Source organism: Barbus barbus (genome assembly GCF_936440315.1).
Source record: "Barbus barbus genome assembly, chromosome: 3".
Taxonomy (NCBI): Eukaryota; Metazoa; Chordata; class Actinopteri; order Cypriniformes; family Cyprinidae; genus Barbus; species Barbus barbus.
Window position 1 is genome coordinate 42,037,907 of NC_136731.1, and position 72,089 is coordinate 42,109,995.

The 72,089-nt window shown below is 37.6% G+C and overlaps 2 protein-coding genes across 3 annotated transcripts; one reads left to right on the forward strand and one right to left on the reverse strand.

The window, feature by feature from the left end:
* Window positions 1–7,025: 7,025 nt before the first annotated feature.
* On the forward strand, window positions 7,026–12,952 carry LOC306848258 (galactose-3-O-sulfotransferase 2). The gene is made up of 3 exons (XM_079382704.1): window positions 7,026–7,189; window positions 7,826–8,098; window positions 9,550–12,952. Exons 1-3 carry the CDS (start codon window positions 7,083–7,085, stop codon window positions 10,454–10,456), a joined length of 1,287 nt encoding a protein of 428 aa, XP_079238830.1. The 5' UTR covers window positions 7,026–7,082; the 3' UTR covers window positions 10,457–12,952.
* On the reverse strand, window positions 11,665–20,554 carry atg4db (autophagy related 4D, cysteine peptidase b). Of its 2 annotated transcripts, none has more exons than XM_079382688.1 (12): window positions 20,439–20,554; window positions 19,681–19,949; window positions 18,741–18,824; window positions 18,486–18,659; window positions 17,336–17,636; window positions 15,996–16,057; window positions 15,669–15,817; window positions 15,511–15,589; window positions 15,345–15,421; window positions 12,687–12,806; window positions 12,325–12,577; window positions 11,665–12,247 (listed from the first exon to the last, which is right to left on the reverse strand). In XM_079382688.1, exons 2-11 carry the CDS (start codon window positions 19,826–19,828, stop codon window positions 12,413–12,415), a joined length of 1,359 nt encoding a protein of 452 aa, XP_079238814.1. In that variant the 5' UTR covers window positions 19,829–19,949; window positions 20,439–20,554; the 3' UTR covers window positions 11,665–12,247; window positions 12,325–12,412. The 2 variants fall into 2 exon arrangements, with proteins under 2 accessions (XP_079238814.1, XP_079238813.1); XM_079382687.1 differs by having other exon boundaries at window positions 11,669–12,247; window positions 12,505–12,577.
* Between the last annotated feature and the right edge of the window lie 51,535 nt (window positions 20,555–72,089).

Here is a 72,089-nt window from a genome sequence, read left to right on the forward strand (position 1 = left end):
AACACAAAAGAACAATTTTACTGTTATTCAAAACTAAACACAAAGCATTTGCATATGTAATGATGATCTAACACACACTCATACACACACAGCACAAATCTACAGGGAGAGACTCGTCCCAGATACATCAGTCCAGCTAATTACAGAAGATTATAAACACAGAAAATGATTTAATTACACAGAGAATGAGATATTCATATCATGTGAATAAAACAGGAGTGCGGTTTAATAACTGACAGATACTGTGGTCGAACTTACCAGTCCACGCTCTGATCTTCAGGTCTCTAGATGAGACTCGTGCCCCTCTTTCAATGAAAGTCTTTGAGACTTATTGGTGTTGTAGTGTCCCATTTGAAACCGCTTCTAAAATTGGAATTTGAAATTAAGGCAAGATGCATAATGCCGGCAAAACCACTGCTTTTCCATGCACTTTTGGGCTATTTGTTTCCTTCTTTCAGACTAATTGAAATAAAACACCCAAAGTATACATATAATTGTTTCTCTTATCTATTTGCATCTGTAGATTTGCATATTAAAACATACTGTATCTTTAAAGGCCGTTTTCATCAAATGAGTTTGCTCATCCACTTCAGAAGCACTTACAGATGCCAAATTATACAGTTTTATTCTTATCTATATTCTGAAGGCTGAAAAATATTAAAATAAAAGATAATAGCATTTATTGACAGCATTTTTGGATTTATATATTCACAATCCCTTCTGTAAAAATGTCAACAAACAAAAATTTTAAATATTTTTATTGGATGTTCAGATTTATGTTCTGAAAATATTTGCAAATTAGTGCATTTTCAATTAGTCATTTTTCAATATTAATTTGCATTTCAGTAAACTTAGTTTTGCCTAATAGTCTAGAAAATTTGACTATTCACCTTTGTGTCTAGAGACTGTTAAATACTAAAAAAAAGATTTATCAGATTGGTTCATAGTTTTCGCTGTGGTAGGAAAATGAAAAGAAAATAGAAATTTCACTGGAATTTTGGTATCTGTTAACAACATTCAAAAATATTTTCAGAGAACTGCATCTTTTGATCGTCTAAGTGGACGTTGATGATTATCCAGCTCTCAGTGTCTGACATCGGAGCAGTCGCCCGTAACAATGACATTTATCAGCAGCAATATCTATCAGCAGTTCTATCAGTGTCTGAAGAATGCAGCGCAGCCTGATGTGTGCCAGAGGTGAAAGTGTGTAATAGCATCAACTATAAAAACTTATCAGCACACAGTGAGGGCGATGTGTGTGTTGTGAAAGTGTGTGTTTCTCAGCAGCGGGTGGGTTGACTGATGGTTTATGGCGGAGGTCTCGTTGTTTAAAGCTCAGAAACCTATCAGCCGCCTATATCTTGTCAGCGCACTTCACTTTTAATTTCAGCAAAGTCTAAAACACACCTTCAGCTGCAATCAGACAGGACCGATCACTCTCGTGTTGTTCCACACATATTTCTGCCAGTATTTACTCCACGGCGCTGGAAATATGCTCGCCTCACCCTTCACCTCTGCAGAATGCAAGATATGAGGCACAATCTCATCAAAACCTGTCGAGAACATGATATGAAGACAATGAAGACCTTTAACATTTTCATGATACTCAAGGATCTTTTTTTAAACTCCAGATTTTCATTATTTTAAAACAAAAAACAAGTTTTTATAATTCCTGGTAGTATTTGCTGTCCCGCCCTTGATTTTTGCGGATTTTTGCGGACAAAAATATTGCATCAGTGAGAATAAAGGGAATATCCAACATTTTGCATGTATTATGATAAATGTTTTCTTACATAACAGTAAGGAGAATTTTGCAAGAAAATAGTGTCACAAATTTATTAAAAAAGTAAAAATAAACGCAAAAATATACTTACATTTTACTTGAAATCTATGTGTGCAAAAACTTGCAAAATAAAAATTAAGCAAATCTTACTTATTGATTTTTTTCAGTGTAGTTAATTCTTTGTGAACCAACATGAACATGAAATATTTAAAAAAATATTTTCTTAACTAATATTAATAGTAAAAATTTACTGCTTACTGCATTAACTAATGTAAACAAACCAGACCTTACTTTTATTTTTTATTTACTGTAATTCTGACATTTATTAGCCTAATAGTTTTTTTCACAATCAAATCAAAAATTGCATCTGTGAATGTTACTTAATGCACTGTGAAAATCTGTATTTTTATTACCTAAGATTAATAAATGCTGTAAAAATGTATTACTTAACTGACCTTATTATAAAGTGCTTTCTTTATATGTAATGTGACTTGAGTGATGCTGGGGTGAAATTCATCAGTAAGGTGTGGATCTGTGCTGATGAGCGACACATTCATGCATGAAAGCCTCTTTTAAAAGTGTGGGTTTAAAATCTTTTCAGTCGTGCATGTTGAGAATTTCTGACCTTTAAAGTTGGGTAAAGCAGCTCTCGTAGTAAATTACAAACATAGCACAGAATGCATGCAAGGCTGAGTCTCATGAAAGCAGTCAGGAACGTGTTCGGGTCATACTGCACTTCACCTCAAAATACAAAGAAAGAACAAGACAGTACATTTAGAGTAATGTGAAAAATAAATATAGTATAGCAGTCAAATTATCTGCCAGTGGGGTAAGTGAAATATTCTTAAAACAAGAGTATTTTACTTACCCCACTGGCAGATGATTTTACTTGTTTTAAGCAAAATGCACTTAATTTAGTGCCATCAACCCCAAATCTTGATTTAAGGATTTTTAGATATTTTGACTGGAAACATGACAAAAATAATAAGTAAGATAAGCCGTGTTTTGCAGTGTACTATTTTAGGGTAGAGTAAGACCTATTGTTAGCAGGCAATAAAATGAAGTAAAACCAAAACAACTAGATTTAGTCATCAAAGTTGACTGAATGAAGCTGTAATTTGGTTTCGAGTGAACTCCTAATTAGGTGTCTGAGTAATTGTAGTTCAAGAGAAGAGTCTTTATTTGCATACGGCACTTGACACATACTTGCCTGTCGTTTCACATACATATTTAATTTTTTTTAAATTCGCCTATAATAATAACAGAGAAACATTTACGGCATGAGACTCATCGTTCCTGCTGTACATTGACGAATAAACATACGAACATGTGAATTATTACTCATGATACTGAAATACAAGATGGCGCCGCTGATGGCAGCTATTGTGCGTTGCTCTCCAGTGTTTGTACTGTTTTTGTTTGTTTTTCAAATACGATCAGTTTTACCAGGGATGACCTGCTGAACATTCGGCAGAATACACCACAAAATCTTTTACCGGATTTAGATTTTTCAGACGTTTTGCTGGACATTGTAGTTGGTGGAGCCATAGCTCTGGTCAAACGCTTTAGGAGGCGCAGGCGGGGAAGTGAGCCAGAGAGCTTGTGAAGCTTCGTCAGCGCGGATTTCGAACGGCGTTGCCTAGCATCCATCTGGTGAATCTCCGCTCTCTACCCAACAAAACGGATGAACTCCTTCTGCTCTCCCGGACAAACAAGGATTTTTCTAACTCCACTGCTCTGTGTTTCACGGAAACCTGGCTGAATGGCGACATACCGGACAGCACAATTCATCTGCCTAATTTCACGCTGATCAGAGCAGATCGGGACACGGAATCAACGGGGAAATCACGCAGCGGCGGGACGTGCTTTAACATCAGTGAGAGGTGGTGCACAGATGTAACTGTGTTAAAGAAGATGTGCTGCTCAGATCTAGAAACGCTCTTCATTAACTGCAAGCCGTTCTATTCGCCGCGGAGAGTTCTACTCGTTCATTCTCGTGAGTGTCTACATTCCACCGCAAGCGCACATGAGCACAGCTTTACAGAAACTCACTGATTTGATCACAGAGAGTGAGCAACAACACCCGGACTCTGTTTTAATCATTCTCGGGGACTTTAATAAAGCAAATCTCTCCTGCAAACTGCCAAAATACAGACATCACTGTTACACAACAATAAAGGACGCATATCGCTCTGTTCCACGAGCAGCTTTAGGACTCTCTGATCACTGTTTGGTTCATCTTATTCCGACCTACAGGCAGAAACTTAAATCTGCAAAGCCTGTATTAAGATCTGTTAAAAGATGGACTAATGAAACAGAGCGGGACTTACAAGCCTGTTTCTCTCTCACTGATTGGTCTGTTTTTGAAGCCGCTGCCATCGATCTGGACGAGCTCACAGAGACTGTAACATCTTATATCAGTTTCTGTGAGGATATGTGCATCCCTAAAAGGACTCATCTAATCTACAACAATGACAAACCATGGTTCAAAAACTCAGACAGCTCCGTCAGGCCAAAGAAGATGCTTACAGAAAGGGGGATAAAGTCTTGTACAAACAGGCCAAATACACACTGGAAAAGGAGATCAGAGTGGCAAAGAGGAATTATTCTGACAAGCTAAGGAAAAAATTATCTTCCAGTGATCCTGCTTCAGTGTGGAAAGGTATGAAGGATATCACCAGTTACAAGACACCATCCACCAGCACTCTGGAGAATCACCAACAGGCAGACTTGAACGAATTTTATTGTCGTTTTGAAAAAACACCCCAGCAACCCTCCTCTCCCCCACACCTACGATTCAAATCAGCGAAGATGATGTGTGCCAGGTCTTCAGAAAGAACAAAAGAAGGAAAGCACCAGGCCCAGACGGTGTGTCACCAGCCTGTCTGAAATCCTGTGCTGATCAGCTGGCCCCCATCTTCACACAGATCTTCAATAGATCACTGGAGCTGTGTGAAGTCCCCTCATGCTTCAAACGCTCCACCATCATTATCCCAAAGAAACCCAAAATTACTGGACTTAATGACTACAGACCTGTGGCTCTAACGTCTGTAGCCATGAAATCATTTGAAAGACTGGATTTGGCTCATCCGAAGGACATCACTGGACCCTTACTGGACCCCCTGCAGTTTGCCTACAGAGCAAACAGGTCTGTGGATGATGCAGTCAACATGGGACTGCACTTCATCCTGCAGCATCTGGACAGACCAGGGACTTATGTGAGGATCCTGTTTGTGGACTTCAGCTCCGCTTTTAACACCATCATCACGGACACCCTTAAGAATAAACTAACCCAGCGCTCCGTCCCCATCTCCGTCTGCCAGTGGATCAACAACTTCCTGACAGACAGACAGCAGTTAGTAAAGCTTGGCAAATTCACATCCGGCACTTGTACCATCAGCACTGGAGCTCCTCAGGGCTGCATACTCTCCCCACTGCTCTTCTCCCTCTACGCCAATGACTGCACCTCTAAAGTCCCCTCTGTCAAGCTCCTGAAGTTTGCATACGACATGCAAACACAGTTTGCATGTCGTATGCAAACTGTTAACACAGTTACATCTGTACACCATCTCTCATTGATGTTAAAGCACGTCCCGCCGCCGCGCGATTTCCCTGTTGATTCTGCGTCCTGATCTGCTCTGATCAGCGTGAAATTAGGCAGATGAATTGCGCTGTCCGGTATGTCGCCATTTAGCCAGGTTTCCGTGAAACACAGAGCAGCAGAGTTAGAAAAATCCTTGTTTGCATACGACACCACACTGATCGGCCTCATCCAGGACGGTGACGAGTCTGCTTACAGACAGGAGGTTAAGGAGCTGGCTGTCTGGTGCACAGTTTCTTCCCTCAGGCAATCCATCTCATGAACACTCAACAATAAATGTGGAACACACAACTATAATACATTATCCATTCACCACACTCACTTATTTTATTTTTATTTTCTCATTTCTAATTTGCACATACTTGACCTGTACATACATAGTTGTCTATATTTTATATTGTGTTTATGCTGCTTCGTACATTGCCTATTTGTATATTCTTTTATTACCTGTGTCCTGTCCTGTTTTTGTCTTTCTGTTGCCCTGTGGAGCTTCTGTCACTACAACAAATTCCTTGTATGTGTAAACATACCCAGCAATAAAGCTCATTCTGATTCTGAACGAGAAGATAGTAACGCTGATTTCACTCACCACCACTAGAGGACGCCACTGATTAATAACATTATAATGTAATAAACGTGTCATTTGGATACAAGTACCACAGTAAACAAACTAATAAACCAGGTTAAACTGGGGGGTGTTACTGAAAACCATCGCAAACTGTCTGTAGTGTAGGATTGTGGGAAATATCAGCATGCACAGATGCACACCTTGTAAAACACCGAAAATATAATTCTGTTCACCTTTGAAGTAATATTTTATAATTCAGCTATCCTGAGCTTTGAAGGCACAGACAGCATATACGTGTAACCAGGCACTAAAGCATCAACTATAATATAAAGACACATATTTTGAATAAATGTGTTGGAATAATTGCAATAAACTGATTTCATCAGAATACATGCAGGGTTTCTGCAGGATTTAAGAAGGTAAATTTAATACCTATTTAAGACCAAGTAAAGAAAAGGTAAGGTACATTATATGTCAGTATGTTCTTATTTTCCAGTGCAAATGTCTAAAGATTCTTAACTCAAGAAACAAAACGACATGAATCTGACCAAATTAAGTGAGTTTATCATTAAAACAAGAAACATCTACTAATGTGGTCAGAAAAACAACTTAATTCAAAGGGGAAACTAGTTTTTATATCTCATATGACATTTTTTTCTTGTTTTGAGCATAAACACACCTAATTTGGTCGTTTCTCAGAAAACAAGATTCATCATCTTCATTTTGTATCTCAAGTCAGTATATCTTGAATTAAGGATGTTTACACATTTGTATTGGAAAACAGGACAAAAACACAGAGGAAGATATTCAGGTCTTAATTCCTGTAAGGGAAAACTACAACTTTTGAAGACCCACAGAAACCCAAATGAGGATTTCTGAGTGGAAATAGAAGCTTTTGCCCTCATCTAACAGTAGGGATAATAATTATATTGCAAAAAAACAAACAATGAATATAAAGTACTGTGTGGAGGACTGACAGAAGCCATGAGGAGCATCAGTGTGTGTGTGTGTGTGTTCTCTGATCCGGCCTACAGGATTAAAGGGGTGAGAGGAGGTCGTGAGACAATCCTCACATCACACAGACAGACCACTGACAGTTCAGCAGCTCAGCTGAGGCTGTGTTTGTGGAGATGGGCCTGCGCTGGCTGTGGAGGCACCGGGTGAGCGCTTTACTGCTGGTGTTAGTGCTCCTACTGCTCCTCTCGCTCCTGGCCACACACTCACTGCAGACCAACAGGTGAGAGAACTAAACATATTAAATAAGTTTACATTTGCATTTGGCAGATGCTTTTATCCAAACAACTTACGATGCATTCAAGCATTCAAACCCACGATCATCACTAGTGTGTTATGCTGGGTTCTCGGCAAGTTTATATTGTTAATTAAAACTAAAAATTAACAATAAAAAGGGAAAATATAAAAATGCATTCAAAAAACAATAATTTATTATATAGTATTGAAAACTATTATAATACTTTCAAACTAGATCTGGAACAAATTCTGTTTAATTAACTAGAATTAGGTTTGGTTTGAGTTCTCAACACAAGGTGCACATCATGTGGTTTGGTTTCTTTGGTTGGAAAGCTGCTTTACGAATTGTAAAGTTCACTAGAAAACAGGTCATTAGGACTCACAAACATGGTTTGAAAGCAATCCGGCCTGGTTTTGTGTGAAGTGCTTATGAGGACATTTAATTTGCCTGTTTTATTATGTGCTACACTGGAGTCAATTTCTGCTGAAACAACTTACATCCCTTACATCTGTTGCACACGTAACACATTTATGTGGTTCAAATCCAATGAAAAAACTAGACAGAAAGAAAACTGGTCAGCTGATAAAGGAGAAAGCATCTAATCAGATGTTTCTCTTACAGAACCTATGATCTGAGACCTACAGCAGACAGAAGAAACCAGAGAAGAACTACTGAGAAACACAAATCACCTCTCACTCCAAACACACACCAACCGCCCAAACACACACCGACAGCCAGAGCTGAGCAGCGGAGAGCACATCCACCCGTGGTCTTCCTGAAGACACACCGGACCGGCAGCAGCACCGTGCAGAACATCCTGTTTCGACTTGGGGAACGAGAGAGCACCACCTTCGCTTTTCCCTCCCACACGTACCAGTTTAACTACCCAGACAGGTAAAATGAGCACAGTGCATGATGCACATCATATTCCCAACAATGTGTCAGTATCTGCATAAGTTTAATTACATGTTAGAGTATTCTGCTGTTACCTGTTCCCATTCATCTCAGAGGTGTTTTGGTGCAGGAACTTCTGGTGCATTACCTGTTGCTGCTAATGTTTTCAGTCCCAAGTAGCTGAAAACTCTTCATTAGTGAATATTCTGAGTCAAAGACAACAGGCGGAGAACAATATGAGTCTATTTCACCACTGGACCAAGCTAATCAATCTAAGGCACCAAATGATGAAGATTAATCCGTAAAAGCCTCTAAAACACATTAACCACAATACAATGAAATGCTTACAGTACAATTGATATGCTGCTTGCAAATTGGATTGTTAGCATACACAGCTACTTTTGAATGGAGAAACATGAATTTTGATGGCAAATTAGTTACAGCATGGGGCTAACTTGGCCATGCTAAAGATGCTAATGAATCACAAGAAGACAATTTAAATCCATTTCGCAATCTGAAGAACCTTAATTTCCTGTAATATCATGAAACACTTACATAATATGTTGTTTGCGATGCACTTTGGTAGCACACATGGCTAGGTTGTCAGTTAAAAAGGTTGCATCTTAACTGAAAAAAATGATTGCAGCATGGGGCTAAAGGAGCCGTGCTAATCAATGGTGCCAAATGGCAAATTGGTTTGTTAGCATACATGCCTACTTTTGAATGGCTGTCAATGGAGAAAGATGCTTTTTGGCAGCAAAATAGCTATAGCATGGGGCTAACTGGACCACACTAAACAATCAAAGGCATCAAAAGAAAATTTATTTTAAAAAAAAGAAAATTTATTAAAAAAAAAGAAAAAAAAAGAAAATAAAGTCCATTTCCCATTTTTATAAGCCTCCAAAAAACTACTATAATATAATGAAAAACTCATGATTTATGCAAATTGTTTTGCCAGCATACACATCTATTTGAATGAAAAATGAAAAATTTGACAGCAAATTACAGTAGTTACTGCACTGAGCCATGCTAAACAGTCTTTATGATATTCATCATTTAGCTACCCATGCTAGGTCGCCAAAAGGCAATAGTAAACAAAAGCCAGTGGATGACACCCTAAAACTGACCTTAAAAAACACTGCATGTATCACTACACTGAAAACAGCTACAAAAGTTGTCACTGGGTTTTACCCTTTGAAAAGTTACTAATATGTACCTTTAAGGCACCAATATGCACCCTTTAGGGGCAAATAAAAGTTGTAACTTTTTTTGAAAGGGTACTGCTATAGTAACATCTTTTGCACCTTTTCCGAGAGTGTCGGTTGGATGGATTAAGTCACTAAGTCATTAATGTATTCTTGACCTCCCTCTTCAGACCATTAACGAACGTTCAAAGGTTAATGAGCTTTAAACCAAACAAGTTCTTCACTCTCGTTCTCTCTCTGTCTCAGATTCAGAGCGGCATTTGTGGACGAGCTGCCCGAGGGTTCATCTCAGTTCGACTTGCTTTGCAGTCACATGCGCTTGGACCTGAGGGAGATGAGGAAGGTGATGCCCCAGAACGCTGTCTTCATCACGCTCTTGCGAGACCCAATCAAGACCTTTGAGTCAGTCTTTGGGTACTACACCTCCACTGTCCCAGCGTTCTTCATTGCGCGCCGAGCTGCCACCAACGAAGGCAAATCTGCGCTCTCTGTGTTCCTGGACTCTCCAGAGATCTTCTGGGATCCGAAGGAACCTGGGAACGGTCTTGCCAAGAACCCAATGAGCTTTGACATGGGGCTCAACAACCAGAAGTGGAACGGCTCCTGGCCGGAGGACTTGGCGCAACTGGAGGAAGCGTTTCACCTGGTGATGATCGCAGAGCACTTTGACGAGTCCCTGGTTCTCCTGGGGGCTCTTCTCGGACTGGAGCATGAGGATTTGGCTTACCTTCGGCTCAATGCTCGTGCCGGCAACAGTGTGACGGAGCTGGATGAGAACATGCGGGTGAAAATGCGATCGTGGAATGTGCTGGACACGCTGCTCTATGACTTCTTTGTGCAGGTGTTCTGGGAGAAGGCAGCTCAGTTTGGGATGGAGAGGTTGAAAGCAGAGGTGGAACGGCTCAGGGCCTTTACGGAGGATATACGACGGAAATGTGTGTCCAGGGCTGAGGTTCCTCCGGGAGAGCTGGAGGACTTGCTGCGCCCGTGGCAGACGGAGACGGCCACTATCGTGGGATATGAGGTGCGGGGGAACCTGTCTCTGCAAGATCAGGGGTTCTGCATTCGGATGATGCTTCCAGAGCTTCAGTATCACTCGCACTTGTACTTCAAGCAGTATGGTAGAGATATGAGAGCCGCTCCAGCCGAGTGAAACCATGGACCAGTTGGGACTCACAACCGTCTCAGGCCTGGTCTTGGCTAATGGGAATCCATCAACTGTTCACAGAGCAAGTCTCGTGGAGTTGAACTAAGATGGAGCATTGCACCATCAAAATGCAAGTCCTGAATAAAACAGGATAGCAACACTCCTTCCCCAAACGGCGGTCTACATCAGTGGTTCCCATCCTATGTCCAGGAGAACCCCAAACAATACACATTTGAACGATGTTTCTCTCATCTTACGCCACCATTTCAGGTCTTGGAGTTTTTACTAACAAACTGATGAGTTGAATCAGGTGTTTTTTATTAGGACAGTGGTGTCCAATGATCCTGCTCCTGGAGGGCCAATGCTCTACAGAGTTCAGCTCCAACACATCTGCCTGGAAGTTTGGAGTGATCCTGAAGACTTTGATTAGCTGGTTCAGGTGTTTTATTAAAGCTGGAGCTAAACTCTTCAGGTCAGTGGCCCTCTAGGAGCAGGATTGGACACCACTGGATTAGGAAGACATACAAAATTTGCAGAGTTGAGGGTATTCTAAGACCAGGATTCGGAAACACTGGTCTACACTGATGCCCTAAACATGAAAGTGATGGAGAAACATATTAACTTGCATTTGCACAAAGATCTGCACTGCGATAACTATTGGTTATCTGTAGGACACTTACAGCCTTTGGAGTAAACCATGGGTGTCAAATTCTGCTGAGGGTCACTTTCCTGCAGAGGTTATGCTGCCGTCACACGTTACTGGAAATTTCCTACTGCCCAATTTTTAAGTCAGAATTATGAGTTTATTGCATTTAAGTGCTTTGTTGTTGGGAAGAATAGATTCTAAGGTTTCAATTGAATAAATTCTGTTTTCATTATGTAAAATAATACAATATGCATCAAACGGTTATTTATATATGTAAATATATAGATGGCTGTAATGGCAAGAGAAAGAAAAGTAGAAGCTGTGGAGAAAAACATACCAGTTACTATATAAATAGTTCTGTTTTCTTGCATGTTCAAAGTTCATGGCTTGGAAAATCAGGTTTCAAAATTATCTACAAGTTCCTTAGTTGTAAATACGAATTAAGAGACCGTTCATGTGTATTTTCCAATTTGGCTTTACAGACCTCAGTTCAAGAGGGAATTGCAGGGGGTAAATCTGAAAAATGAAATTAAAGGAAATAAATAAATCATCAATATGAAATTTTTCTCAAGGAGTAAAACTCAAATACATTTTATTTATGTATTTATAAAAAGACCACGTTATATTAAGAAATAAAATGAATTGATTGGTATTGATTGTCAGTAGTTGCTTGTGTTAACAGCAGATTTGTTGCTTAACCAGAAAAGTTGAATTGGTCTGTATAAATATACAAAAAAATGTCTTTCATGCTACCAAAAAAACTAATGAAAACTCTGTGAATCAACTTCAAGAATAAGGAGAATACAGGAAATGAAACACCTCAACAGTACTGGTAATGAAAACATGTGTCATAAGAATTTGGGCAGAAACGTGTGTAATTGACATTAAAATCTGAAGCATTAACATCAAAATAAAAGCTCTCCATGTATACAGTAGTACAAACAGCAAAACGCATAAACAGAGACTAAATCCCAGTGTTTACAACAGCCAAATCCCATGTTTGCCTGTCAAAGAGTAACGTATGCACCTCTCATCTGTCCAAGAGCCTCACTGTCTGCTGTCATTAGCATCACACCGAACACATGTAATCTGCTTAGTCACCTGCTCAGTGAACTCCTCATCCTCCTGTATGGTGCCTTTACACGTGACAACTACAGAAAAACAAGAAAATAACAGCAGCAGTCTGTAAAAAAACACTCAAAGAGCAAAAGCACCTACATTCACCCACGTTTTGGACACTGAGTGTGGCAGTCTTGATCACATGACTGAAACTGGAGGAAGTACTGGAGAATCAAACAGAAAATAGAGTCTGTGCATCATAAGAGCACAAACTCCTCCAAACAGCTCTTCTTTTTGATTCGGCCTGGTCTGTCTTTGGACTTTATATGAGTGACTGAGTCTGACGTACAGCTCATCTCCTCCTCATTATGACCCTCCATAAACGTGAAGATGGGGTACTTCTCTTCGGATGAAGTCAGAGCCTGTCCAGCAAATGAAACACGGAGAGAAAGTTTGATATTGCAGGATTTTAGATGCATAATATATGCCGATATGTTTTAGTTTTGTAGCATGTGCTTGCCTTCCTCTCACCTTAGCGACGTCTGAGCACAGAGCCTGGAAATCCGCTCTGCTTCTGGCGTAGAAACCCACCGTACAGCTCGGGTCCATGCGGTTAAACGGCATCTTCCTGACAGTTTTACAGTGAAACGACTGCACCGAGAGACAACAAACAGAGGCATTAATATATTCAATTCAAATGTACTTGTATAGCGCTTTTCACAATGCATACCGTTTCAAAGCAGCTTTGCAGAAAATGCATGTTTTTGAATGTTACAATAAAGTATTCTCTAATAACACACTACGACTTGCACCGTTTATTATTTTACATTCAGAACGTTCTTCAGCGCTGTGTGACTGATCCGCTCTGCTTTTAAGCACTGCTGGCGGATGCATTGCATGGTGCGCTTCACACTTTTGGAGGATTTGCTTTTTGCAGTTTCGCATGAGCTGTAATTTGAAAATTTACGCTAATATGACTTTGCAGCATAGACTGTAAAAACAAACAAAAAAACAGTCCTAATATGGGGGAGGTCCTTGCAAAAGCAGTGATGAGGGCAAAGCTCCGTGTATTGCTTGTAATCACATTCATAAACCTATGATCACAACAACGTTTGTCCGGCATCTACATCGTCATCTGAGGAGATTACAAAGATTAAATGAGTGTTTTTTTTAACTCTAAAGCATGAAATGTGGAGTTATCTGATTTTGCTATAAAACAAACATTTAATATGTAAAAAAACATTTTCAATTAACTTTAATTTAGTAAGTTACCTGTATTTGTTTATGTTATAATCTGTTTAAGTTATTATTACTTAATCAAAACAACCCAACTGCAGTTTGATTGATATTACTTAGAATGTGCAATAAAAAAAACAGCAGGTCATTTCTGAAAAAATTAAATAAAAATCTGTTTTTCGCAAATTAACTCTTCATTTTGAATCGGTTTTCATTTTTATATTTTCCATTTTAATGATCATTTTAGTTAAAGTTATAATTAATTTAGTTCTGTTTTTTCATTTATATTAGTTTATGATTTCTATTTTAGTAGTTGTTTTAGTCATTTTAGTACTTTATAGAGGTCACATGATGCGATTTCAAGTTTTCCTTTCTCTTTGGAGTGTTACATGCTGTTTGTGCATAGATCAGATATTCTTTATCAAAGTTAAGACTCTGCCACAACCCCTTAAAACGGCTCGTTCACACACACACACATCTCTACGTCATGATGTGGAAATATTTGTGTAATCCCGCCAAATGTTCACGCAAAGAAAGAAGGTGTGGTTTCAGTAACCGCAGTAGTGCTGATGAAGCCATGTCAGGGAGACGCTGTGTGTTTGTAGGTGAAAACAAAAGCACTTTATTTGACCTTCTGAAAGTAGATGCATTTAGGAATCATTAAGATTACTTACAACAGAACGGCACAACCCAGATGTTAACGCATCTTATGGACGACCGTTTCACGAATCTAGGAGAGGAAGTAATTCTGACTTTGCTCTGACAATCTGGCGCTTCTGAATCAGCGACTGTATGTCTTGTTATTAGTTTAAGTATTTGCTATTGACTGTTCAAATGGGAATTTTGCATGTCGTGTGTGTGCGTGTGTGAGAGAGAGAGAGAGAGTCACAGCGCAGCGTCGTTTGTGTGTGTGTGTGTGTGTGTGTGTGAGTGAGTGAGTGAGAGAGAGAGAGAGAGAGAGAGAGAGTCACAGCGCAGCGTCCTTTGTGTGTGTGTGTGTGTGTGCTCGCGTGTGTGAGAGAGGAAGAAACGGTCACACAATCGCAGCTTGTGTGTAAACACATTTGAGCTTCATCACTGTGTCTGTCAAGCGACTCTGTTCCCCTCTCGGGCTTGAACTGATGGTAAAACTGCGGTGTTCGGCCAATCACAATGCACTGTGTCAGCTGGCCAATCAGAGCAGACTGCGCTTGTCGGAAGGAGGGACTTTGTAGAAATCGAAGAGTTTGAGAGAGGCGGGGCATAGAGGACCTACAATAATGTACAGCATTTGAACAATAAAACATCAACATATCCTGTTACACCAAATACACAAAATAATGATCTTTAAAAAAGCATCATATGACCCCTTTAAACAAAATCTGAAATAAAACAGATTTTTTTTTTTTTAAATGATCAGTTAACATTTATCTTATTTAAATAAAAAATAATACCCATGTAGACGTCAAACAGAAGCATTAACATATAACATATTTTCAGTTTATATTTTTATTTTCTGTTTTGATTTTAATTTTGTACTGTTTTTGCCATTTCTTTTTTAATATGTATAGTTTTTATTAATTATTCATTCAGTTTTTGTTTTAGTAATTTGGTATTTCTACCTGAAAATAAAATAAAAATACTAATTTAAATAAGTTTATTGTATTTATACAAGTTTAATTGATGTTTATGTCTTCAATTTAAAAAAAAGTTTTTAATAGTTTTTGTTAATTATAATAATCCTGTAAAAGAGAAGCGGTGTTTATCAGGATGTTCATTCAGCTCTTTTTCATATAACGAAAGCAGATGGTGACCAGCAGCCATCAAGCTCAAAAAAGAAACATGCCATAAAAATATGCACAAGTGCAGTTTTTAGTAATTTTATTTGGACTTTGATAGTCCCTGGGTGCTGTATGTATGATATTTTGAGGCAGAATTAATTGGTTTTCAGGCAAACTATCCCTATTGGCTCACCTCTAAAGGGAAGTTGTCTTGTTGGACGTCTACAGCAGCCTGACAGTAATGAGGATCCAAATAGATCAGCTGATCATCTGCACGAAGCACACAGAAAACCACAAACACACAGATGCTGAGTGAGTCGTCACACATTACAAACACAAACACGCGTCACGTGACCCACCCTGGAATCCCACGAAAAACAGCGAGTGTTTGGGTTTCCCTCCGATGATTCCCATGCAGCACCGCAGCTCCAGCAACCTCTACGGACACAGAGAGAGAAAACATGAGCTCAGACCATCACAACAACATCACTTCACGTCTGTGTGTGTCGTAACACACCTTGACACATCGGGTGTAAGCCGGATTCAACATATCAGAGCCCAAACGCACAGGCACCAGCAGAACCAGCGACTTCCAGCCAGACCTGCACCTCGCTGAGAGATCCGTACGGGACGTCCCGCACAGGTTTAACACGTCTCCAACATACACTACAGAGAAACACAGAGATTTAGTGTTGTACACCTGTACAAAAATCAACCTTGATTACTGCAGCTTGTGCCAAATTCACAGGCAATTTCCTGCAAAAATAAAGACCATGTCCAGATGAGCACAAAACAGGGGATCTAAAACTGACCAGGATTCATTGCTAAATCATGACTGACTGACCTGTACAGTTCTGTGCCACGTACACCTCCAGATCGGACACCTCGGACGCTGCCACGGCCTTCCTGAAATACACGAACAAAAATTTACCTTCAAGTATCACTCTATATTTACATGCTAATTCCTTTATAATATGAACATTAATATATTGTTTCTTTTCTCCATGAAATGCTGTGCATTACAGTGATTTTACCATAACATTAGCTACAATCTAAAAATACTAAAAACATTTATATAATTTCAACATTTAAAATATAATATAAACATTTACTTAATTTACAAAAATATAAAAACCTTTTTATTTCAGTCAGTCACAAAGTGAAAACTTGTTTAGTTTTAGTACCACATTTATTTACTAAATTTACTAAAATGAAATAAAAAAAGTGCAATAAAAATTAAAAGCTAAGGAGACAAATGACTAAAATGCAACAAAATTGCAAAAAAAAAATTATAAAATAAAATAGTTTTTTTAATTTAATTAATTTAATAAAAAAATAAAATAAAAAGAGATATTTAAAGAAAAGTAATAAAAATTATTAAAACAACAAAACTGCTAAAATGTTTACTAAAATTAAAATGGAATATATAAAAAAATAAAACTAAATAAAATGAATGAAAATTAAATAGACAAAAATAATAAAAATGTCTAAGACATAACAAAATTGCTAAAACTTAAAAAAAAATAAAATAATATAAAATATATAAAATATGTATATAGAACTAAACAGGCAAGTTAGCTGGCACCGACAGCCTTGTGGGCAGCGTGCCGACATACAGTGCTGTTGTGCTACGGGTGTCCCGAGTTTGAACCCTGACTCAAGGACCTTTCATCATCACCCCTCTTTCTCCCACATTCTCTCCTATCATAATAAAGGCAAAAATGCCAAAAAGAAATCTCTAAATAGACAAGTTAAAAAAAATAAAATAAAAATAACCAAAACACAAAGAAATTACTGAAACTTTAACTGAAATTAAATTGGAAAATACAAAAAAAAATGTTAAAAATATAATTAATAAGATAATAAAATTAAACTCAGGAAAATAATCTATGTATAGTGTGTAGTGTGTTATGCATTTAAACTAAATATTACTAAAATATTATTATTCACTAAATAATTGCATTTATTCATAATAAAAATCAATAGAAAGTTAATTTATTAGTGTAACGAACAAAGATCAGTCTATATCTAATGTTTAGAGCATTAATACAGAGTTCAGATCTGTGGTCACAGGTGATAGTATATTGGCTTCAAATGTGCCTCATCCAATCACATTCATATTTCCTCACAATTATGCATGAGGCAGATGTGTTCTCAGATCGGTTCACTGCATGGTTCACTTACTGCAGTATGTGGGCCACGATGGCCGGTCCGTACCAGTCGCCCGCCCTCTTCCCAGAGGTCCTGCCCAACTCCACCAGCCGGTGCAGGCCAAACGGGGTGGAGGGCAGATCGCCAAACCAGGACATGACCCTCCTGTGAGTCCGCTCCTCGTGAGTCTCGTTGTCTAGCGCGTTTCCCAGACTGTGTCTGCGAGGTTTTCCTGAGTCACGCCGGCTCTCTCTGAGGGAATCGTCCAGCATGTGAGTGTCCACCACCTCCAGGTCATCTTTGGTCTGATGATGGGTCGCAGGCCACGTCCAGCCTGAAGAGAGTCAATACAGACCAGAGGAATGGCGTTCTTATTTTTGTACATAATATGCAGCTAGTAACTGTGCAAGTACAGTACAACTTAAAATAACTGCTGTCTATGTAAATATGATGTGTGTGTGTGTGTGTGTGTGTGAGTCCACATTATCAATTTTTCTTTTATGCCAAAAATCTTTAGGATATTACGTAAAGATCGTGTTCCATGAAGATATTTTGTAAATTTCTTACTGTAAATATATCAAAACTTAATTTGTGATTAGTAATATGCATTGCTAAGAACTTCATTTGGACAACTTTAAAGGTGATTTTCTCAATATTTAGATTTTTAGATTGCACCCTCAGATTCCAGATTTTCAAATAGTTGTATCTCGGCCAAATATTATCCGATCCTAACAAACCATATACCTATGGAAAGCTTATTTAATTAAGCTTTCAAATTATGTATACATCTCAGTTTAATTTGGTTTTGTGGTCCAGGGTCATATATAAATTACACACACACACACACACACACACATACATATATATATATATATATATATGTTTTAAATCTCTCTTCTTAAAAATTAATTGATGTGCATTTTCATAGTCTTACCACATTTTTAAAGTACTAAAGTTTTTTTTTTTTTTTTTTTACAAACTATTACAGTTTCTTCCAGGTCAAAAATGGTCTTTTGTCCTGATATGTATTATTATAGTCTTTATATATTTTCCAAGTTCAGTCAGACCAATATTAATTAATCCCGTACTAAACCCTATGAAACTATTTGAAAATTCTGAATGTTTTACAGCTTAAAAATGTCTGAATGCATTAAAGGCTTAAGTCCATGCAGTGTGTTTATACCCGCGGGCATCATGTGCAGCATTAGTCCGTGAGCTAACAGCATCTGAGCGCTGCGGAGCATGCAGCCCCATCCCGCGTCAGACGTGAGGGCCGAGCCGTGCAGCGGCGGGAAGCCTCTCCTGTAGGTCATCCACAGCAGAGAGGAAAACGCCCGCCGGAAATTCTCCCGCTCTCCTGGGAGAAAACACACGCTTACAGTGAAAACACGACACACAGCGACCCCTTACTCTGACATAACCGTCCTGTGCTGCTTACCGCTGTAGCTCAGCTGATAGGACTGTCCCAGCAGACACACGGGGCTGCTCTTACTGAGACGCGGCTTGCTCTTCAGAGACCAGCCTGCACAGAAACAGAGGTGCGAAGATGACAGATTCATGTTGAAAATGTGAAAATCTGACTTCAAAATCTGGTTGCTTAGTGAGGGAGGAAGGTAAAGGTCAAAACTGTAGAACGATCAAACCACTAGAACTCTATCAGCTATCTTTTGATATAAAAATATACACTACAGTTCAAAATTTTGGAAGTAATTAATACTTTTATTCATCAATGACATTTCTATTTCAAATATTTCTATTTCAAATAAACACTGTTCTACTGAACTTTCTATTCATCAAAGAATCCTGAAAAGTAAAATGTATCACAAGTTTCCACAAACGCATGAAACAGCTGTTTTCTACATTAATAATAATCAGAAATGTTTCTTGAGCAGCAAATCAGTATATTAGACTGATTTCTGAAGATCATGTGACACTGAAGACTGGAGTAATGATGCTGAAAATTCAGCTTTGATCACAGAAATAAATTACATTTTACAATATATTCACATAGAAAACAGCTATTTTTATAATGATGTTTAACTTTTTTATGTATTTGTGATCCAGTAAATGCAGCCTTGGTGAGCAGAACAGTCTTCTTCAACATTTGAAAAATCTTACTGACTCAAAACCTAGGATGCACTGCAATGATAAAAGTGAAAATCTAAAATGTTACAAAATATTTATATTTCAAATAAATGCTGTTCTTTTCAACTTTCCATTAATCAAAGAATTCTGAGAACTGAAACATTTCATGGATTCTGGATGGAACTCTTTTCAACACTGATAATAATAAAATGTTTCTTGAGCACTTAAACTGAAAGAAATAAAAATGCTAGACACACACAAAAACTTTTTTTATAAAAAAACTGGTCACACACCTCTATATCTGACATTATTCCACGCTGAAATGAGTTTGGTTTTGAGTTTGGTCTTGTCCTTTGACTCCTGGACGTATCCGTCGACGTCTGTGCCCAGATCCAGCAGGTTGACCACCTCAAACGACGCGAGGTCATCTGTGGGCTCCATCCTACTGTCAAACTGCAGATACTGTTGCCATGACGTCCGCAGACTCTGAATCCCTGCTGTCCAATCAGAGGAGGGATGCGAGCTGCTCTGGCTCTTCTGGATGTTACAGGTACCAGCGAAGCTGTGGGACAGTGAAATAAAGGTTAATATGTCACCAGAGGTAGTACACAGCCCTTTAGAGATAAATACTGAGCCATGTGACTGAAGGAATCTTAAGCTACATTATCACCAAACTCCTATTAGATAGTAAAATAACACAAATGTTAGATATGTATTATGTGTTTATGCATTAAATACATGAGATTCTAGTTTATCTTCACTTTAAAGGTGGCACTATGGTAAACTAATGGGATGTTATGAGATTTACCATGGTACTGAATGTATATGGCACAGCGTGGTACTGTTGTATTATCATGGTACCATGTTCAAATGTACAATATCTCATAATTATTTTGGAGAATTATAGTGAATTTCAGGTGTGAGTGTGACTTTATAAGTTTGTTGATGCGGAAATCATGTTTATATGAACAGATTCGCCTCTCGGATAATTAGACGGGGGACTTTCCACTACGAAGGCGACTATATTTTAATTATGTGGAAAAATACTTACCTTAAAGGCTGGTTTAGCTGTCATGTCAATGTGAATATCGCAAGATCAGATGGAAACTTCCTGCACTACAAGCATACCCCGACACAACTGCCTTGATTTCACTGCCTGACTGTAACTCCGCCCCTTCCCTCCTTCACTCGGCAACGAAGTTCAAATCTGTCCTCTGATTGGCTGTCTGGCTCCCCAGCGCTCTCTGATTGGTCAACTGAGTGACTATGCAAGTAGGAGCAGATCTGAGAATTTCCTGAATAAGTATGGCAAGCTGTTTTAACTTTAAATGTTTAAACGTACTAGTGTCTGTTTTCATGCTACTACTTATTTTTGATACTAATATTTAGGTACTAGTATATTTGTTAGCTACTAGTCTACTCATTCTTTAGATGTTATGTTTATTCTTTGAGTACAATAGGGACTACTATTCTATTGTTACTACTAATAACATATTTAATTTTTTTTAGTTTTCAATTTCATAAAACACTTTTTGCAAAACACAACACAATAGCCTATGTAACACACAAAAATCTAACAGGAAGTATCTTGATTTCCTTCTTCAAACACAACCAAGCAAAAAAAAAATTAATATTATCGGAAAGGTGTTTGCAACGTAAGACAAATATTTGCTTTTGAGATGTGTTTGTGATATTTTGAATGCAGTGCTTCATTTTGCAAGTGTGCAATTCTTGAATTTGTGTGTGAAGTTTTTAAAAAAAGTTTTGAAAATATGTGTAACACCGTGTCCTAACTACACGCGACGCTGTGACATGCGATAAAAGGAATCTTTTCCATGTTAATCAGAGTTTTTGTCCTAACTACCCACAACGGCAACACACAAAATTTCTAATTTAGAAATAGTTTCTATTTCCGCGACATCGTGGCTGGAACAACAGCAACATGACAGTAGATAATCTCAGGTGATTATGTACTTTATTCCAAGTTAAATGTGTCTAATATGAGTTTAAATATTATTTTGCGTGATCTTGTAGCCATACTGAAAGCAACAACAGAGAGTTTACCTCAGATCTTGAAAATAAAAAAAAATTAATTAAAGATGTACATTAAAACTGTGAACTTAATACGAACCAACCATTCCATGACAAAGAGGTCTAACTTGGCTCCCTGCAAGAGTTCAAAGGCTGACGACATTAAAGGCAAGGGGTACCTGTTCTTTACGGTAATGTCATTCAGCCCCCGGTAATCAATGCAAGGACGCAGAGAGCCGTCCTTCTTCTTAACGAAGAAGAACCCAGCGCCCGCAGGGGAAGACGAGTGGCGAATGAGTCCGGCTTTTACAGATTCCTGAATGTATTTGTCCATAGCCTCTCGTTCAGGACCCGACAGGGAAAAGAGACGACCCCGGGGCGGAGAAGTGCCAGGAAGGAGATCGATGGCACAGTCGAATGGCCGGTGGGGAGGAAGCGAGGTGGCTCGGGACCTGCTGAAAACCAGCCGCAGATCAAGGTACTCCTCCGGAACCCCGGTGAGGTCAGCCGCTTCAACCTGCAACACAGGACACACAGACACAGGAGGAGAGGCAACACCTAGACAGCAAGCATGACAAGACTGACTCCAAGACATAATCTGACTACGGGACCAATCCACCTGAGGGCTGTGCTGAACCAACCAAGGATGCCCCAGAACAAGACTAGCATTAGGGGACTCCATGAGGAACAGCACAACCGACTCGTGGTGATTGCCCGACACAACAAGACTTACACGGGGGGTGATGTGGGTGATCGTGGCTACAGGCTGGCCAGAGAGGCCCCAGACAGTGACAGGTGAGGAAAGGGGAATGGCAGGAATGCCCCAGCTCTTAGCCGTGCTACAGTCCAGAAAGCTGGCTTCAGCGCCCGAATCAATAAGGGCCTTGCAGGAGTGGATGGAGTTCAGATAGGTGATGGTGGCAGAGAGCTGGGTGCGAGATTGAGGGAGGATTAGAGGAGAAACGCCCGCCAGGACTCCCCGGTTAACTAGTGGGCCTTGGCTTTTAAAGGGCAAGATATAGCAAAGTGACCCGGCTTCCCGCAGTAGAGGCAAAGACCCTGAACCAGCCTTTGTTGTCTCTCTCGGGCAGACAGTCGAAGACCCCCCAACTGCATGGGCTCAGGATCAGGCTGGGGTGACTGAGGTGGTGGGTGGCCCTTGAAAGGCTGGGTCTCCTCCAGCCCCCAGGACAAGCGGGGAGCCAAGCGACGCTGTCGCAGGCGCAGACGACCTTCGACCCGAATGGCCAAATTGATAAAGCCCTCTAAGTCCTGTGGTTGCTCGTGGGTGGCTATTTCATCCTGGATCTCGTAGTTAAGCCCCTCCCGAAACGTAGCTCGCAGCGCCCCCTCATTCCAATCGCAGGAAGCAGCTAGCGTTTTAAATTGGATGGCATACTCAGTAACGGAACGGCCTCCTTGACGGAGCCGTACTAGTTTGGATGCAGCCTCATCTCCTCTTACAGAACGGTCAAAAAGCCTTGTCATCTCACCGCGAAAATCCTCAAAATCATTGCAGAAAAAAGCTCCTGCGTCCCATACGGAAGTCCCCCACTCGCGAGCCCTACCCGTCAGCAGAGTAATGACGTAAGCAACTTTTAACCGTTCTGTAGCATATCGCCGGGGTTGCAGCGCAAAAACCAGTGAACATTGAGATAAAAACGCCCGACATGAATTCGGATCTCCGTCATATAAGGGCGGGTTGTTGGCGTGTGGCTCGGGCTCGCGGTGAGAAAGAGTTAAAGGGGCCGATGAAGCGGAGGATGACTGAACGTTTTGTTGGAGTTCACGGAGGCGGCCGCTTAATTCCGCCACCTGGACTGTGAGGGTTTCGACCTCCTGAGCTGTGGACGAGAGTTGGCTGGCTTGGTGGCCGAGGAGAGCTCCTTGATGAGCAATGGCTGATCGAACAAACTCCTCACCTGCTGGATCCATATTGGTCAGTCCGTACTGTCAGGAACGAGAACGGGATCCAATAGCAGGTGAATAAACTCAAATATTTATTTGCCAAAAAAACAAAAACAAAAAAACAAAACGAAAAAAAAACAGAAAGAGCTCAGTCCAAAAAGTCAGCCGGACGGCGTTCTCCGCCAGCAAACAGTCCGTTAGCACAACGTGAAGATCAATCCAGCTTCAGCCGAGGCAGCGGGGCAAAGTGGCGGCGAGACTGCAACAACCAGCCGCCGCTGAAATCCAGAGTAAGCGCCGGGCGCGAACCGAGATGAATCGGGAGGAATTACTGTGACGAGGCGGGCATTCGGGCAGAAAATATCCAAGGCAGAGAGCCAACCAGAGTCCTAGAGATGCAGGCGAGTACAAAAAGTGAAGGATGCAAAAAACAGGAGCGCCAGACCGACAGGACTAGAAAAATAAACAAAAACGATATTGGGTCAGCATACACAACCAGCAGCGAGAAAAACATTCGTTCAGAATCACGCATGCGGACTGACACAGAACGACAGACACGAGGGCAAGATAAAGGGGAGATAATGAGGACAAGATAGAGTGCAGGTGAGTAGAGAGAATTAGCAAACAGGATAACAAGAGGGGCGGAGTCGACACAACGTGACAGCGGAGCACATGGCAAGCTGTCAAAACAAAGACCACGTGCTCCAGGACAACAAAACAAGGCAGCCCCCACCGAGATCCTGACAAAAGATATGTCACTCAGTACGTTTAATGATGTTAAAAAGGGTTGAATATTTATGAATTAGATAATAAACGTATTTCGTTGCGAGAGCACGCTTTCAGAGAGAACCCACCCACGCTTCTGATTGGCTGTGATATTTGATATTTGAGTCGGTCGCGGTGTCGTGTCACGTTTGCTGTGGACACCCAGATTCCTTGTCCCTGGAATCTTGTCGCATCGTGTGTAGTTAGGAAATGGTGTAAGTTGAAAGTTTTTTTTACAGTTGAAAAAAAAAATGGTAACTATCAAATCTGATGATTACGATTTTTTTTGTGAAACCAAAGTTTTCGAGAAGGTTTGTTTTACTCTGAATATTGTATGTGTGTGTGTGTTTGTGACATATGAGGACACAAATTTGTATATTGACATGGGTATGACATAGGTATTACAAGGAGAAGGTGATTTATTAGGACATTTCCCCATGTCCCCATATTTCAAAAGGCTTATAAATCATACAGAATTAGTTTTTTTGAGAAAGTAAAAATGCACAAAGTTTCCTGTAGGGGGTAGGTTTAGGTGTACGGTTGGTGTAGGGCGATAGAAAATACGGTTTGTACAGTATAAAAACCATTACGCCTATGGAATGGCCCCACAATTCACAAAAACAAACATATGTGTCTGTGTATGTATATGTGTGAGTGTGTGTCTGTGTCTGTGTGAGTGTGTACCCATGGTATTCCCTATGTTATGGGAACCAAATTCAGTGTTTCCCTGCCATTATATTAGGGGGGGGGGGGGGGGGGGGGGGTGGTTGCCGTCCGTGATTTCCAACAATGTCAAATTTGGACTCGTCTGACCATAGTACACTTTTTAAATGAGCCTTGGCCCACAGGACACGGCGGTGCTTCTGGACCATGTTCACATATGGCTTCCTTTTTGCATGATAGAGCTTTAGTTGGCATCTGCAGATGGCACGGCGGATTGTGTTTACCGACAGTGGTTTCTGGAAGTATTCCTGGGCCCATTTAGTAATGTCAATGACAGACTCATGCCAATGAGTGATGCAGTGTCATCTGAGGGCCCAAAGGCCACGGGCATCCAACAAAGGTCTTCGGCCTTGTCCCTTACGCACAGAGATTTCTCCAGTTTCTCTGACTCTTTTGATGATGTTATGCACTGTAGATGATGGGATTTGCAAAGCCTTTGCAATTTGACTTTGAGGAACATTGTTTTTAAAGTATTCCACATCTTTTTATCACTCTTTCACAGATCGGAGAGCCTCTGCCCATCTTTACTTCTGAGAGACTCTACCTCTCTAAGACATCCCTTTTATAGCTAATCATGTTACAGACCTGATGTCAATTAACTTAATTAGTTGCTAGATGTTCTCCCAGCTGAATCTTTTCAAAATTTCTTGCTTTTTCAGCCCTTTGTTGCCCCTGTGCCAACTTTTTTGAGACCTGTAGCCAGTGGCGGCTCATCAAAAATTTTGAGGTGAAAATGGGAGGAGGAGGACGATTTAATGTTAATAAAATTCACAATTAATTTCAGTTCATAGACTTGGTCGGTGTCGCGTCATAGCTGTGTGGGCAGAGTCGGCGTGGGGGAAAACGGTCCTTTCCCCCTCATTGGAAAACCATGGTGTTGACCCAGAATGGTCTAAATAAAATCATTTCTGCTGCTCGACAAAGCAAGATACATCAAAAAACCGAGCCATATTATGTCGGACTGTCCGTACGGTATCTGTGACTGGACAAACGAAGTAAAACATTTGTCGTTTTGTTTCGCTTAATTTTAATAAAGTGATAAAGACTAGAGTAAAAGCCTTTCATACTTTTTTATTGATATATTAAAAAGAATTTTAACATTGACAAAACATGGGTAACATTAAAGGTCTACTGAAGTGCCTTGAAATGCACAGCATTATGTGGTGTGTGCTAAATGTTAAGCCTAATTTTTACAAATACACGCCGTAAAATAAAAAGATATAAAATAACATGAAAATATCCCTTACGAAAATTAATCGTGGTTACAACCAAAAAAAAAAAACATGGCTACTATAGGTAAACCATGGTAAAAAAACAAAAAAACTAATTAAACATGTTTTGCTACACTAACCATAGTTTAACCATGGTATTTGTAATAAAACTGTGGTTATAGGCTACAACTGGTAATAATAACGCTCAAAAATCACGGTTAGCCTACTATAACCTACTTTGTTAACTTTCGTAAGGGATTGTGTATTATAATATGAAATAAATGTTTTAATAGATTAAGACATTTACATCACAAAATATCAGGGAGTGACATTTATTTGATATGAAGGAGGGTAAGCCCCATCAGAACTGGGTTGCGGTGTGGGGGACGGGACTAATGACAGGTTATTGAAGGGTAAGTAGTCTAGCCTATCTGGAGTGCATATAAATATGAATATTAAGCTTGATATGTTTCATATGTTGCATATCCGTAACTGCTATCGGAGTTCTGATGTTGTGTGCTACCCGCTCAGATTGTGCTACCTCAGCCTGTTTATTCGGCAGTAGCCTATATAAATCTTCAGATCGTTTTTTTTTTTTTTTTTTACTTATTAGAGGTACAGAACGCCACACAGCAACTTTTCGGCATTGCACCAAGCAAAAATCAATCGAAATCCTAACAAAAAATAAGAATCAATGGCCTAACAAGGTTTGTTTTCCACCACGGCCTAAACGGATATGACGTTTTTGTGGGCGTTCCCAGCAATGCTGACCAAGTGAATGTCTCAAAATGTGTATTTTTTTGTTTGTAATTTCACAGCTGTAATATCATAACTGACTGTACAACTGAAGTTGGAAAGCGCCGCTTTTCTATCGCGAAACGCAAATGTGCCGAATCTGCTGATGTAATTACAACCGCTAAGTCATAGAGCAGGGGAGGGGGAGGCTGGGGGTCTTGCCTCCATTGGTAAAAAAAAATAAAAATAGCCAATCAGCATCGAGTATTCACTTTCAGCGCTGAGGAGTGTTGAGAAAAGAAACCTCGCATGGAGGCTAGCCTCCCTTCTGGTATATCAACCAATCATTATAGAGATGTAAATAACGTGATATTAGTTGTAACGTCTCCCGCTGCACTGATAATGTACCAAGTAAGTTATGATGAATTTATTCAGGATATTGAATAATTGATTACCAACAGATTTACCAAGCTGTCATTCAAACAGTGTAAATTAAAAATAAAGGGAGAACACTGGATGAAAGCTACAGCAGTCGGTTTAATTAAATAGCACAACAGGCAGCTCTCTTTTAACACAGACTTTTAAGAAGGGATGGATGTTTGCTTCAAGTGATAGGCCAGGTAAGTGAAATTATATTATCTTGCTGTATGTGTGTAATTTTCTTTACGTTTTCTGACTAAAAGCAGACAAAAAGACATTTTAAAATGGTTAAGCAAATACGTTAATAATATTAACAGGCAAGGATCCCCAGACCAAGTGTGCCTCCTCTATTTCAAAACCCACCAGCAGCCCGCGGTCAGGTCAGCCTCCACTTTGAAAAACAAGATCATTCTAGCCACCACGTTATTTAGTGGTGCGCGCATGTACTAGGCGTTGCGGAAATAGCAAGTAAAAAGTCAGATTAAAAGGAAGTGAGTGAAAGTGGCATACTGCCAAGTATGGTGACCCATACTCGGAATTCGTGGTCTGCATTTAACCCATCCAATGTGTACACACACACACACACACACACACACACACACACACACACACACACACACACACACACACACACACACACACACACACACACACACACACACACACACACACACACACACACACACACACACACACACACACACACACACACACACACACACACACACACACACACACACACACACACACACACACACACACACACACACACACACACACACACACACACACACACACACACACACACACACACACACACACACACACACACACACACACACACACACACACACACACACACACACACACACACACACACACACACACACACACACACACACACACACACACACACACGGAGCAGTGGGCAGCCATTTATGCTGCGGCGCCCAGGGAGCAGTTGAGGGTTCACTCCCCCCACCTACAATCCCTGCCGGCCCGAGACTCGAACCCACAACCTTTGGATTACAAGTCCAACTCTCTAACCATTAGGCCACGACTTTCCCAATAATAAGTAATAAATAAATAAGTAATAAATAATAAGATTAAATCGGTCTGATATAAATAAATAAATAGACCAATTAATATGAAAAAACAGTCTTATGAGAAATAACAAAATAAAAGCCTTTTACACTTGCATTTAACCATTTTTTTATCTGTAAATACACATAGTTATAAAAATTAAAACCCCTGTCTCCACAAAAAAACTCCCTGTTTCCACACACCACTCCAAATATCATATTCTACCTGTTCTGCCTGTGATTTTAGGTAGCTCTAAAAAGGAAACTCCCTGTTTCCACAGAACAGTTTCAATTCAGATTAATAGTCCACTACCCCAGAGTGTCACTCAACCAGTTTCAAGACGATCTGATGTTGCATTACAAAATTAAATCCCTCCAAAAACTCATATATGACCAGTTTTGTCTTTGATTTTAGATGGCTCTAAAAAGGAAACTCCCTGTTTCCACAGACCGGTTTCAATTCAGATTGATAGTCCACTACCCCAGGGTCAGACCACATTCAGTTCAGATTGATAGAAGACACTCTCAGTGAACTTTTAGCCTAGATGTCACTCACCCAAAGTCAAGACTATCTGATATTACATTACAAAATTTAAGCTGTTTGTTTTCAAAGACCCCTTTCATTTCAGACTGATATTACAGTACACAGTATCACTCAGCCAATGGCTAATGATGAATTACACAATAAAGATGATTATAAAACACCCATAAAATGTCATATGGGTATATAGTGCTTTCCATTTTTTTCTGATTATAAATACAAGTTTTCCTGTTTTTATAGATGAGTATCCTTTAAAAAGATATAGCGTCTGTTCAACTACAAGTCTTTGCCCATGTTGCCTTAAGTCAAGTCAAGTCACCTTTATTTATATAGCGCTTTTAACAATACAGATTGTGGAGGATAGAGTGTCAGTAATGTATAAAAATGCGATTAAACACTCAATTTTCAGTTAAAGCATATCATTATTGAATTCAGAGATGTCATTGTCTAGCTCAGTTTAGTTTAAATAGTATCTGTGAAATGAAATTGACGATAATCACTAGAAATTAAGTGTCTCCAACTGAGCAAGCCAGAGGCGACAGCGGCAAGGAACCAAAACTCCTTCTGTGACAGAATGGAGAAAAAAACCTTGGGAGAAACCAAACTCAGTCGGGGGCCAGTTCTCCTCTGGTCAGGATATTATTGTTTATTTATTGTGTATTTATTAGGGCCCAAGCCAGTAAGGCGCAGGGCCCTATTGTTCTTCTAAGGATTATTATTAGGGCCCAAGCCAGTAAGGCGCAGGGCCCTATTGTTCTTCTAAGGATTATTAGGGCCCAAGCCAGTAAGGCGCAGGGCCCTATTGTTCCCCTAAGGATTATTATTTTTTTTTTTTTTTTTTTTTTTTTTTTTTTTATTATTTTTTATTTCGACTATCCGGGTACTTTTGGGGGCCTTAACGTGCCCGAAAACTCTTGAAAATTGGCACACACATTGGAACCTGCGGCCATTAGGACGCCGCTGAGGCTGGGACCCGGGCGTGGCACAGGGGCTCTACGGCGCCCCCTGCAAAATTGTCAGAAAGCTTGATGTATAGCTCACACATACTTGCACGTATTCATATGAAACTCGGTACACATATAGAACTCATTGAGCTGAACAACTTTCACGCTGCATGTTTTAGGCTCCGCCCAACAGGAAGTCGGCTATTCAGGGCTGTTTAAAAAGCGCATGCTCTGGAATTTGATATACTCCTCTGAGGATTTCCATACGATTGCCACCAAACTCAGTGAACATGATCTCAAGACATTGGGGACGCTAAATTGCGAAGATATTTTTGATATGTCGAACGGTTTGCCCGTGGCGAGGCGATGAAGTTATGGCGAAAAATGAGACACAGGAAATGCCTAATAACGTCCACATACATTGTATGATGTAGATCAAACTTCATTGATTTGTTCGTTGTGTGATGCCGATCGGATAGATGTGACTATTATGACTGAAAGTTATAGCGCCACCAACTGGCTGCAGGAAGTGTGTCGTTTTCAAAATGCTTTGAATTCAGCATCTTCTTTTTACTCGATTTGCTTCAAACTTCACCAGAATAATGTCAAAACACGGCCGATGTAAAACTGTGAAGGGAATATTGATATCTAAAATTATGTTACCATGGCAACGTGTCAAAGTTGAAAATTCGTTTCTGGTGATTTTGAGGCAGATAACATGTTTAGAATGTCATGAAACTCAACACACATATCAGTATTAATGATAGTTAGACACTGGAAAAAGCTCATAAACGGGCGTGGAAGAGACACTCTATAGCGCCACCTTTTGTCAAAAATGGGAGGGTTAGTTTTAGCTACAGACACCAAACTCGGTACATAAATTGTTCTTATTAAGCCGGACAACTTTCTAATTTACAGTCATTAGCTACGACCAACAGGACGTCGGCTATATTTATTTTAATGTGGGTTTTTTTTTTAAACGGGCTGTAAACAAATTCATACTCCTCCAAACAGAAACAAGGAAATCACACCAAACATTTTTTCTCATGATGCCAAAATACTGAAGATGCTAAATTGCGGACGGATTTAGGATATCTTGAACGATGATTTAATGGCAATTTATTAAAGTTACAGTAAAAAAGAGATTTTTTATTTTTTTTTTATCTTTTAAGAGCAGCTTCCAAACACTTCATAAAAAATTACATACACAGAACAATACAGTCTGAGGATATGTGATTAATTTCATGAATTTACAATACACTATGCAGAGGAGAAAATTTAAAAACTATCAGACAGTTGTTACAATGCTTCTATGAGTGAGAGTTCCCTGTCAGCCTGCAGCTGAGTGAGGGGTGGGGGTGGGGTGGGGTGTGAGTGACTGTGTGAGTGACTGTGTGGATTGAGGAGCTGGGTGAGAGAGAGAAAGAGAGAGAGGGTCTGTTTTTTTAAATCTTTAAAAAATGCTTATAAAGCATTAAAGGTTTTCATAACACTTTATAATTAAGTCTCATTTGTTAACAGTAGGGAATGCATTAATTAACATGAACTAACAATGAAAAATATAATTTTTTACAGCATGTTAATTCTTCATTGATAGTATGAACTTACAATGAACTAACAATGAACAAAATATTTTTAATGTTAGAAAAATAGTCATGTTCAAAAGAGAAACTTTAAAATTTAATAATATATTAACACATTTTGGAATTAATATTGATCAACATTAAATGGAATATAATTATGAATGATTATATATATATAATGATAGCTACAGACACCAAACTTGGTACATAAATTGTTCACATTAAGCCGGACAACTTTCTAATTTACAGACATTAGCTACGACCAACAGGAAGTCGGCTTTTTTTTTTTATGTGTTTTTTTTTTTCAAAACGGGCTGTAAACAAATTCATACACCTCCAAGCAGAAACCACAAATTCACACCAAACACAGAACAAGACAGTCTGAGGATATGTGATTAATTCCATGAATTTACAGTACACTATGGCGAGAAGAAAATTTTAAAACTTATCAGAGTTCTCCTGTCTCTGTGCTTCTAATGTGTGCGGTGGGTGACTGGGTGAGTGACTGACTGTGAGTTCAGTGAGTGTGGAGGGGGAGGGGGGGAGGGGGGTGGAGAGAGAGAGAGAGAGAGAGAGAGAGAGTCTGTTTAAACTTCTCAATAAAATCCTTAAAAAATGCTTATAAAGCATTAAAGGTTTTGATAACACTTTATAATTGAGTCTCATTTGTTAACAGTAGGGAATGCATTAATTAACATGAACTAACAATGAAAAATATATTTTTTAAAGCATGTTAATTCTTCATTGATAGTATGAACTTACAATGAACTAACAATGAACAAAATATTTTTAATATTAGAAAAATAGTCATGTTCAAAAGATAAAACTTTAAAATTTTATATATTAACACATTTTGGAATTGATTTTAAACATTAAAACATTGATTTCAACATTAAATGGTATATATTTATTAATGATGTAAATTAACAACAGTTAAATAATGTTGTTTTTAACTGGTTAATTCACAAATAACATTAAATATTAACAATATATTTTTTACTTTATTCATTTGTGTTAGAAAAAATTATTCATTTTAGTTAATGGAAAAATAAATCATTAAAAAATGCTTATAAATCATTAAAACCTTTGGTAACTATAATACTTTCTCATTTGTTAGCATTAGTAAATGCATTAACTAACATCAACTACCAATGAAAAATATATTTTCACAGAATTTAAAGTTTTATATGTTGTTCTGTGTGTGTGTGTGTTTCACAGAGTTGATGGTTTGGATTAACCCTTTAATTGCCGTATCCCTTAAAACCAAACTGCCAGAGGGTTACTGTGATGCGTGTGCTCGCTGGGCACCGTTTTATCGATGCCACCGGGGTGGCGTATGCTGACGGCTTGGGCCCGTCATCGCTGCTCGCAGCTATATTTATTATTTTTTTTTTTTTTTTTTTTTTTATTATTTTTTATTTCGACTATCCGGGTACTTTTGGGGGCCTTAACGTGCCCGAAAACTCTTGAAAATTGGCACGCACATTGGAACCTGCGGCCATTAGGACGCCGCTGAGGCTGGGACCCGGGCGGGGCACAGGGGCTCTACGGCGCCCCCTGGAAAATTGTCAGAAAGCTTGATGTATAGCTCACACATACTTGCACGTATTCATATGAAACTCGGTACACATATAGAACTCATTGAGCTGAACAACTTTCACGCTGCATGTTTTAGGCTCCGCCCAACAGGAAGTCGGCTATTCAGGGCTGTTTAAAAAGCGCATGTTCTGGAATTTGATATACTCCTCTGAGGATTTCCATACGATTGCCACCAAACTCGGTGAACATGATCTCAAGACATTGGGGACGCTAAATTGCGAAGATATTTTTGATATGTCGAACGGTTTGCCCGTGGCGAGGCGATGAAGTTATGGCGAAAAATGAGACCCAGGAAATGCCTAATAACGTCCACATACATTGTATGATGTAGATCAAACTTCAGTGATTTGTTCGTTGTATGATGCCGATCGGATAGATGTGACTATTATGACTGAAAGTTATAGCGCCACCAACTGGCTGCAGGAAGTGTGTCATTTTCAAAATGCTTTGAATTCAGCATCTTATTTTTACTCGATTTGCTTCAAACTTCACCAGAATAATGTCAAAACACGGCCGATGTAAAACTGTGAAGGGAATATTGATATCTAAAAGTATGTTGCCATGGCAACGTGTCAAAGTTGAAAATTCGTTTCTGGTGATTTTGAGGCAGATAACATGTTTAGAATGTCATGAAACTCAACACACATATCAGTATTAATGATAGTTAGACACTGGAAAAAGCTCATAAACGGGCGTGGAAGAGGCACTCTATAGCGCCACCTTTTGTCAAAAATGGGGGGGTTAGTTTTAGCTACAGACACCAAACTCGGTACATAAATTGTTCTTATTAATCCGGACAACTTTCTAATTTACAGTCATTAGCTACGACCAACAGGAAGTCGGCTATATTTATTTTAATGTGGGTTTTTTTAAAAACAGGCTGTAAACAAATTAATACTCCTCCAAGCAGAAACACGGAAATCACACCAAACATTTTTTCTCATGATGCCAAAATACTGAAGATGCTAAATTGCGGACGGATTTAGGATATCTTGAAAGATGATTTAATGGCAATTTATTAAAGTTACAGTAAAAAAGAGAATTATTATTTTTTTTTTTTCTTTTAAGAGCAGCTTCCAAACACTTCATAAAAAATTACATACACAGAACAATACAGTCTGAGGATATGTGATTAATTTCATGAATTTACAATGCACTATGCTTAGGAGAAAATTAAAAAACTATCAGAGAGCTGTTAAGACTGCTTCTGAGTGAGAGATCCCTGCCAGCCTGCATCTGAGTGAGGGGTAGGGGTGGGGGTGGGGGTGGGGTGGGCTGTGAGTGACTGTGTGGATTGAGGCAGTGGGTGAGAGAGAGAAAGAGAGAGAGGGTCTGTTTTTTAAAATCTTAAAAAAAATGCTTATAAATCATTAAAGATTTTGATGACACTTTATAATAAGGTCTCATTTCTTAACATTAGGAAATGCATTATTTAACGTGAACTAACAATGAAAAATATATTTTTACAGCATGTTAATTCTTCCATGATAGTATGAACTAACAAATAAATTTTTTTTTAAAAGCATTTATTAATCTTTTTAATGTTAGAAAAATAGTCATGTTTAAAAGATAAACTTTAAAATTTAATAATATATTAACACATTTTGGAATTAATATTGAACAACATTAAATGGTATATAATTATTAATGATTATATATATATATAATGATAGCTACAGACACCAAACTCGGTACATAAATTGTTCTTATTAATCCGGACAACTTTCTAATTTACAGTCATTAGCTACGACCAACAGGAAGTCGGCTATATTTATTTTAATGTGGGTTTTTTGTTTTTTTAAACGGGCTGTAAACAAATTCATACTCCTCCAAACAGAAACACGGAAATCACACCAAACATTTTTTGTCATGACGCCAAAATACTGAAGATGCTAAATTGTGGACGGATTTAGGATATCTTGAACGGTGTTTTAATGGCAATTTATTAAAGTTACAGAAAAAAGAGAAAACTTTTTTTTTTTTATCTTTTAAGAGCAGCTTCCAAACACTTCATAAAAAATTACATACACAGAACAATACAGGGTGAGGATATGTGCTTAATTTCATGAATTTACAATACACTATGCGGAGGAGAAAAATTTAAAACTTAGAGTTCTCCTGTCACTGTACTTCTAATGTGTGCGGTAGGTGACTGGGTGAGTGACTGACTGTGTGAGTTCAGTGAGTGTGGAGGGGGGGAGAGAGAGAGAGAGAGAGAGAGAGAGAGAGAGAGAGAGAGAGAGAGAGTCTGTTTAAACTTCTCAATAAAATCCTTAAAAAATGCTTATAAAGCATTAAAGGTTTTGATAACACTTTATAATTAAGTCTCAATTGTTAACAGTAGGGAATGCATTAATTAACATGTACTAACAATGAAAAATATATTTTTTACAGCATGTTAATTTTTCATTGATAGTATGAACTTACAATGAGCTAACAATGAACAAAATATTTTTAATATTAGAAAAATAGTCATGTTCAAAAGATAAAACTTTAAAATGTAATAATATATTAACACATTTTGGAATTGATTTTGATCAACATTAAATGGTATATATTTATTAATGATGTAAATTAACAACAGTTAAATAATGTTGTTTTTTAACATTGGTTAATTCACAAATAACATTAAATATTAACAATATATTTTTTACTTTATTATTTTGTGTTAGAAAAAAATTATTCATGTTAGTTAATGGAAAAATAAATCATTAAAAAATGCTTATAAATCATTAAAACCTTTGGTAACTATAATAATTTCTCATTTGTTAGCATTAGTAAATGCATTAACTAACATCAACTACCAATGAAAAATATATTTTCACAGAATTTAAAGTTTTATATGTTGTTCTGTGTGTGTGTTTCACAGAGTTGATGGTTTGGATTAACCCTTTAATTGCCGTATCCCTTAAAACCAAACTGCCAGAGGGTTACTGTGATGCTTGTGCTCGCTGGGCACCGTTTTATCGATGCCACCGGGGTGGCGTATGCATTGGCGGCTTGGGCCCGTCATCGCTGCTCGCAGCTATATTTAGGGCCCAAGCCAGTAAGGCGCAGGGCCCTATTGTTCCCCTAAGGATTATTATTTTTTTTTTTTTTTTTTTATTATTTTTTATTTCGACTATCCGGGTACTTTTGGGGGCCTTAACGTGCCCGAAAACTCTCGAAAATTGGCACGCACATTGGAACCTGCGGCCATTAGGACGCCGCTGAGGCTGGGACCCGGGCGTGGCACAGGGGCTCTACGGCGCCCCCTGGAAAATTGTCAGAAAACTTGATGTATAGCTCACACATACTTGCACGTATTCATATGAAACTCGGTACACATATAGAACTCATTGAGCTGAACAACTTTCACGCTGCATGTCTTAGGCTCCGCCCAACAGGAAGTCGGCTATTCAGGGCTGTTTAAAAAGCGCATGCTCTGGAATTTGATATACTCCTCTGAGGATTTCCATACGATTGCCACCAAACTAGGTGAACATAATCTCAAGACATTGGGGACGCTAAATTGCGAAGATATTTTTGATATGTCGAACGGTTTGCCCGTGGCGAGGCGATGAAGTTATGGCGAAAAATGAGACCCAGGAAATGCCTAATAACGTCCACATACATTGTATGATGTAGATCAAACTTCAGTGATTTGTTCGTTGTATGATGCCGATCGGATAGATGTGACTATTATGACTGAAAGTTATAGCGCCACCAACTGGCTGCAGGAAGTGTGTCGTTTTCAAAATGCTTTGAATTCAGCATCTTCTTTTACCTCGATTTGCTTCAAACTTCACCAGAATAATGTCAAAACACGGCCGATGTAAAACTGTGAAGGGAATATTGATATCTAAAATTATGTTGCCATGGCAACGTGTCAAAGTTGAAAATTCGTTTCTGGTGATTTTGAGGCAGATAACATGTTTAGAATGTCATGAAACTCAACACACATATCAGTATTAATGATAGTTAGACACTGGAAAAAGCTCATAAACGGGCGTGGAAGAGACACTCTATAGCGCCACCTTTTGTCAAAAATGAGGGGGTTAGTTTTAGCTACAGACACCAAACTCGGTATATAAATTGTTCTAATTAATCCGGACAACTTTCTAATTTACAGTCATTAGCTACGACCAACAGGAAGTCGGCTATATTTATTTTAATGTGGGTTTTTTTTAAAAACGGGCTGTAAACAAATTAATACTCCTCCAAGCAGAAACACGGAAATCACACCAAACATTTTTTATCATGATGCCAAAATACTGAAGATGCTAAATTGCGGACGGATTTAGGATATCTTGAACGATGATTTAATGGCAATTTATTAAAGTTACAGTAAAAAAGATAATTTTTTTTTTTTTTTATCTTTTAAGAGCAGCTTCCAAACACTTCATAAAAAATTACATACACAGAACAATACAGTCTGAGGATATGTGATTAATTTCATGAATTTACAATACACTATGCTTAGGAGAAAATTTAAAAACTATCAGAGAGCTCTTAGACTGCTGAGTGAGAGCTCCCTGCCAGCCTGCAGCTGAGTGAGGGGTGGGGGTGGGGTGGGGTGTGAGTGACTGTGTGAGTGACTGTGTGAGTGACTGTGTGGATTGAGGAGCTGGGTGAGAGAGAGAAAGAGAGAGAGGGTCTGTTTTTTAAAATCTTTAAAAAATGCTTATAAATCATTAAATAAGGTCTCAATTCTTAACATTAGGAAATGCATTAATTAACGTGAACTAACAATGAAAAATATATTTTTACAGCATGTTAATTCTTCCATGATAGTATGAACTAACAAAGAACAATTTTTTTAAAGCATTTATTAATCTTTTTAATGTTAGAAAAATAGTCATGTTCAAAAGATAAACTTTAAAATGTAATAATATATTAACACATTTTGGAATTAATATTGATCAACATTAAATGGTATATAATTATTAATGTTTATATATATATAATGATAGCTACAGACACCAAACTCGGTACATAAATTGTTCTTATTAATCCGGACAACTTTCTAATTTACAGTCATTAGCTACGACCAACAGGAAGTCGGCTATATTTATTTTAATGTGGGTTTTGTTTTTAAACAGGCTGTAAACAAATTCATACTCCTCCAAACAGAAACACGTAAATCACACCAAACATTTTTTCTTATGATGCCAAAATACTGAAGATGCTAAATTGCGGACGGATTTAGGATATCTTGAACGATGATTTAATGGCAATTTATTAAAGTTACAGTAAAAAAGAGAAAACTTTTCTTTTCTTTTTTTCTTTTAAGAGCAGCTTCCAAACACTTCATAAAAAATTACATACACAGAACAATACAGTCTGAGGATATGTGATTAATTTCATGAATTTACAATACACTATGCTTAGGAGAAAATTTAAAAACTATCAGAGTTCTCCTGTCTCTGTGCTTCTAATGTTTGCGGTAGGTGACTGGGTGAGTGACTGACTGTGTGAGTTCAGTGAGTGTGGAGGGGGAGAGAGAGAGAGACAGGGTCTGTTTAAACATCTCAATAAAATCCTTAAAAAATGCTTATAAAGCATTAAAGGTTTTGATAACACTTTATAATTAAGTCTCATTTGTTAACAGTAGGGAATGCATTAATTAACATGAACTAACAATGAAATATATATTTTACAGTATGTTAATTCTTCATTGATAGTATGAACTTACAATGAACTAACAATGAACAAAATATTTTTTATATTAGAAAAATAGTCATGTTCAAAAGATAAAACTTTAAAATTTAATAATATATTAACACATTTTGGAATTGATTTTGATCAACATTAAATGGTATATATTTATTAATGATGTAAATTAACAACAGTTAAATAATGTTGTTTTTTAACATTGGTTAATTCACAAATAACATTAAATATTAACAATATATTTTTTACTTTATTAATTTGTGTTAGAAAAAATTATTCATGTTAGTTAATGGAAAAATAAATAATTAAAAAATGCTTATAAATCATTAAAAGCTTTGGTAACTATAATAATTTCTCATTTGTTAGCATTAGTAAATGCATTAACTAACATCAACTACCAATGAAAAATAAATTTTCACAGAATTTAAAGTTTTATATGTTCTGTGTGTGTGTGTGTTTCACAGAGTTGATGGTTTGGATTAACCCTTTAATTGCCGTATCCCTTAAAACCAAACTGCCAGAGGGTTACTGTGATGCTTGTGCTCGCTGGGCACCGTTTTATCGATGCCACCGGGGTGGCGTATGCTGACGGCTTGGGCCCGTCATCGCTGCTCGCAGCTATATTTATTTATTTATTTTTTATTTTTATTTTTTTTATTATTTTTTATTTCGACTATCCGGGTACTTTTGGGGGCCTTAACGTGCCCGAAAACTCTTGAAAATTGGCACACACATTGGAACCTGCGGCCATTAGGACGCCGCTGAGGTTGGGACCCGGGCATGGCACAGGGGCTCTACGGCGCCCCCTGCAAAATTGTCAGAAAGCTTGATGTATAGCTCACACATACTTGCACGTATTCATATGAAACTCGGTACACATATAGAACTCATTGAGCTGAACAACTTTCACGCTGCATGTTTTAGGCTCCGCCCAACAGGAAGTCGGCTATTCAGGGCTGTTTAAAAAGCGCATGCTCTGGAATTTGATATACTCCTCTGAGGATTTCCATACGATTGCCACCAAACTCGGTGAACATGATCTCAAGACATTGGGGACGCTAAATTGCGAAGATATTTTTGATATGTCGAACGGTTTGCCCGTGGCGAGGCGATGAAGTTATGGCGAAAAATGAGACACAGGAAATGCCTAATAACGTCCACATACATTGTATGATGTAGATCAAACTTCATTGATTTGTTCGTTGTGTGATGCCGATCGGATAGATGTGACTATTATGACTGAAAGTTATAGCGCCACCAACTGGCTGCAGGAAGTGTGTCGTTTTCAAAATGCTTTGAATTCAGCATCTTATTTTTACTCGATTTGCTTCAAACTTCACCAGAATAATGTCAAAACACGGCCGATGTAAAACTGTGAAGGGAATATTGATATCTAAAATTATGTTACCATGGCAACGTGTCAAAGTTGAAAATTCGTTTCTGGTGATTTTGAGGCAGATAACATGTTTAGAATGTCATGAAACTCAACACACATATCAGTATTAATGATAGTTAGACACTGGAAAAAGCTCATAAACGGGCGTGGAAGAGGCACTCTATAGCGCCACCTTTTGTCAAAAATGGGGGGGTTAGTTTTAGCTACAGACACCAAACTCGGTACATAAATTGGTTTTATTAATCCGGACAACTTTCTAATTAACCGTCATTAGCTACGACCAACAGGACGTCGGCTATATTTATTTTAATGTGGGTTTTTTTTTTAAACGGGCTGTAAACAAATTCATACTCCTCCAAGCAGAAACACAGAAATCACACCAAACATTTTTTCTCATGATGCCAAAATACTGATGATGCTAAATTGCGGACGGATTTAGGATATCTTGAACGATGATTTAATGGCAATTTATTAAAGTTACAGTAAAAAAGAGAACCTTTTTTTTTTTTTTTTTCTTTTAAGAGCAGCTTCCAAACACTTCATAAAAAATTACATACACAGAACAATACAGTCTGAGAATATGTGATTAATTTCATGAATTTACAATACACTATGCAGAGGAGAAAATTAAAAAACTATCAGAGCTGCTTCTGAGTGAGAGGTCCTGTCAGCCTGCAGCTGAGTGAGGGGTGGGGGTGGGGTGTGACTGACTGTGTGAGTGACTGTGTGGATTGAGGAGCTGGGTGAGAGAGAGAAAGAGAGAGAGGGTCTGTTTTTTAAAATCTTTAAAAAATGCTTATAAATCATTAAAGATTTTGATAACACTTTATAATAAGGTCTCATTTCTTAACATTAGGAAATGCATTAATTAACTGAACTAACAATGAAAAATATATTTTTACAGCATGTTAATTCTTCCATGATAGTATGAACTAACAAAGAACAATTTTTTTAAAGCATTTATTAATCTTTTTAATGTTAGAAAAATAGTCATGTTCAAAAGATAAACTTTAAAATGTAATAATATATAAACACATTTTGGAATTAATATTGATCAACATTAAATGGTATATAATTATTAATGTTTATATATATATAATGATAGCTACAGACACCAAACTCGGTACATAAATTGTTCTTATTAATCCGGACAACTTTCTAATTTACAGTCATTAGTTACGACCAACAGGAAATCGGCTATTTTTTTTTTAATGTGTTTTTTTTTTTTTTTTAAACGGGCTGTAAACAAATTCATACTCCTCCCAAGCAGAAACCAAAAATTCACACCAAACATTTTTTCACATGCTTCCAAGATACTGAAGATGCTTCATTGCGGACGGATTTAGGATATCTTGAACGGTGATTTAATGGCAATTTATTAAAGTTACAGTAAAAAAGAACACTTTTTTTTTTTTTTTTTTTTTTTAATCTTTTAAGAGCAGCTTCAAAACACTTCATAAAAAATTACATACACAGAACAAGACAGTCTGAGGATATGTGATTAATTTCATGAATTTACAATACACTATGGCGAAAAGAAAATTTTCAAACTTATCAGAGTTCTCCTGTCACTGTGCTTCTAATGTGTGCGGTGGGTGACTGACTGTGTGAGTTCAGTGAATGTGGAGGGGGAGAGAGAGAGAGAGAGAGAGAGAGAGAGAGAGAGAGGGTCTGTTTAAACTTCTCAATAAAATGCTTATAAAGCATTAAAGGTTTTGATAACACTTTATAATTAAGTCTCATTTGTTAACAGTAGGGAATGCATTAATTAACATGAACTAACAATGAAAAATATATATTTTACAGCATGTTAATTCTTCATTGATAGTATGAACTTACAATGAACTAACAATGAACAAAATATTTTTAATATTAGAAAAATAGTCATGTTCAAAAAATAAACCTTTAAAATTTAATAATATATTAACACATTTTGGAATTGATTTTGATCAACATTAAATGGTATATATTTATTAATGATGTAAATTAACAACAGTTAAATAATGTTGTTTTTTAACATTGGTTAATTCACAAATAACATTAAATATTAACAATATATTTTTTACTTTATTAATTTGTGTTAGAAAAAAATTATTCATGTTAGTTAATGGAAAAATAAATCATTAAAAAATGCTTATAAATCATTAAAACCTTTGGTAACTATAATAATTTCTCATTTGTTAGCATTAGTAAATGCATTAACTAACATCAACTACCAATGAAAAATATATTTTCACAGAATTTAAAGTTTTATATGTTGTTCTGTGTGTGTGTGTGTTTCACAGAGTTGATGGTTTGGATTAACCCTTTAATTGCCGTATCCCTTAAAACCAAACTGCCAGAGGGTTACTGTAATGCGTGTGCTCACCGGGCACCGTTTTATTGATGCCACCGGGGTGGCGTATGCTGACGGCTTGGGCCCGTCATCGCTGCTTGCAGCTATATTTTTTTTTTTTTTTTTTTTTTTATTATTTTTTATTTCGACTATCCGGGTACTTTTGGGGGCCTTAACGTGCCTGAAAACTCTTGAAAATTGGCACACACATTGGAACCTGCGGCCATTAGAACGCCGCTGAGGCTGGGACCCGGGCGTGGCACAGGGGCTCTACGGCGCCCCCTGCAAAATTGTCAGAAAGCTTGATGTATAGCTCACACATACTTGCACGTATTCATATGAAACTCGGTACACATATAGAACTCATTGAGCTGAACAACTTTCACGCTGCATGTTTTAGGCTCCGCCCAACAGGAAGTCGGCTATTCAGGGCTGTTTAAAAAGCGCATGCTCTGGAATTTGATATACTCCTCTGAGGATTTCCATACGATTGCCACCAAACTCGGTGAACATGATCTCAAGACATTGGGGACGCTAAATTGCGAAGATATTTTTGATATGTCGAACGGTTTGCCCGTGGCGAGGCGATGAAGTTATGGCGAAAAATGAGACCCAGGAAATGCCTAATAACGTCCACATACATTGTATGATGTAGATCAAACTTCAGTGATTTGTTCGTTGTATGATGCCGATCGGATAGATGTGACTATTATGACTGAAAGTTATAGCGCCACCAACTGGCTGCAGGAAGTGTGTCGTTTTCAAAATGCTTTGAATTCAGCATCTTCTTTTTACTCGATTTGCTTCAAACTTCACCAGAATAATGTCAAAACATGGCCGATGTAAAACTGTGAAGGGAATATTGATATCTAAAATTATGTTACCATGGCAACGTGTCAAAGTTGAAAATTCGTTTCTGGTGATTTTGAGGCAGATAACATGTTTAGAATGTCATGAAACTCAACACACATATCAGTATTAATGATAGTTAGACACTGGAAAAAGCTCATAAACGGGCGTGGAAGAGGCACTCTATAGCGCCACCTTTTGTCAAAAATGGGGGGGTTAGTTTTAGCTACAGATACCAAACTCGGTACATAAATTGTTCTTATTAATCCGGACAACTTTCTAATTTACAATCATTAGCTACGACCAACAGGACGTCGGCTATATTTATTTTAATGTGGGTTTTTTAAAAAAACGGGCTGTAAACAAATTCATACTCCTCCAAACAGAAACACGTAAATCACACCAAACATTTTTTCTCATGACGCCAAAATACTGAAGATGCTAAATTGCGGACGGATTTAGGATATCTTGAACGATGATTTAATGGCAATTTATTAAAGTTACAGTAAAAAAGAGAAAACTTTTTTTTTTTTATCTTTTAAGAGCAGCTTCCAAACACTTCATAAAAAATTACATACACAGAACAATACAGTCTGAGGATATGTGATTAATTTCATGAATTTACAATAGACTATGGTGAGAAGAAAATTTAAAAACTATCAGAGAGTTGATATAATGCTTCTGAGTGAGAGGTCCTGTCAGCCTGCAGCTGAGTGAGGGGTGGGGGTGGGGTGGGCTGTGAGTGACTGTGTGAGTGACTGTGTGGATTGAGGCAGTGGGTGAGAGAGAGAAAGAGAGAGAGAGGGTCTGTTTTTTTAAAATCTTTAAAAAATGCTTATAAATCATTAAAGATTTTGATAACACTTTATAATAAGGTCTCAATTCTTAACATTAGGAAATGCATTAATTAACGTGAACTAACAATGAAAAATATATTTTTACAGCATGTTAATTCTTCCATGATAGTATGAACTAACAAAGAACTTTTTTTTTAAAGCATTTATTAATCTTTTTAATGTTAGAAAAATAATCATGTTCAAAAGATTAACTTTAAAATGTAATAATATATAAACACATTTTGGAATTAATATTCATCAACATTAAATGGTATATAATTATTAATGATTATATATATATAATGATAGCTACAGACACCAAACTCGGTACATAAATTGTTCTTATTAATCCGGACAACTTTCTAATTTACAGTCATTAGCTACGACCAACAGGAAATCGGCTATTTTTTTTTTTATGTGTTTTTTTTTTTTTTTAAACGGGCTGTAAACAAATTCATACTCCTCCCAAGCAGAAACCAACAATTCACACCAAACATTTTTTCACATGCTTCCAAGATACTGAAGATACTACATTGCGGACGGATTTAGGATATCTTGAACGGTGATTTAATGGCAATTTATTAAAGTCACAGTAAAAAATAACACTTTTCTTTTTTTTTATCTTTTAAGAGCAGCTTCAAAACACTTCATAAAAAATTACATACACAGAACAATACAGTCTGAGGATATGTTATTAATTCCATGAATTTACAATACACTATACAGAGGAGAACATTTTCAAACTTATCAGAGTTCTCCTGTCTCTGTGCTTCTAATGTGTGCGGTAGGTGACTGGGTGGGTGACTGACTGTGTGAGTTCAGTGAGTGTGGAGGGGGAGAGAGAGAGAGAGAGAGAGAGGGTCTGTTTAAACTTCTCAATAAAATCCTTAAAAAATGCTTATAAAGCATTAAAGGTTTTGATAACACTTTATAATTAAGTCTCATTTGTTAACAGTAGGGAATGCATTAATTAACATGAACTAACAATGAAAAATGTATTTTTTACAGCATGTTAATTCTTCATTGATAGTATGAACTTACAATGAACTAACAATGAACAAAATATTTTTAATATTAGAAAAATAGTCATGTTCAAAAAATAAAACTTTAAAATGTAATAATATATTAACACATTTTGGAATTGATTTTGATAAACATTAAATGGTATATATTTATTAATTATGTAAATTAACAACAGTTAAATAATGTTGTTTTTTAACATTGGTTAATTCACAAATAACATTAAATATTAACAATATATTTTTTACTTTATTAATTTGTGTTAGAAAAAATTATTCATGTTAGTTAATGGAAAAATAAATCATTAAAAAAAGCTTATAAATCATTAAAACCTTTGGTAACTATAATAATTTCTCATTTGTTAGCATTAGTAAATGCATTAACTAACATCAACTACCAATGAAAAATATATTTTCACAGAATTTAAAGTTTTATATGTTGTTCTGTGTGTGTGTGTTTCACTGAGTTGATGGTTTGGATTAACCCTTTAATTGCCGTATCCCTTAAAACCAAACTGCCAGAGGGTTACTGTGATGCTTGTGCTCGCTGGGCACCGTTTTATCGATGCCACCGGGGTGGCGTATGCTGACGGCTTGGGCCCGTCATCGCTGCTCGCAGCTATATTTTTTTTTATTATTTTTTATTTCGACTATCCGGGTACTTTTGGGGGCCTTAACGTGCCCGAAAACTCTTGAAAATTGGCACACACATTGGAACCTGCGGCCATTAGGACGCCGCTGAGGCTGGGACCCGGGCGTGGCACAGGGGCTCTACGGCGCCCCCTGCAAAATTGTCAGAAAGCTTGATGTATAGCTCACACATACTTGCACGTATTCATATGAAACTCGGTACACATATAGAACTCATTGAGCTGAACAACTTCCGCACAGCATGTTTTAGGCTCCGCCCAACAGGAAGTCGGCTATTCAGGGCTGTTTAAAAAGCGCATGCTCTGGAATTTGATATACTCCTCTGAGGATTTCCATACGATTGCCACCAAACTCGGTGAACATGATCTCAAGACATTGGGGACGCTAAATTGCGAAGATATTTTTGATATGTCGAACGGTTTGCCCGTGGCGAGGCGATGAAGTTATGGCGAAAAATGAGACACAGGAAATGCCTAATAACGTCCACATACATTGTATGATGTAGATCAAACTTCATTGATTTGTTCGTTGTGTGATGCCGATCGGATAGATGTGACTATTATGACTGAAAGTTATAGCGCCACCAACTGGCTGCAGGAAGTGTGTCGTTTTCAAAATGCTTTGAATTCAGCATCTTATTTTTACTCGATTTGCTTCAAACTTCACCAGAATAATGTCAAAACACGGCCGATGTAAAACTGTGAAGGGAATATTGATATCTAAAATTATGTTACCATGGCAACGTGTCAAAGTTGAAAATTCGTTTCTGGTGATTTTGAGGCAGATAACATGTTTAGAATGTCATGAAACTCAACACACATAGCAGTATTAATGATAGTTAGACACTGGAAAAAGCTCATAAACGGGCGTGGAAGAGACACTCTATAGCGCCACCTTTTGTCAAAAATGGGGGGGTTAGTTTTAGCTACAGACACCAAACTCGGTACATAAATTGTTCTTATTAATCCGGACAACTTTCTAATTTACAGTCATTAGCTACGACCAACAGGAAGTCGGCATTATTTATTTTAATGTGGGTTTTTTTAAAAAACGGGCTGTAAACAAATTAATACTCCTCCAAGCAAAAACAAGGAAATCACACCAAACATTTTTTATCATGATGCCAAAATACTGAAGATGCTAAATTGCGGACGGATTTAGGATATCTTGAACGATGATTTAATGGCAATTTATTAAAGTTACAGTAAAAAAGAGATTTTTTTTTTTTTTTATCTTTTAAGAGCAGCTTTCAAACACTTCATAAAAAATTACATACACAGAACAATACAGTCTGAGGATATGTGATTAATTTCATGAATTTACAATACACTATGCTTAGGAGAAAATTTTAAAACTATCAGAGAGTTGATATACTGCTTCTGAGTGAGAGATCCCTGCCAGCCTGCATCTGAGTGAGGGGTGGGGGTGGGGTGGGCTGTCAGTGACTGTGTGAGTGACTGTGTGGATTGAGGAGCTGGGTGAGAGAGAGAAAGAGAGAGAGAGGGTCTGTTTTTTAAAATCTTTAAAAAATGCTTATAAATCATTAAAGATTTTGATAACACTTTATAATAAGGTCTCAATTCTTAACATTAGGAAATGCATTAATTAACGTGAACTAACAATGAAAAATATATTTTTACAGCATGTTAATTCTTCCATGATAGTATGAACTAACAAAGAACAGTTTTTTTTAAAGCATTTATTAATCTTTTTAATGTTAGAAAAATAGTCATGTTCAAAAGATAAACTTTAAAATTTAATAATATATTAACACATTTTGGAATTAATATTGATCAACATTAAATGGTATATAATTATTAATGATTATATATATATATATATATAATGATAGCTACAGACACCAAACTCGGTACATAAATTGTTCTTATTAATCCGGACAACTTTCTAATTTACAGACATTAGCTACGACCAACAGTGTAACATTCTGCTCTGTTTTAGTTGTGTTTTTCCATGGCTTCTGTTGACCCAGTTTCCCTGATTAGTTAATTAGCCCCTCACCTGTTTCTGTTTTCGTATGATTATTACCTGCCTTTATAAGCCTGAGTTCTCCCCAGTTGAGTTTGTCTGCTATTGGTTATGTTACGTTTTTCGAGTTCAATATTATTAAAAAGCTTATTGTTTTGAGATATTCCTGCCTGCCTGCCTCGTCTTATCTGTCTGCCTGGGGAAACCGTAACAGAATAGCAGACCGAAACAGTTTTTTTTTTTTTTTTCAGCGGCGTTATTCTTTTTGCTCATTTGTTTTTTTTCCCCTCTCTCCCTCCTAGTATGGATCCCGCCTTCTTACTCCTTTGCCTGGAGCAGAAGGACCGTTCGCTGGTGGAACACACCATGGACTTCGTCAACCTGGCGCGCCTTACACACTTCAAAGACCGCTCGCTCTGTGTGTTCTACATCTCCAACCTGAGCGAGCAGTGTAAGGCGCGCCTACCAGCGAACGGTCCCAGGGAGAATTTCGCCGCTTGCGTGGAGTGGGTGCTGGAGTGTAATGGACTGTTTATCTTCGGTGACCCTGCTGAGGACAGCTCCAGCCCCACTCCCGATCCAGAGCCCAGCCAGCCCTCACCTTCTCGCTGCACGGAGAGTTCGCCAGAGCCCACCGCAGTCGCAGAGCCCGAGCCGGTCGCGTGGATAGAGCTCGACGCGACTGACCAGGTGTGTGAGCCGGCAACATCGTGCGTCGTGGGAGTCTTAGTGGAGATCGAGGGAATGGATAAATCCCCAGCCCACACATCCACCACTGAGGGTAAGCAACCGCTGGCTTCTGGAAGCTATTTGGAGGAACTGTTGGGCCTATTCGAAGAAGATCTGATTGACTGGTTTGGGGAGGCATTACCCAGCCCGGTGTCTCCGCTGGTTCCGTCCAGCCCTGAATCTGTGCCTCCGCTGGTTCCGTCCAGCCTGGAATCTCCTGTGTCTCCGCTGGTTCCGTCCAGCTCGAATCCTCCCGTGTTCCCTCCCAGCCTCCCTCTCCCGCCTCCTCGATACCAGTCAGCCAGCCCATCAGTCCCTCCTCAGCCACATCAGGAAGACCCCTCAGCTCACCCTCAGCACGCCATGCCCAGTGGATCGGTTGAGCTTCGGGTCTCCCTGCAATCTGCCACCTTGGGGTTGGAGGATCCCCAGTCTTCGCCTCCAGCCTGCGAGACCCGGACTCCACCTCGGCCCTCCGATCCATCGGCTCCACCTTGGCTCGTGGCTCCCTCATCTCCACCGTGGCCCCTCACTCCACCAGCTCCGCCGGGCTCCCTCGTCCCTCCGGCTCCGCCTTGGTCAGTCGTCCCCCTGCCTACTCCACGGAATTCTACTCCTCCAGCTCCGCTTCGTCCCTCCATTCCTCTGGCTCCGTCGGGTTCCTCCCTCCCTCCGGCTCCACCGTTGTCCTCTGTCGCTCCGGCTCCACCGCGTCACTCGGGATCCCCGCCTCCGCCTCACTCGCCTGAGCCGCCGGCTCCACCGTGGCCCTCCGGCCCATCAGTGTCACCCTGGCTCTGCGGCTGCTCTGCTCCATCCTGGGCTCCTTCTCCACCGGCGTCATCTCCGGCAGTCGGCCCCATGGTGTCGGTAGTCCCATTACCACCATGGCTCCTCCCGCCATCGACTCCGCCGTGGGCCGCCATCCTGGCTGGCCTCTGGACTGCCATCTGGCTACTCCTGCTCCGGGCTCCTCCCTGGCTCCTCCCACCCTCCACTCCCCCTTGGACTAATTTTTTGGACTGTTTTTGTTTTTACCCATTTTCCATTGCCCAGCTTCCTCCTACTCCATGCCCGCCTCCTGAACCCCCACCCTCCCTCCTCTGTTGGTTTATATTTTTCCGCGCGAGGACGCGCCGTTCCAGGAGGGGGCGAACTGTAACATTCTGCTCTGTTTTAGTTGTGTTTTTCCATGGCTTCTGTTGACCCAGTTTCCCTGATTAGTTAATTAGCCCCTCACCTGTTTCTGTTTTCGTATGATTATTACCTGCCTTTATAAGCCTGAGTTCTCCCCAGTTGAGTTTGTCTGCTATTGGTTATGTTACGTTTTTCGAGTTCAATATTATTAAAAAGCTTATTGTTTTGAGATATTCCTGCCTGCCTGCCTCGTCTTATCTGTCTGCCTGGGGAAACCGTAACAAACAGGAAGTCGGCTATATTTATTTTAATGTGGGTTTTTTTTAAAAACGAGCTGTAAACAAATTAATACTCCTTCAAGCAGAAACACAGAAATCACACCAAACATTTTTTCTCATGATGCCAAAATACTGAAGATGCTAAATTGCGGACGGATTTAGGATATCTTGAACGGTGTTTTAATGGCAACTTATTAAAGTTACAGAAAAAAGAGAAAACTTTTTTTTTTATCTTTTAAGAGCAGCTTCCAAACACTTCATAAAAAATTACATACACAGAACAATACAGTCTGACGATATGTGATTAATTTCATGAATTTACAATACACTATGGAGAGGAGAAAATTTAAAAACTATCAGAGATCTCCTGTCACTGCGCTCCTAATGTGTGCGGTGGGTGACTGGGTGGGTGACTGACTGTGTGAGTTCAGTGAGTGTGGAGGGGGAGAGAGAGAGAGAGAGAGAGAGAGAGGGAGAGAGAGAGAGAGAGAGGGTCTGTTATACTTCTCAATAAAATCCTTAAAAAATGCTTATAAAGCATTAAAGGTTTTGATAACACTTTATAATTAAGTCTCATTTGTTAACAGTAGGGAATGCATTAATTAACATGAACTAACAATGAATAATATATTTTTTACAGCATGTTAATTCTTCATTGATAGTATGAACTTACAATGAGCTAACAATGAACAAAATATTTTTAATATTAGAAAAATAGTCATGTTCAAAAGATAAAACGTTAAAATTTAATAATATATTAACACCTTTTGGAATTGATTTTGATAAACATTAAATGGTATATATTTATTAATGATGTAAATTAACAACAGTTAAATAATGTTGTTTTTTTAACATTGGTTAATTCACAAATAATATTAAATATTAACAATATATTTTTTACTTTATTCATTTGTGTTAGTAAATTATTCATGTTAGTTAATGGAAAAATAAATCATTAAAAAATGCTTATAAATCATTAAAACCTTTGGTAACTATAATAATTTCTCATTTGTTAGCATTAGTAAATGCATTAACTAACATCAACTACCAATGAAAAATATATTTTCACAGAATTTAAAGTTTTATATGTTGTTTTGTGTGTGTGTGTGTTTCACAGAGTTGATGGTTTGGACTAACCCTTTAATTGCCGTATCCCTTAAAACCAAACTGCCAGAGGGTTACTGTGATGCGTGTGCTCGCTGGGCACCGTTTTATCGATGCCACCGGGGTGGCGTATGCTGACGGCTTGGGCCCGTCATCGCTGCTTGCAGCTATATTTAGGGCCCAAGCCAGTAAGGCGCAGGGCCCTATTGTTCCCCTAAGGATTATTATTATTTTTTTTTTTTTTTTTTTTTATTATTTTTTATTTCGACTATCCGGGTACTTTTGGGGGCCTTAACGTGCCCGAAAACTCTTGAAAATTGGCACACACATTGGAACCTGCGGCCATTAGGACGCCGCTGAGGCTGGGACCCGGGCGTGGCACAGGGGCTCTACGGCGCCCCCTGCAAAATTGTCAGAAAGCTTGATGTATAGCTCACACATACTTGCACGTATTCATATGAAACTCGGTACACATATAGAACTCATTGAGCTGAACAACTTTCATGCTGCATGTTTTAGGCTCCGCCCAACAGGAAGTCGGCTATTCAGGGCTGTTTAAAAAGCGCATGCTCTGGAATTTGATATACTCCTCTGAGGATTTCCATACGATTGCCACCAAACTCGGTGAACATGATCTCAAGACATTGGGGACGCTAAATTGCGAAGATATTTTTGATATGTCGAACGGTTTGCCCGTGGCGAGGCGATGAAGTTATGGCGAAAAATGAGACCCAGGAAATGCGTAATAACGTCCACATACATTGTATGATGCAGATCAAACTTCAGTGATTTGTTCGTTGTATGATGCCGATCGGATAGATGTGACTATTATGACTGAAAGTTATAGCGCCACCAACTGGCTGCAGGAAGTGTGTCGTTTTCAAAATGCTTTGAATTCAGCATCTTATTTTTACTCGATTTGCTTCAAACTTCACCAGAATAATGTCAAAACACGGCCGATGTAAAACTGTGGAGGGAATATTGATATCTAAACTTATGTTGCCATGGCAACGTGTCAAAGTTGAAAATTCGTTTCTGGTGATTTTGAGGCAGATAACATGTTTAGAATGTCATGAAACTCAACACACATATCAGTATTAATGATAGTTAGACACTGGAAAAAGCTCATAAACGGGCGTGGAAGAGGCACTCTATAGCGCCACCTTTTGTCAAAAATGGGGGGGTTAGTTTTAGCTACAGACACCAAACTTGGTACATAAATTGTTCTTATTAATCCGGACAACTTTCTAATTTACAGTCATTAGCTACGACCAACAGGAAGTCGGCTATATTTATTTTAATGTGGGTTTTTTTTAAAAACGGGCTGTAAACAAATTAATACTCCTCCAAGCAGAAACACGGAAATCACACGAAACATTTTTTATCATGATGCCAAAATACTGAAGATGCTAAATTGCGGACGGATTTAGGATATCTTGAACGATGATTTAATGGCAATTTATTAAAGTTACAGTAAAAAAGATAATTTTTATTTTTTTTATCTTTTAAGAGCAGCTTCCAAACACTTCATAAAAAATTACATACACAGAACAATACAGTCTGAGGATATGTGATTAATTTCATGAATTTACAATACACTATGCTTAGGAGAAAATTTAAAAACTATCAGAGAGTTGATATAATGCTTCTGAGTGAGAGGTCCTGTCAGCCTGCAGCTGAGTGAGGGGTGGGGTGGGGTGTGAGTGACTGTGTGAGTGACTGTGTGGATTGAGGCAGTGGGTGAGAGAGAGAAAGAGAGAGAGAGGGTCTGTTTTTTTTAAATCTTTAAAAAATGCTTATAAATCATTAAAGATTTTGATAACACTTTATAATAAGGTCTCAATTCTTAACATTAGGAAATGCATTAATTAACGTGAACTAACAATGAAAAATATATTTTTACAGCATGTTAATTCTTCCATGATAGTATGAACTAACAAATAACTTTTTTTTTAAAGCATTTATTAATCTTTTTAATGTTAGAAAAATAATCATGTTCAAAAGATTAACTTTAAAATGTAATAATATATAAACACATTTTGGAATTAATATTCATCAACATTAAATGGTATATAATTATTAATGATTATATATATATAATGATAGCTACAGACACCAAACTCGGTACATAAATTGTTCTTATTAATCCGGACAACTTTCTAATTTACAGTCATTAGCTACGACCAACAGGAAATCGGCTATATTTATTTTAATGTGGGGTTTTTTTTTAAACGGGCTGTAAACAAATTAATACTCCTCCAAGCAGAAACACGGAAATCACACCAAACATTTTTTCTCATGATGCCAAAATACTGAAGATGCTAAATTGCGGACGGATTTAGGATATCTTGAACGATGATTTAATGGAAATTTATTAAAGTTACAGTAAAAAAGATAATTTTTTTTTTTTTTTTTATCTTTTAAGAGCAGCTTCCAAACACTTCATAAAAAATTACATACACAGAACAATACAGTCTGAGGATATGTGATTAATTTCATGAATTTACAATACACTATGCTTAGGAGAAAATTTAAAAACTATCAGCCTGCTTCTGAGTGAGAGCTCCTGCCACTGCTTCTGAGTGAGGGGTGGGGGTGGGGTGTTGTGGGGTGTGAGTGACTGTGTGGATTGAGGCAGTGGGTGAGAGAGAGAGAAAAAGAGAGAGAGGGTCTGTTTTTTAAAATCTTTAAAAAATGCTTATAAATCATTAAAGATTTTGATAACACTTTATAATAAGGTCTCATTTCTTAACATTAGGAAATGCATTAACATGAACTAACAATGAAAAATATATTTTTACAGGATGTTAATTCTTCCATGATAGTATGAACTAACAAAGAAAAATTTTTTTTAAAGCATTTATTAATCTTTTTAATGTTAGAAAAATAGTCATGTTCAAAAGATAAACTTTAAAATTTAATAATATATTAACACATTTTGGAATTAATATTGATCAACATTAAATGGTATATAATTATTAATGATTATATATATATAATGATCGCTACAGACACCAAACTCGGTACATAAATTGTTCTTATTAATCCGGACAACTTTCTAATTTACAGTCATTAGCTACGACCAACAGGAAGTCGGCTATATTTATTTTAATGTGGGTTTTTTTTTAAAACGAGCTGTAAACAAATTCATACTCCTCCAAACAGAAACACAGAAATCACACCAAAACATTTTTTCTAGTGATGCCAAAATACTGAAGATGCTAAATTGCGGACGGATTTAGGATATCTTGAACGATGATTTAATGGCAATTTATTAAAGTTACAGTAAAAAAGAGAATTCTTTTTTTTTTTTTTTTTTTTTAAGAGCAGCTTCCAAACACTTCATAAAAAATTACATACACAGAACAATACAGTCTGAGGATATGTGATTAATTTCATGAATTTACAATACACTATGCAGAGGAGAAAATTAAAAAACTATCAGAGCTGCTGCTGAGTGAGAGCTCCCTGTCACTGCTTCTGAGTGAGGGGTGGGGTGTGAGTGACTGTGTGAGTTCAGTGAGTGTGGAGGGGGAGAGAGAGAGAAAGAAAGAGAGAGAGAGAGAGAGAGAGAGAGAGAGGGTCTGTTTAAACTTCTCAATAAAATCCTTAAAAAATGCTTATAAAGCATTAAAGGTTTTGATAACACTTTATAATTAAGTCTCAATTGTTAACAGTAGGGAATGCATTAATTAATATGAACTAACAATGAAAAATATATTTTTTACAGCATGTTAATTCTTCATTGATAGTATGAACTTACAATGAGCTAACAATGAACATAATATTTTTAATATTAGAAAAATAGTCATGCTCAAAAGATAAAACTTTAAAATGTAATAATATATTAACTCATTTTGGAATTAATATTGATCACCATTAAATGGTATATAATTATTGTTGATGTTAACTAACAACAGTTAAATAATGTTGTTTTTTAACATTGGTTAATTCACAAATAACATTAAATATTAACAATATATTTTTTACTTTATTTGTGTTAGTAAAAATTATTCATGTTAGTTAATGGAAAAATAAATCATAAAAAAAATGCTTATAAATCATTAAAAGCTTTGGTAACTATAATAATTTCTCATTTGTTAGCATTAGTAAATGCATTAACTAACATCAACTACCAATGAAAAATATATTTTCACAGAATTTAAAGTTTTATATGTTGTTCTGTGTGTTGTGTTTCACAGAGTTGATGGTTTGGATTAACCCTTTAATTGCCGTATCCCTTAAAACCAAACTGCCAGAGGGTTACTGTATTGTGTGTGCTCGCTGGGCACCGTTTTATCGATGCCACCGGGGTGGCATATGCACTGGCGGCTTGGGCCCGTCATCGCTGCTCGCAGCTATATTTATTATTATTTTTATTTTTTTTATTATTTTTTATTTCGACTATCCGGGTACTTTTGGGGGCCTTAACGTGCCCGAAAACTCTTGAAAATTGGCACGCACATTGGAACCTGCGGCCATTAGGACGCCGCTGAGGCTGGGACCGGGGCGTGGCACAGGGGCTCTACGGCGCCCCCTGGAAAATTGTCAGAAAGCTTGATGTATAGCTCACACATACTTGCACGTATTCATATGAAACTCAGTACACATATAGAACTCATTGAGCTGAACAACTTTCACGCTGCATGTCTTGGGCTCCGCCCAACAGGAAGTCGGCTATTCAGGGCTGTTTAAAAAGCGCATGCTCTGGAATTTGATATACTCCTCTGAGGATTTCCATACGATTGCCACCAAACTCGGTGAACATGATCTCAAGACATTGGGGACGCTAAATAGCGAAGATATTTTTGATATGTCGAACGGTTTGCCCGTGGCGAGGCGATGAAGTTATGGCGAAAAATGAGACCCAGGAAATGCGTAATAACGTCCACATACATTGTATGATGCAGATCAAACTTCAGTGATTTGTTCGTTGTATGATGCCGATCGGATAGATGTGACTATAATGACTGAAAGTTATAGCGCCACCAACTGGCTGCAGGAAGTGTGTCGTTTTCAAAATGCTTTGAATTCAGCATCTTCTTTTTACTCGATTTGCTTCAAACTTCACCAGAATAATGTCAAAACACGGCCGATGTAAAACTGTGAAGGAAAGATTGATATCTAAAAGTATGTTGCCATGGCAACGTGTCAAAGTTGAAAATTCGTTTCTGGTGATTTTGAGGCAGATAACATGTTTAGAATGTCATGAAACTCAACACACATATGAGTATTAATGATAGTTAGACACTGGAAAAAGCTCATAAATGGGCGTGGAAGAGGCACTCTATAGCGCCACCTTTTGTCAAAAATGGGGGGGTTAGTTTTAGTTACAGATACCAAACTCGGTACATAAATTGTTCTTATTAATCCGGACAACTTTCTAATTTACAGTCATTAGCTACGACCAACAGGACGTCGGCTATATTTATTTTAATGTGGGTTTTTTAAAAAAACGGGCTGTAAACAAATTCATACTCCTCCAAACAGAAACACGTAAATCACACCAAACATTTTTTCTCATGACGCCAAAATACTGAAGATGCTAAATTGCGGACGGATTTAGGATATCTTGAACGATGATTTAATGGCAATTTATTAAAGTTACAGTAAAAAAGAGAAAACTTTTTTTTTTTTTATCTTTTAAGAGCAGCTTCCAAACACTTCATAAAAAATTACATATACAGAACAATACAGTCTGAGGATATGTGATTAATTTCATGAATTTACAATACACTATGGTGAGAAGAAAATTTAAAAACTATCAGAGAGCTGTTAGACTGCCTCTGAGTGAGATCTCCCCTGTCAGCCTGCTGCTGAGTGAGGTGTGGGGGTGGGGTGTGAGTGACTGTGTGAGTTGAGGAGCTGGGTGAGAGAGAGAAAGAGAGAGAGAGGGTCTGTTTTTTTAAAAATCTTTAAAAAATGCTTATAAATCATTAAAGATTTTGATAACACTTTATAATAAGGTCTCAATTCTTAACATTAGGAAATGCATTAATTAACGTGAACTAACAATGAAAAATATATTTTTACAGCATGTTAATTCTTCCATGATAGTATGAACTAACAAAGAACAATTTTTTTAAAAGCATTTATTAATCTTTTTAATGTTAGAAAAATAATCATGTTCAAAAGATAAACTTTAAAATTTAATAATATATTAACACATTTTGGAATTAATATTGATCAACATTAAATGGTATATAATTATTAATGATTATATATATATATATATATATATATATATATAATGATAGCTACAGACACCAAACTCGGTACATAAATTGTTCATATTAAGCCGGACAACTTTCTAATTTACAGTCATTAGCTACGACCAACAGGAAATCGGCTATTTTTTTTTTAATGTTTTTTTTTTTTTTTTTTTTTAAAGGGCTGTAAACAAATTCATACTCCTCAAAGCAAAAACACGGAAATCACACCAAACATTTTTTCTCATGATGCCAAAATACTGAAGATGCTAAATTGCGGACGGATTTAGGATATCTTGAACGATGATTTAATGGCAATTTATTAAAGTTACAGTAAAAAAGAGAAAACTTTTTTTTTTTTTTTTTATCTTTTAAGAACAGCTTCCAACCACTTCATAAAAAATTACATACACAGAACAATACAGTCTGAGGATATGTGATTAATTTCATGAATTTACAATACACTATGCAGAGGAGAAAATTAAAAAACTATCAGAGCTGCTTCTGAGTGAGAGGTCCTGTCAGCCTGCAGCTGAGTGAGGGGTGGGGGTGGGGTGTGACTGACTGTGTGAGTGACTGTGTGGATTGAGGAGCTGGGTGAGAGAGAGAAAGAGAGAGAGAGAGGGTCTGTTTTTTAAAATCTTAAAAAAATGCTTATAAATCATTAAAGATTTTGATAACACTTTATCATAAGGTCTAATTTCTTAACATTAGGAAATGCATTAATTAACGTGAACTAACAATGAAAAATATATTTTTTACAGCATGTTAATTCTTCATTGATAGTATGAACTTACAATGAACTAGCAATGAACAAAATATTTTTAATATTAGAAAAATAGTCATGTTCAAAAAATAAAACTTTAAAATTTAAAAATATATTAACACATTTTGGAATTGATTTTGATCAACATTAAATGGTATATATTTATTAATGATGTTAACTAACAACAGTTAAATAATGTTTTTTAACATTGGTTAATTCACAAATAACATTAAATATTAACAATATTTTTTTTACTTTATTCATTTGTGTTAGAAAAAATTATTCATGTTAGTTAATGGAAAAATAAATCATTAAAAAATTCTTATAAATCATTAAAACCTTTTGGTAACTATAATAATTTCTCATTTGTTAGCATTAGTAAATGCATTAACTAACATGAACTACCAATGAAAAATATATTTTCACAGAATTTAAAGTTTTATATGTTGTTCTGTGTGTGTGTGTGTTTCACAGAGTTGATGATTTGGATTAACTCTTTAATTGCCGTATCCCTTAAAACCAAACTGCCAGAGGGTTACTGTGATGTGTGTGCTCGCTGGGCACCGTTTTATCGATGCCACCGGGGTGGCGTATGCTGACGGCTTGGGCCCGTCATCGCTGCTTGCAGCTATATTTTTTATTTTATTTTTTATTATTTTTTATTTCGACTATCCGGGTACTTTTGGGGGCCTTAACGTGCCCGAAAACTCTTGAAAATTGGCACGCACATTGGAACCCGCGGCCATTAGGACGCCGCTGAGGCTGGGACCCGGGCGTGGCACAGGGGCTCTACGGCGCCCCCTGGAAATTTGTCAGAAAACACGATGTATTGCTCACACATACTTGCACGTATTCATATGAAACTCGGTACACATATAGAACTCATTGAGCCGAACAACTTTCACGCTTCATGTCTTAGGCTCCGCCCAACAGGAAGTCGGCTATTCAGGGCTGTTTAAAAAGCGCATGCTCTGGAATTTGATATACTCCTCTGAGGATTTCCATACGATTGCCACCAAACTCGGTGAACATGATCTCAAGACATTGGGGACGCTAAATTGCGAAGATATTTTTGATATGTCGAACGGTTGGCCCGTGGCGAGGCGATGAAGTTATGGCGAAAAATGAGACCCAGGAAATGCCTAATAACGTCCACATACATTGTATGATGTAGATCAAACTTCAGTGATTTGTTCGTTGTATGATGCCGATCGGATAGATGTGACTATTATGACTGAAAGTTATAGCGCCACCAACTGGCTGCAGGAAGTGTGTCGTTTTCAAAATGCTTTGAATTCAGCATCTTCTTTTTACTCTATTTGCTTCAAACTTCACCAGAATAATATCAAAACACGGCCGATGTAAAACTGTGAAGGGAATATTGATATCTAAAATTATGTTACCATGGCAACGTGTCAAAGTTGAAAATTCGTTTCTGGTGATTTTGAGGCAGATAACATGTTTAGAATGTCATGAAACTCAACACACATATCAGTATTAATGATAGTTAGACACTGGAAAAAGCTCATAAACGGGCGTGGAAGAGGCACTCTATAGCGCCACCTTTTGTCAAAAAGGGGGGGGTTAGTTTTAGCTACAGACACCAAACTCGGTACATAAATTGTTCTTATTAATCCGGACAACTTTCTAATTTACAGTCATTAGCTACGACCAACAGGAAGTCGGCTATATTTATTTTAATGTGGGTTTTTTTAAAAAACGGGCTGTAAACAAATTCATACTCCTCCAAACAGAAACACGGAAATCACACCAAACATTTTTTATCATGATGCCAAAATACTGAAGATGCTAAATTGCGGACGGATTTAGGATATCGTGAACGATGATTTAATGGCAATTTATTAAAGTTACAGTAAAAAAGAGATTTTTTTTATCTTTTAAGAGCAGCTTTCAAACACTTCATAAAAAATTACATACACAGAACAATACAGTCTGAGGATATGTGATTAATTTCATGAATTTACAATACACTATGCTTAGGAGAAAATTTAAAAACTATCAGAGAGTTGATATACTGCATCTGAGTGAGAGGTCCCTGTCAGCCTGCAGCTGAGTGAGATCTCCCTGTCACTGCAGCTGAGTGAGGGGTGGGGGTGGGGTGGGGTGTGAGTGACTGTGTGAGTGACTGTGTGGATTGAGGAGCTGGGTGAGAGAGAGAGAGAGAGAGAGGGTCTGTTTTTTTAAATTTTTAAAAAATGCTTATAAATCATTAAAGATTTTGATAACACTTTATAATAAGGTCTCATTTCTTAACATTAGGAAATGCATTAATTAACGTGACCTAACAATGAAAAATATATTTTTACAGCATGTTAATTCTTCCATGATAGTATGAACTAACAAAGAACAATTTTTTTAAAGCATTTATTAATCTTTTTAATGTTAGAAAAATAATCATGTTCAAAAGATAAACTTTAAAATGTAATAATATATAAACACATTTTGGAATTAATATTGATCAACATTAAATGGTATATAATTATTAATGATTATATATATACAATGATAGCTACAGACACCAAACTTGGTACATAAATTGTTCTTATTAATCCGGACAACTTTCTAATTTACAGTCATTAGCTACAACCAACAGGAAGTCGGCTATATTTATTTTAATGTGGGTTTTGTTTTTAAAACGGGCTGTAAACAAATTCATACTCCTCCAAACAGAAACACGTAAATCACACCAAACATTTTTTCTTATGATGCCAAAATACTGAAGATGCTACATTGCGGACGGATTTAGGATATCTTGAACGATGATTTAATGGCAATTTATTAAAGTTACAGAAAAGAGAAAACTTTTTTTTTTTATCTTTTAAGAGCAGCTTCCAAACACTTCATAAAACATTACATACACAGAACAATACAGTCTGAGGATATGTGATTAATTTCATGAATTTACAATACACTATGGAGAGCAGAAAATTAAAACTATCAGAGATCTCCTGTCACTGTGCTTCTAATGTGTGCGGTGGGTGACTGGGTGGGTGACTGACTGTGAGTTCAGTGAGTGTGGAGGGGGGGAGAGAGAGAGAGAGAGAGGGTCTGTTTAAACTTCTCAATAAAATCCTTAAAAAATGCTTATAAAGCATTAAAGGTTTTGATAACACTTTATAATTAAGTCTCATTTGTTAACAGTAGGGAATGCATTAATTAACATGAACTAACAATGAAAAATATATTTTTTACAGCATGTTAATTCTTCATTGATAGTATGAACTTACAATGAACTAACAATGAACAAAATATTTTTAATATTAGAAAAATAGTCATGTTCAAAAGATAAAACTTTAAAATGTAATAATATATTAACACATTTTGGAATTGATTTTGATCAACATTAAATGGTATATATTTATTAATTATGTAAATTAACAACAGTTAAATAATGTTGTTTTTTTAACATTGGTTAATTCACAAATAACATTAAATATTAACAATATATTTTTTACTTTATTAATTTGTGTTAGAAAAAATTATTCATGTTAGTTAATGGAAAAATAAATCATTAAAAAATGCTTATAAATCATTAAAAGCTTTGGTAACTATAATAATTTCTCATTTGTTAGCATTAGTAAATGCATTAACTAACATCAACTACCAATGAAAAATATATTTTCACAGAATTTAAAGTTTTATATGTTCTGTGTGTGTGTGTGTTTCACAGAGTTGATGGTTTGGATTAACCCTTTAATTGCCGTATCCCTTAAAACCAAACTGCCAGAGGGTTACTGTGATGCTTGTGCTCGCTGGGCACCGTTTTATCGATGCCACCGGGGTGGCGTATGCTGACGGCTTGGGCCCGTCATCGCTGCTCGCAGCTATATTTTTTTTTTTTTTTTTTATTTCAATCATCCGGGCACTTTTGGGGGCCTTAACGTGCCCGAAAACTCTCGAAAATTGGCACGCACATTGGAACCTGCGGCCATTAGGACGCCGCTGAGGCTGGGACCCGGGCGTGGCACAGGGGCTCTACGGCGCCCCCTGGAAAATTGTCAGAAAACATGATGTATAGCTCACACATACTTGCACGTATTCATATGAAACTCGGTACACATATAGAACTCATTGAGCCGAACAACTTCCGCGCAGCATGTCTTAGGCTCCGCCCAACAGGAAGTCGGCTATTCAGGGCTGTTTAAAAAGCGCATGCTCTGGAATTTGATATACTCCTCTGAGGATTTCCATACGATTGCCACCAAACTCGGTGAACATGATCTCAAGACATTGGGGACGCTAAATTGCGAAGATATTTTTGATATGTCGAACGGTTTGCCCGTGGCGAGGCGATGAAGTTATGGCGAAAAATGAGACCCAGGAAATGCCTAATAACGTCCACATACATTGTATGATGTTGATCAAACTTCAGTGATTTGTTCGTTGTATGATGCCGATCGGATAGATGTGACTATTATGACTGAAAGTTATAGCGCCACCAACTGGCTGCAGGAAGTGTGTCGTTTTCAAAATGCTTTGAATTCAGCATCTTATTTTTACTCGATTTGCTTCAAACTTCACCAGAATAATGTCAAAACACGGCCGATGTAAAACTGTGAAGGGAATATTGATATCTAAAATTATGTTGCCATGGCAACGTGTCAAAGTTGAAAATTCGTTTCTGGTGATTTTGAGGCAGATAACATGTTTAGAATGTCATGAAACTCAACACACATATGAGTATTAATGATAGTTAGACACTGGAAAAAGCTCATAAACGGGCGTGGAAGAGGCACTCTATAGCGCCACCTTTTGTCAAAAATGAGGGGGTTAGTTTTAGCTACAGACCCCAAACTCGGTACATAAATTGTTCTAATTAATCCGGACAACTTTCTAATTTACAGTCATTAGCTACGACCAACAGGAAGTCGGCTATATTTATTTTAATGTGGGTTTTTTTTAAAAACGGGCTGTAAACAAATTAATACTCCTCCAAGCAGAAACACGGAAATCACACCAAACATTTTTTCTCATGATGCCAAAATACTGAAGATGCTAAATTGCGGACGGATTTAGGATATCTTTAACGGTGTTTTAATGGCAATTTATTAAAGTTACAGTAAAAAAGAGAATTCTTTTTTTTTTTTTTTTTTTAAGAGCAGCTTTCAAACACTTAATAAAAAATTACATACACAGAACAATACAGTCTGACGATATGTGATTAATTTCATGAATTTACAATACACTATGCAGAGGAGAAAATTTTAAAACTATCAGAGCTGCTTCTGAGTGAGAGCTCCCTGTCACTGCAGCTGAGTGAGGGGTGGGGGTGGGGTGGGCTGTCAGTGACTGTGTGAGTGACTGTGTGGATTGAGGAGCTGGGTGAGAGAGAGAAAGAGAGAGAGAGGGTCTGTTTTTTAAAATCTTAAAAAAATGCTTATAAATCATTAAAGATTTTGATAACACTTTATAATAAGGTCTCATTTCTTAACATTAGGAAATGCATTATTTAACATGAACTAACAATGAAAAATATATTTTTACAGCATGTTAATTCTTCCATGATAGTATGAACTAACAAAGAACATTTTTTTTAAAAGCATTTATTAATCTTTTTAATGTTAGAAAAATAGTCATGTTCAAAAGATAAACTTTAAAATTTAATAATATATTAACACATTTTGGAATTAATATTGATCAACATTAAATGGTATATAATTATTAATGATTATATATATATATATATATATATATATATATATATATATATATATATATATATATATATATATATATATATATATATATATATATATATATATATATATATATATATATATAATGATAGCTACAGACACCAAACTCGGTACATAAATTGTTCTTATTAATCCGGACAACTTTCTAATTTACAGTCATTAGCTACGACCAACAGGAAGTCGGCTATATTTATTTTAATGTGGTTTTTTTTTAAAAACGAGCTGTAAACAAATTCATACTCCTCCAAACAGAAACACGGAAATCACACCAAACATTTTTTCTCATGATGCCAAAATACTGAAGATGCTAAATTGCGGACGGATTTAGGATATCTTTAACGGTGTTTTAATGGCAATTTATTAAAGTTACAGAAAAAAGAGAAAACTTTTTTTTTATCTTTTAAGAGCAGCTTCCAAACACTTCATAAAAAATTACATACACAGAACAATACAGTGTAAGGATATGTGCTTAATTTCATGAATTTACAATACACTATGCTTAGGAGAAAAATTTAAAACTTAGAGTTCTCCTGTCTCTGTGCTTCTAATGTGTGCGGTAGGTGACTGGGTGGGTGACTGACTGTGTGAGTTCAGTGAGTGTGGAGGGGGAGAGAGAGAGAGAGAGAGAGAGGGTCTGTTTAAACATCTCAATAAAATCCTTAAAAAATGCTTATAAAGCATTACAGGTTTTGATAACACTTTATAATGAAGTCTCATTTGTTAACAGTAGGGAATGCATTAATTAACATGAACTAACAATGAAAAATATATTTTTTACAGCATGTTAATTCTTCATTGATAGTATGAACTTACAATGAACTAACAATGAACAAAATATTTTTAATATTAGAAAAATAGTCATGCTCAAAAGATAAAACTTTAAATTTTTTTAATATTGATCACCATTAAATGGTATATAATTATTAATGATGTAAATTAACAACAGTTAAATAATGTTGTTTTTTAACATTGGTTAATTCACAAATAACATTAAATATTGACAATATATTTTTTACTTTATTTATTTGTGTTAGTAAAAATTATTCATGTTTGTTAATGGAAAAATAAATAATTAAAAAATGCTTATAAATCATTAAAAGCTTTGGTAACTAATAATTTCTCATTTGTTAACATTAGTAAATGCATTAACTAACATCAACTACCAATGAAAAATATATTTTGACAGAATTTAAAGTTTTATATGTTGTTCTGTGTGTCTGTGTTTCACAGAGTTGATGGTTTGGATTAACCCTTTAATTGCCGTATCCCTTAAAACCAAACTGCCAGAGGGTTACTGTATTGTGTGTGCTCGCTGGGCACCGTTTTTCGATGCCACCGGGGTGGCGTATGCACTGGCGGCTTGGGCCCGTCATCGCTGCTCGCAGCTATATTTGTTTTAATTAAAATTTTAAATGTATAAATGTATTATATTTCTATTTTTATATTGTTGCAATTTCTCACATTAATAGTATTATGTAGTTCGGTATTTTATTATATTTTTAGTTATTTGTTTTATTGTGTGCGATAAATTGTAAGCGATTGTTCTATTGTAAGCGAACCTCAGTGCTGTTTCCTTACATTTTAATGTGTTAGCATTGTTTTTTTTATTTTTTATCAAAATGTATATATTGAGCTCAAAAATTAACTTTGGCCATGAAATAACAGAGGCAGAGTTCAAGTAAACAGATCATAGATTTAATTTATGAATTTATGTTTTATTTATTTTACTTATTTTAGTGCCAGTACACCGATACAAATGAATGACTTTGACAATAACCATTATTGGCACGATCAGGCACATATTGAAACATGATGAATTACTTACTATTGGATGGTAAAATCCTCAAAGAGGAAGAACAACAGAAGAATGGCAAGACAGTGTCAGTGAAGGTGGTTGTGAATGTGTGTAGATGTGTGTTAGTTACAGGATCAGAGAATGACACCATTCCTCTGTTATAGTCCAGATACACTCTCACACGCTCAACATCCTGTTTAACAGGAAAACTAGACCGTATAGACACTCTGTTCTGCACAAACCAGACATTAGTGTTAAAGAAATCACATCCCTTCCTCTGGTTTGATGCTGTAGTTACTCCAAGAATCCACCATCGATTCTCTTTAACCTCTACATCCCAGCAGTGTGTTCCTGAGTTAAAACCCTCTGAACCCAGAACACAGTAATAATCATCAAATCTCTCTGGATTATCAGGAAGCAGTTGTTTGTTCTCGCTGAGTGTCACACTGGTCAGATCATCAGACAGGACGAGACGAGGATGAGCCGTGTTTGGATCCAGAATCACAGGAGCTGATGAGACACAATCAACAGATGCTTTTATTCTGATCTTCATATAATGATCAAGACTAAACCCAGAAAAGATTATTATGATTTATGACACTTGTCCTATTGATCAAACACATCAGACATTTTCCTCAGATCAGTGTCAGTGTTATTAGTTACACTCTCATTTTTATTATAAGTGTTTAATGACATCAGAAACAATCATTAAATGTATGATTCAAACATTTGTGTCCATCAAGATAAACAGATATTTTAGAAGAGTTTGAATAAGAAACATGCTGAGATGAAAAGCAGCAACTGTAAAAAGTATTTTCAGCATCATCTGATCACGTTCATCAAACTGGGCTTGAGTGTTTGCTTTAAATTGTTTGTTACTGTCTGTGGTGTTTGATTTACTAATCTATCTTCATTTCATTTTTAAGATTTTATTCAAATCTGTGTGGTGTGAGTAACTGAAAGACTTCTTCACTGTAAAAATGACACATTTTTGTTCCAGACACACATTAAATATAATAACAGGTTTGAGAGTTTTCTATTCTACTCATGAGACTGGCTTGTTTAACCCTACAGATACTTGAATTATTAAAGCACAACAGTTTAATTGAATAATATAACAGTATTATTTTTAAGAACATAATTTTCAAGATTTATGATTTGTCTTAAGTTCTGTCTTAAGAATCATTTTTCGTGAAGAAACAGAAGAATCTGTTAATTTAAGATAAGTAATAATTTTGGGAATACACGATATTCTTAACTTTTTCGCAAGTTACAAAATAAGAAGTAAAATAGAAGAATTGTATTCTTAATGTCATGAATCTGGCCACAGCTCTCTGATGAGTTTATAAAATTAATAATTTCATGAACTCTAGAGACTGTAAATAGTTCGTCTAGTAACACCATCATAACGCAAAGATCTGAAGAACTAGAAATTCATATTAAAGCTCCTTGAGCACAATATTATATTTGAGGCTCAGTGTTTCAATCAGAAGAATCACAAATGGAGTAGATGAAGAAATGAGAAACAACAACAAAAAGATAATATTCATTATAGACCAGATGATCTTCACTCACTTACTTATGAGTAAGTCCTAACTTACTTCACTCTACAAACTGAAGTAATCTACTTTTTGTGTCTTGATAAACTGCATGTGTACGAGCACAGATCTTCTCCAGACTCACTGTTCTGGACGATGTCCTGCATCTTCTTCCAGACTCTGAAGGGCAGGTTGCCCAAGTATTGTGGCGCATCAATCAAAGCTCCAGAAGATGTCTGTGAGCAGATCTGGACTCTGGAAGAACATTCAGGATCAGAACTGCAGTGGATTTGGATCAGAAGCAGAGAGACCAGAGACACCAGCAGATCACTCACCTTTCCATTGAGACTGGAAACTTCTGCAGAACAAACACACCATTGATCATCAACAACTCAATCAAACATCAATCAATCATGATCAGAAATCAGACCTTTAGAGAGCAGATGTTATTGTTTTTCATTGTCTCCTCCAGCGTCTTCTTCTGCTCCTCTTCCTCCCTCAGTGCAGTGATTGTAGCTTCTTCTTCATCTCTGAGAAACTGATGAAGCTTCTCAAACTGCTGTTTAATCTGACGCTCTGTATGCTCAGCTTGAGACTGAAATCAATCACATTCACTTCTGTCATCTCAATCATCACTTTAACACTTCACATCAATAACATCTGAGATACAGTGGCATGCGAAAGTTTGGGAACCCCTTGCAGAATCTGTGAAAATGTGGATAATTTTACCAAAATAAGAGAGATCATACAAAATCCATGTTATTTTTTATTTAGTACTGTCCTGAGTAAGATATTTTCCATAAAAGATGTTTACATATAGTCCACAAGACAAAAAAAAATTGCTGAAATTATTAAAATAACCACATTCAAAAGTTTGGGAACCCTTGGTTCTTAATACTGTGTGTGGTTACCTGGATGATCTACGACTGTTTTTTTTGTCTTATGGACTATATGTAAACATCTTTTATGGAAAATATCTTACTCAGGACAGTACTAAATAAAAAATAACATGCATTTTGTATGATCTCTCTTATTTTGGTAAAATTATCCACATTTTCACAGATTCTGCAAGGGGTTCCCAAACTTTCGATCCCCACTGTAAACTCAGATACCGACATATTACAGATGCAGAAGAAAATCCTGCCTGTCATTTACAAAAATAATAAACTGGAATCCATTATATTAAATATAGATAATCATAATTGTATTTGAATTCAATTTGATTCAATTTCTGTTTCCTCACCTTGATTTGTTTTTCATTGTGTTTAAGTTTTTCACATAAAGTCTTCATTGCTGTATTAAGCTCCTCCTACAATTGAAAAAAAAGATTCGAAGATGAACATCGAAGACAATACTCCACCAGAAAATCCTAAAATCTGTAAGTTGACGCTCAAGCAGACTGGTTTATATAGCAAGACACTGATTCAAGGCACAGGAGTAATATTTTTTATTTTTTTTCCCTTAAAAACTGTATTCTGCATTTACTGAGGTTTGTTTGAAGATCTAAAACTATTTAGATTTTTAGGATGAGCCAAATATTTTCCCCAGCACAGTATACATGAAGTAGAGTAAAACTGCAGACAGAAATACTCAGCGCATAAATGTGATGATCTGTGTTTATAACTATTTAATGTTCTTTACATATGACCAAAAAGACAGTTCTCTTACCATGTAAGCAGAAACAGCTTCACTGATGGGTCTCAAACGGGTAGAGTTAGTTTCTCTCTGTGTAAACTGCAGACCTGCTGTCTCTCAAAAACCCTTCTTTAATGTGTCTCTGGCTTCTCCACTGATCACTAATTCTTCACTGCTTTTCTTGAGAGAAATGAGGGAGGAGGAATAACATGTCTGTCTCTTATTAGTGTTGTAAGAGGGAGGAGTTTTCTCTATTGCTCTTCGTTAGTCACAAATATAGAATATCTCCGGGGTCTGTCACGATCAAATCTTTGTCATAATGATTTTTCACATGCTGAAGTCTCAGTGATAAACATGTGTCTGCTTACGCTGTTTGGAGACATGAACAGAGGCAGTTAATGTTTAAGAATAAAAGTGTAGGCTATGAAAAGACTGATCAAGTGAGTTACTAGATACTTCAGAATGAGCTTTATTGGCCAAGTATGTTTACACATACAAGGAATTTGTTGTAGTGACAGAAGCTCCACAGTGCAACAGAAAGACAGTAACAGGACAGGACACAGGTAATAAAACAAAATAACAAGAAATAGCCAAAAACCAGTGTACAAAGCAGCAAAAAAATAAAAAATACACAATATATAATATAGGCGACTATGTATATACAGGTCAAGTATGTGCAAATTAGAAATGAGAAAAATAAAAATAAAATAAGTGAGTGTGGTGAATGGATAATGAATTAGTTGTGTGTTCCACGTTTATTTATTGAGTGTTCATGAGATGGATTGCCTGAGGGAAGAAACTGTTCCTGTGTCTGGTCGTTCTGGTGCACAGAGCTCTGTAGCGTCGACCAGACGGTAACAGTTCAAAGAGGGAGTGTGCTGGATGTGAGGGGTCCAGAGTGATTTTGCCAGCCCTTTTGCTCACTCTGGATAAGTACAGTTCTTGGAGAGTGGGGAGGGTTGTACCAATGATTCGCTCAGCAGTCCGGACTACCCTCCGTAGTCTTCTGAGGTCAGATTTGGTATCTGAGCTGAACCAGACAGTTATTGAGGTGCAGAGGATGGATTCAATGATGGCAGAGTAGAACTGTTTCAGTAAGTCCTGTGGCAGGTTGAACTTCCTCAGCTGGCGAAGAAAGTACAGCCTCTGCTGGGCCTTCCTGACAATGGAGTCAATGTGAATATCCCACTTCATGTCCTGAGAGATGGTGGTACCCAGGAATCTGAATGACTCCACTGCAGTCACAGTGCTGTTCATGATGGTGAGTGGGGGGAGAGCAGGAGGGTTTCTCCTGAAGTCCATGATCATCTCCACAGTTTTGAGCGTGTTAAGCTCCAGGTTGTTGAGACTGCACCAGACAGCCAGCTCCTTAACCTCCTGTCTGTAAGCAGACTCGTCACCGTCCTGGATGAGGCCGATCAGTGTGGTGTCATCTGCGAACTTCAGGAGCTTGACAGAGGGGTCTTTAGATGTGCAGTCGTTGGTGTAGAGGGAGAAGAGCAGTGGGAAAAGTACGCAGCCCTGAGGAGCTCCAGTGCTGATGGTTCGAGTGCTGGATGTGAATTTGCCAAGCTTTACTAACTGCTGTCTGTCTGTCAGGAAGCTGTTGATCCACTGGCAGATGGAGGTGGGGACGGAGAGCTGGGTTAGTTTATTTTGAAGGGTTTCCAGGATAATGGTGTTAAAAGCAGAGCTGCACTCCACAAACAGGATCCTCACATAAGTCCCTGGTCTGTCCAGATGCTTCAGGATGAAGTGCAGTCCCATGTTGACTGCATCATCCACAGACCTGTTTGCTCTGTAGGCAAACTGCAGGGGGTCCAGTAAGGGTCCAGTGATGTCCTTCAGATGAGCCAAAACCAGTCTTTCGAATGATTTCATGGCTACAGACGTTAGGGCCACAGGTCTGTAGTCATTAAGTCCACTAATTTTGTGTTTCTTTGGGACGGGGATGATGGTGGAGCGTTTGAAGCATGAGGGGACTTCACACAGCTCCAGTGATTTATTGAAGATCTGTGTGAAGATGGGGGCTAGCTGATCAGCACAGATTTTTAGGCAGGCTGGTGACACACCATCTGGACCAGGTGCTTTCCTTCTTTTGTTCTTTCTGAAGACCTGGCACACATCGTCTACGCTGATTTGAATTGTAGGTGTGGGGGAGAGAGGGGTTGCTGGAGGTGTGAATGGTTGTGTGGAGGGGTGTTCTGGGCGGGTGTGGGGTGATCGTTCAAAACGACAAAAGAACTCGTTTAAGTCGTCTGCCAGGTGTTGATTCTCCAGAGTGCTGGGGGGTGGTGTTTTGTAGCTGGTGATGTCCTTCAATCCTAACCACACTGAAGCAGGATCACTGGAAGAGAATTTGTTCCTGAGCTAGTCAAAATAATTCCTCTTTGCCACTCTGATCTCCTTTTCCAGTGTGTATTTGGCCTGTTTGTACAAGACTTTATCCCCCTTTCTGTGAGCATCTTCTTTGGCCTGACGGAGCTGTCTGAGTTTGGCAGTGAACCATGGTTTGTCATTGTTGTAGAATAGATGAGTCCTGGTAGGAATGCACATGTCCTCACAGAAACTGATATAAGATGTTACAGTCTCTGTGAGCTCGTCCAGATAATTTGCAGCAGCTTCAAAAACAGTCCAATCAGTGAGAGAGAAACAGGCTTGTAAATCCCGCTCTGTTTCGTTAGTCCATCTTTTAACAGATCTTAATACAGGCTTTGCAGACTTAAGTTTCTGCCTGTAGGATGGAATAAGATGAACCAAACAGTGATCAGAGAGTCCTAAAGCTGCTCGTGGAACAGAGTGATATGCGTCCTTTATTGTTGTGTAACAGTGATCCAATATACAGGTCCTTTTCAAAAAATTAGCATATTGTGATAAAGTTCATTATTTTCTGTAATGTACTGATAAACATTAGACTTTCATATATTTTAGATTCATTACAACACAACTGAAGTAGTTCAAGCCTTTTATTGTTTTAATATTGATGATTTTGGCATACAGCTCATGAAAACCCAAAATTCCTATCTCAAAACATTAGCATATCATGAAAAGGTTCTCTAAACGAGCTATTAACCTAATCATCTGAATCAACTAATTAACTCGAAACACCTGCAAAAGATTCCTGAGGCTTTTAAAAACTCCCAGCCTGGTTCATTACTCAAAACCGCAATCATGGGTAAGACTGCCGACCTGACTGCTGTCCAGAAGGCCATCATTGACACCCTCAAGCAAGAGGGTAAGACACAGAAAGAAATTTCTGAACGAATAGGCTGTTCCCAGAGTGCTGTATCAAGGCACCTCAGTGGGAAGTCTGTGGGAAGGAAAAAGTGTGGCAGAAAACGCAGCACAACGAGAAGAGATGACCGGACCCTGAGGAAGATTGTGGAGAAGGACCGATTCCAGACCTTGGGGGACCTGCGGAAGCAGTGGACTGAGTCTGGAGTAGAAACATCCAGAGCCACCGTGTACAGGCGTGTGCAGGAAATGGGCTACAGGTGCCGCATTCCCCAGGTCAAGCCACTTTTGAAC

Excerpts from the sequence above, each read along its gene's own strand:
- LOC306848258 (XM_079382704.1), top strand. The coding sequence starts at position 7,083 with ATGGGCCTGCGCTGGCTGTGGAGGCACCGGGTGAGCGCTTTACTGCTG. Across the intron at positions 7,190-7,825 it reads CACTCACTGCAGACCAACAG|AACCTATGATCTGAGACCTA; the intron begins GTGAGAGAACTA and ends TTTCTCTTACAG. Across the intron at positions 8,099-9,549 it reads CAGTTTAACTACCCAGACAG|ATTCAGAGCGGCATTTGTGG; the intron begins GTAAAATGAGCA and ends TCTCTGTCTCAG.
- atg4db (XM_079382687.1), bottom strand. The coding sequence starts at position 19,828 with ATGGAGCCCACAGATGACCTCGCGTCGTTTGAGGTGGTCAACCTGCTG. Across the intron at positions 18,825-19,680 it reads GAATAATGTCAGATATAGAG|GCTGGTCTCTGAAGAGCAAG; the intron begins GTGTGTGACCAG and ends GTTTCTGTGCAG. Across the intron at positions 12,248-12,504 it reads TAATGAGGAGGAGATGAGCT|TTGTCACGTGTAAAGGCACC; the intron begins GTACGTCAGACT and ends GTTTTTCTGTAG.